This window comes from Squalius cephalus (assembly GCF_949319135.1).
Source record: "Squalius cephalus genome assembly, chromosome: 1".
Classification (NCBI taxonomy): Eukaryota; Metazoa; Chordata; class Actinopteri; order Cypriniformes; family Leuciscidae; genus Squalius; species Squalius cephalus.
In genome coordinates, this window is record NC_137122.1 from 70364556 (window position 1) to 70436644 (window position 72089).

Below are 72089 nucleotides of genomic sequence, written 5' to 3' on the forward strand. Positions count from 1 at the left end.
ATTTACAACATTCAACACAATGACAAATATGATAAACACTATATGATAAACTATATGATTATAAATTGCTGAATTAAATACAACTAAAATGTCAATGTTAAGTCTTCGTTGTCGGTTAGGAACCTGGGTGTGCTCTTTGATACCAATCTTTCATTTGAAAGTCACGTGTCTAGTATCTGTAAAACTGCATTTTTCCATCTTAAAAATATATCTAAATTACGCCATATGCTCTCATTGACAAATGCGGAACAATTAGTTCATGCGTTCATGACCTCAAGGCTAGATTATTGTAATGCTCTACTGGGTGGTTGCCCTGCACGCTTAATAAACAAACTACAGCTGGTTCAAAACGCAGCAGCTCGAGTTCTTACCAGAACCAGGAAGTTTGACCATATTAGCCCAGTTCTGTCAACACTGCATTGGCTCCCTATTAAACATCGCATCAATTTTAAAATATTGCTGATTACTTACAAAGCACTAAATGGTTTAGCTCCGCAGTACTTGAGCGAGCTCTTAACGCATTATAGTCCGTCACGTCTATTGCGATCTCAAAATTCCGGCCAGTTGATAATACCTAGAATATCTAAATCGACTGCTGGCGCTAGATCCTTTTCCTATTTAGCACCAACACTCTGGAACAGTCTTCCTACCATTGTCCGGGAAGCAGACACACTCTGTCAGTTCAAAGCCAGATTAAAGACACATCTCTTTGACCTAGCATACACATAATACATTATAGACTTCTATAATTTAATGTTAGGCTGCATAGATCAGGTCAGCCGGAACCGGGAACACTTCCCAAAAATCCTGATGTACTCGTTACATCATGAGAAGAATGGCATCTACGCTAATTTTAGTGTCTGTGTTTATCCCAAGGTTTTCCTGCAGCCTGCCGGATCCAGGCCGTATCCAGATCTGACGAAGGACCTTCGCCTGGACCCGATGACAACGCAGTGCTGAAGTGCCAACTAGTCTCTCCCTATGGAGGATCCCACTACCACTCTACAGATAAGGCGTTGTCGGGAAAATCCGTTTCGCGTTCCTACCCCAAAGCAACAAAATAAAATAAAATTCTTTATCAAAATTTATAGGGAAAGACAAGTACTTTGTTTAGGTTTGGCTTGTAGGGAATTCCAAACCTGCGTATTTTCAAACGCACATAACTATAGAACCCATTATAAATGCGCATGTGAACGCCATCAGCGTTTCTCACAGGTTCGCGTTTAAAGTCTGTGTAGAGGGAATGGTGTCGTCTTAGCGGCCCCTAATTTAATAACAAATGATCGTTGCGACGGAAGCAAATCAATCAAAACTAACTTTAGATGGAAAATAACTTAACTCTGCTATAAAGCCAAAACAATCTCTGTTACCTTAAATTATACGCATCTCTGTGAAGCTGCTTTGAAACAATCTACGTTGTTAAAAGCGCTATATAAATGAAGATGACTTGACTTGACTTGACTCAATGAAAAATACTAATTTAAAAAGTACAATAATAAACGAACACACAAATATTCATCCTGTTTGTTCTATTCTATGTACTGGAACACGTTCACACACACCCTGCATTTTAAACGTATTAATCACGAACTACAACAACAGAAGTTGGCACTGTCAGTGCATTCTGAATACACGCTTGATTAGTCAGGCATCAGGACAAGCCGCTCGGCATTGAGCAGAACAATACATTCTCTTTTATAGTTAAAGAGGTGTGTATAGAAAGTAGGTTGTACAGTTGTCATCCAAGATTTGATTGCTGTCGTGGCATAAATACAGTAGGATGTGTAAATGTACAACCTTTGACAGCGTTTTATGATTCAGCCTCAATTATCGCCCCTCAAGAACAATTGCAGTGCTTTACAACCATAGGTGAGGAAGAGCTAAATAGACTTATTTCTGCATCTAAACCAACAACATGTTTATTAGATCCAATATCTCTTTATCTCTAGGTTATGTTCCAAGATTGTTCAAGATGGCAGTTATTAAGCCTCTCATTAAGAAATCACAATTAGATCCAAATGGGTTAACAGATTACAGACCGATTTCAAATCTTCCATTTACTGTATGTCTAAAATACTAGAAAAGGTTGTGTCCGCTCAATTAGGCTCTTTTTTGCAAAATAATGATATGAAAAATGTCAGTCTGGATTCAGGCCGCATCATAGCACAGAAACTGCACTCGTTAAAATTACAAATGACTTACTTCTAGCTTCTGATCAAAGCTATATCTCAATACTAGTTTTACTTGATCTTAGTGCTGCGTTCGACACTACACTGTAAAATCTAATTAGTTGGACTTACCTTGCCTTGCCTTATAAAAAACAAGTAAAGTGAAATAGGAATAGTATGTGGTACTGACAAATGCTTAGTTAGTATAGTTCACTTACACAAGAGTTCTAGTAACTAAAAAAGAACTGTAGAGAGTACTTGATAATTTACTTTAAATAAAATATAATTGTTACCATTGCTGTGTTTTGCAGGCTGAATGTTGAAGTCTGTGTGACTCAAGTATGATCAATTGCAAGATTGTCACAAATATAGAGGGATTATATAAACCCAATTAAAAGTTTCACAAGGTGTTTAAGACATAAGTGTTAGCAACAAAATTATAAAAGATCATTAATTGACATGAAATATAGTTATGTTATACATAATTCATTAATTCATTCATATATACACTCACCTAAAGGATTATTAGGAACACCATACTAATACTGTGTTTGACCCCCTTTCGCCTTCAGAACTGCCTTAATTCTACGTGGCATTGATTCAACAAGGTGCTGAAAGCATTCTTTAGAAATGTTGGCCCATATTGATAGGATAGCATCTTGCAGTTGATGGAGATTTGTGGGATGCACATCCAGGGCACGAAGCTCCCGTTCCACCACATCCCAAAGATGCTCTATTGGGTTGAGATCTGGTGACTGTGGGGGCCATTTTAGTACAGTGAACTCATTGTCATGTTCAAGAAACCAATCTGAAATGATTCGAACTTTGTGACATGGTGCATTATCCTGCTGGAAGTAGCCATCAGAGGATGGGTACATGGTGGTCATAAAGGGATGGACACGGTCAGAAACAATGCTCAGGTAGGCCGTGGCATTTAAACGATGCCCAATTGGCACTAAGGGGCCTAAAGTGTGCCAAGAAAACATCCCCCACACCATTACACCACCACCACCAGCCTGCACAGTGGTAACAAGGCATGATGGATCCATGTTCTCATTCTGTTTACGCCAAATTCTGACTCTACCATCTTAAAGGGATAGTTCACTTTGAAATTAATTTTTGATATGTTTTAGCTTACCTCAAGGGCATCCAAGATGTAGGTGTCTTTGTTTCCGCAGTAGTTTCAATTTTGATATTTTTAGGTCAAACCGTTCTTGTCTGTCAGTCATATCATGCAGGTCTATGGTCACTGGCTCAAAACACAAGCACAGAGTCCAAATTAAAACAATTCCCCATCGTCCAAATGAAACAATTCCCCATCATAAGTACACATTGATGGCCTAAGACACGAAACGAGCGGTTTGTGTGAGAAAACGAACAGTATTTATATCGTTGTTATCTCTTGAAAACAGCACACGTCCAAATGATCTGACGGCGCGGGCGGGTATAGATATATACATAAATGTCGCCTTGGCTACGGTTTCGTTCCAATGAACTGCAGTAGCGAAGGCGACATCTTTTTTTTATTTTTTTATTTATTTGATAGGGACAATGCACATTAATGAACATCTGCATTGAAACAACAAAAACAGACGTAAACATGCCAGATTATAGCCACAGGGCTAATTTACATCCGTAGTCCCTAGACAAATTACAGAAATACAGAACTTATAACATACAAAATGACAAAAATGAATAAATACAAGCAAAGTAAAAGAAAAGTCACTTAATGGTCACAAGACTGGTTTGCTTTAAGCCACACTTTGAGTTTGGTTTTAAATATAGGAAATGTGGAACATTCCCTGACAGTGATGGGGATACTGTTCCATAACTTACAGGCCTTCACAGACAGAGCATTTTGTCCAAAGGCTGTTCTTCTGAAAGGCACCTCACAGTCACCTCTAGTGGAAGCCCGTGTCCTGGCACCACTGTAAGTCTTTGATTTAAAGAAGTCCGACATGGGAGGTGGGGCTAATCCATTTAACACTTTGTAAACAAAACAGGCATATTTAAAATGTTTAAAATTCTCTAGACTTAATAGATTATGTTTTTGTAAAATATTACAAATATTTTAGGACATTGGTTTTTTATCAAAGACTTTTAAGGCATTTTTATAGAGTGATTCTATTGATTTGAGTGTGTTCATACCAGTCAATGTCCAACTTGTACAACAATATTCAATATGTGATAAAATCATAGAATGTAAAAAACCTTTAGCAGCCCCAAATGGTATAAATTGACGGATTTGTTTAAAATTTCGTAGATTAAATTTTACTGTACTCGATATTCTTTTTACATGTTTTTTAAAACTTAATGTGGAATCAAGGGTCACACCAAGGTAATTAAATTCCGAGACGATTTCTAATTCTTCTCCTTTTAAAAATACACCAGATTGTTTTATGTCGCGGGACTGTTTAGTGAACATCATACAAACTGTTTTTTTAGTATTAAGTAGCAGACAGGATTTAAAAAGCCATTCATTTACAGGCACCAAAGCGGAGGTCAGGATGGCAGAAGCCTCTTGAACACTTTTTGCACTTGTGTAGATGACTGCGTCATCAGCATACATTTGAAATTCAACATCAACACAAGTGTTTGGAAGGTCATTTATATATAAAGAAAATAATAAGGGACCGAGTATTGACCCTTGAGGCACACCAACGGGGACATCTAGGAAAGACGATTTGACACTGTTAATGTTAACACACTGTTTTCTTGAGTCCAAATACGATTTAATCCATTGAATGGCATTTGAAGAAAAGTTAAAATGTCAATTTAGATAATAAAATCTCATGATTAACAGTGTCAAATGCTTTTTTTAAATCTAAAAACACAGCACCGACACAAGCATTATTGTCCAATTTACTTTTTACTTTTTCTACAAACAAACTGTTGGCAAATTCAGTTGAATGATTGGTGCGGAACCCAAATTGCATCGGATGCAAGGGGGAGTGGCCTTTATTTAGATGCTTATTTATAATTTTAGCAACCCACCTCTCAGCGACCTTGGAGACCACTGGAAGGATACTGATTGGTCGGTAGTTGGCTACATTTGATTTATCACCAGATTTAAAGATTGGGGTGACTAAGGCCATTTTCCAGAAGGATGGAACAATTCTCTGCTTGAATGATAAATTGATCATACATGTTATTGGAGCAATTAAGGAGTCTTTACATAATTTTAGAGAATGTGAATCTAACCCATAAGCATCCTTTGCTTTGGAACTCTTAAGTGATCCAATGATGTTGTCTACCTCCAGCTCTGTTATTTCACACAAATTGAACACAGGCTTGGAAGGATCAATGGGTCTAGTTATTTTCTCAGGTGGCTCAAACAGTTCAGTTATCTCCCTAACAGATTTAGAAAAATATTGGTTAAATTCATTTGATAGAGAATTTGGGTTTTTTACTACAGCGTTGTTAATTTTGAGTTCAAAGTCTTCAATTGATTCTTTCTTTTGTCTACCAAGTAATTTGTTGAGATTTTGCCAGATTTTTTTGCCATTCCCTTTGGCATCAGTGATAATATCCATGAAGAATTTTGCTTTTGCCTTTCGCATATAGTTAGTGACTTTATTTCTTAAGGATGTACATTTTTGCCTATCTATTGTAAGACTTGATTTTAATGATTTTTTAAGTTGCACATCCCTCTCCTTCATTAATTTCCTACACTCATCATTTAACCAAGGTAACAACTTTCCTTTTCTCTTATTATGGCTTCCTCTTTTGGTAAAATTTAACATTACTTGATTGATTTTAGACTGAAACAGATTACTACAATTCTCTATGTCCTCACTTTGATTTAACTCACTCCAATCGGTTTCTTGCAAAGCCGCCGCAAAGTTTGGCATTTGGTTTTTTGGAATAGCATTATACACAGTATGACTGTGTGAAACTTTGAAACGTCTTTTTGTGAGCTTTCTTGAAAAAAAGAAAGCATTGTGGTCTGATAAGCCTGTCATAAAGTTAAATGTTTTTGTAATTCTTTCAGGTCGATTGACAAAAAGTAAATCTATTAATGTTTTGGAACGTGAAGTTATCCGAGTGGGCTGTTGAATTAATTGTGTGAAATTATAGCGGTCTATAGATTCTTTAAGATGTTTTCTAACCTTCTTTTCATTCCAATTTACGTTAAAATCACCAATAATGATTGTTTCTTTATTTAAATCACAATATTTGAGAAGAAGTTAAAATTTTTCATAGAAATCCAACTTTGCAGATGGTTTACGATATACACATATTATGGTAAATGACATTTACAATCTGTTTACTATTAAAAACATCTCTCACATACAACAAAACTCCTCCGCCCCTACCATGCTCCCTGTCATTCCTGTACACATTATACCCAGGCATATTTACAACAGAATCTGGAGAGCTATGTGTCAGCCACGTTTCAGAGAGGCCTATAAAATCAATGTTGGAATTGCAGAGCAGATGTTCTAGCTCTTCTCGTTTAGGTGCCATACTCCTTATATTTAAATGTCCGCCCAATAAGCCTTTAGGTTTGGCTCGCGGATCCCATATTATTTTTGCCTGATTCAGAGTATGGAAAATATTAGATGATCTATGTCTTTTCAACACGGGATTCCTGGTTTTAGTCTGTATTGTTACTTGGGCAATGGGTGGAAACTGCGGTGTGGAGCACTCACCGGTAGAGGTGACAGTACCTGACTGCACTGCCGGTGACCGCCGCGGATTTTGGCTTGTCCATGGATATGAGACGTTTGCAATGGATCTTTGCAGTCGGCAGCCTGAGCCTGGTCTGGTAGTAGCTGGACTGCTGCTGCTGAGGCCTGAGCCTGGCCTGGTGGTAGCTGGACTGCTGCTGCTGAGGCCTGAGCCTGGCCTGGTAGTAGCTGGACTGCTGCTGCTGAGGCCTGAGCCTGGCCTGGTAGTAGGTGTACTGCTGCTGCTGAGGCCTAAGCCTGGCCTGGTGGTAGCTGGACTGCTGCTGCTGAGGCCTAAGCCTGGCCTGGTGGTAGCTGGACTGCTGCTGCTAAGGCCTAAGCCTGGCCTGGTAGTAGCTGGACTGCCGCTGCTGAGGCCTGAGCCTGGCCTGGTAGTAGCTGGACTGCCGCTGCTGAGGCCTAAGCCTGGCCTGGTAGTAGCTGGACTGCCGCTGCTGAGGCCTAAGCCTGGCCTGGTGGTAGCTGGACTGCTGCTGCTAAGGCCTAAGCCTGGCCTGGTAGTAGCTGGACTGCCGCTGCTGAGGCCTAAGCCTGGCCTGGTGGTAGCTGGACTGCTGCTGCTGCTGAGGCCTAAGCCTGGCCTGGTAGTAGCTGGACTGCTGCTGCTGAGGCCTAAGCCTGGCCTGGTGGTAGCTGGACTGCTGCTGCTGAGGCCTGAGCCTGGCCTGGTAGTAGCTGGACTGCTGCTGCTGCTGCTGAGGCCTAAGCCTGGCCTGGTGGTAGCTGGACTGCTGCTGCTAAGGCCTAAGCCTGGCCTGATAGTAGCTGGACTGCTGCTGCTGAGGCCTAAGCCTGGCCTGGTAGTAGCTGGACTGCTGCTGCTGCTGAGGCCTAAGCCTGGCCTGGTGGTAGCTGGACTGCTGCTGCTAAGGCCTAAGCCTGGCCTGATAGTAGCTGGACTGCTGCTGCTGAGGCCTAAGCCTGGCCTGGTGGTAGCTGGACTGCTGCTGCTGAGGCCTGAGCCTGGCCTGGTGGTAGCTGGACTGCTGCTGCTAAGGCCTAAGCCTGGCCTGGTAGTAGCTAGACTGCTGCTGCTGCTGCTGAGGCCTGAGCCTGGCCTGGTGGTAGCTGGACTGCTGCTGCTGCTGAGGCCTAAGCCTAGCCTGGTGGTAGCTGGACTGCTGCTGCTGAGGCCTGAGCCTGGCCTGATGGTAGCTGGACTGCTGCTGCTGAGGCCTAAGCCTGGCCTGGTAGTAGCTGGACTGCTGCTGCTGAGGCCTGAGCCTGGCCTGGTGGTAGCTGGACTGCTGCTGCTAAGGCCTAAGCCTGGCCTGGTAGTAGCTAGACTGCTGCTGCTGCTGCTGAGGCCTGAGCCTGGCCTGGTGGTAGCTGGACTGCTGCTGCTGAGGCCTGAGCCTGGCCTGGTGGTAGCTGGACTGCTGCTGCTAAGGCCTAAGCCTGGCCTGGTAGTAGCTAGACTGCTGCTGCTGCTGCTGAGGCCTGAGCCTGGCCTGGTGGTAGCTGGACTGCTGCTGCTGCTGAGGCCTAAGCCTAGCCTGGTGGTAGCTGGACTGCTGCTGCTGAGGCCTGAGCCTGGCCTGATGGTAGCTGGACTGCTGCTGCTGAGGCCTAAGCCTGGCCTGGTGGTAGCTGGACTGCTGCTGCTGAGGCCTGAGCCTGGCCTGGTGGTAGCTGGACTGCTGCTGCTGAGGCCTAAGCCTGGCCTGGTGGTAGCTGGACTGCTGCTGCTGAGGCCTGAGCCTGGCCTGGTGGTAGCTGGACTGCTGCTGCTGAGGCCTAAGCCTGGCCGGGTGGTAGCTGGACTGCCGCTGCTGAGGCCTGAGCCTGGCCTGGTGGTAGCTGGACTGCTGCTGCTAAGGCCTGAGCCTGGCCTGGTAGTAGCTGGACTGCTGCTGCTGAGGCCTAAGCCTGGCCTGGTGGTAGCTGGGCTGCTGCTGCTGAGGCCTGAGCCAGGCCTGGTGGTAGCTAGACTGCTGCTGCTGAGGTCTGAGCCTGGCCTGGTGGTAGCTGGGCTGCTGCTGCTGAGGCCTGAGCCTGGCCTGGTGGTAGCTGGGCTGCTGCTGCTGAGGCCTGAGCCTGGCCTGGTGGTAGCTGGGCTGCTGCTGCTGAGGCCTGAGCCTGGCCTGGTGGTAGCTAGACTGCTGCTGCTGAGGTCTGAGCCTGGCCTGGTGGTAGCTGGGCTGCTGCTGCTGAGGCCTGAGCCTGGCCTGGTGGTAGCTAGGCTGCCACTGCTGAGGCCTGAGCCTGGCCTGGCAGTAGCTGGACTGCTGCTGTTGAGGCCTGAGCCTGGCCTGGTGGTAGCTGGACTGCTGCTGCTGAGGCCTGAGTCTGGCCTGGTGGTAGCTAGACGGCTGCTGCTGAGGCCTGAGCCTGGCCTGGTGGTTGCTAGGCTAATGCTACTACTGTTGCGGAGGCCTGGCCCAGTGGTAGCCTGGTTACTGCTGCTGATGCTAAGGCCTATGCCTGGCTCAATGGTAACTGGACTGCTGCTACTGCTGCCATTGAGGCCTAAGCCTGGCCTGGTGGTTGCTGTTCTGCCGCTGCTGAAACCTGGGCCTGGCCTGATGGTTGCAGACAGTTTGCTTCTTTCATCCACTAGTTCATGTTCATGTTGGTGAAGAGTAAGACCATTAATACACCTTTGCTGTTTAGTAGCCATCAGTCCCAGAGGGAATATATCTGTTGGTTCCTTCCTTCCAGTTGAATCATTCCAAATCAACACTCCTTTCTGAAGACATTGTTTGGACAAATCACTGTTTAGATCTGGGTTAAGATTTACAGATGGGCCAGGATTTAATTGTATATCCCCACTTAGTAGCAGCAGAACTAGTAGAATCTTGTAATCATGCCATTTGCTTCTTTTTGTGTATTGTTTTCTGTCTTTAGTAGCAATTCCAGTATAATGATCTTTCTGCCAGAAAATAGAATAAGCAATATACTGTCCATATCCAAAAAAAATGTGTTTTGATATATCATTAAAAGGTACATGATGTGCAGGAACAACTGATTGATTTCTAGCCAAAGAAAGGCCTTGAGCTGATGGAACAAGCAGGAACCACATACAAAGCAGCATTGTCCAAATACATCCATTTTCTCTGTACCTTTTGGTTGATTCTCGTCTTTGATGCATGCATTTCTTTGAATTGAGGTATCTTTGTTGAAAAGCATCGGCTAAAACTGTTACAATCTGATGTAAAATGCTGAATAAAAGGATAGGTGTGGAGCCTAAAAAACCACGCCTGTCCTCAGCGGCCATCTGAGCGGCCACCCAGCGGGCGGGCATAGATATATACACTAGATGTCGCTCGGCTACGGTTTCGTTCCAATGAACTGCAGTAGCCAAGGCGACATCTATGTTTATATCTATACCCGCCCGCGCCGTCAGGTCATTTGTACGTGTGCTGTTTTCAAGAGATAACAACGATATAAATACTGTTCGTTTTCTCACACAAACCGCTCGTTTCGTGTCTTAGGCCATCAATGTGTACTTATGATGGGGAATTTTTTCATTTGGACGATGGGGAATTGTTTTAATTTGGACTCTGTGCTTGTGTTTTGAGCCAGTGACCACAGACCTGCATTATATGACTGACAGACAAGAACGGTTTGACCTAAAAATATCAAAATTGAAACTACTGCGGAAACAAAGACACCTACATCTTGGATGCCCTTGAGGTAAGCTAAAACATATCAAAAATTAATTTCAAAGTGAACTATCCCTTTAATGTCTCAACAGAGATCGAGACTCATCAGACCAGGCAACATTTTTCCAGTCTTCAACTGTCCAATTTTGGTGAGCTTGTGCAAATTGTAGCCTCTTTTTCCTATTTGTAGTGGAGATGAGTGGTACCTGGTGGGGTCTTCTGCTGTTGTAGCCCATCCGCCTCAAGGTTGTGCGTGTTGTGGCTTCACAAATGCTTTGCTGCATACCTCGGTTGTAACGAGTGGTTATTTCAGTCAAAGTTGCTCTTCTATCAGCTTGAATCAGTCGGCCCATTCTCCTCTGACCTCTAGCATCAACAAGGCATTTTCGCCCACAGGACTGCCGCATACTGGATGTTTTTCCCTTTTCACACCATTCTTTGTAAACCCTAGAAATGGTTGTGTGTGAAAATCCCAGTAACTGAGCAGATTGTGAAATACTCAGACCGGCCCGTCTGGCACCAACAACCATGCCACGCTCAAAATTGCTTAAATCACCTTTCTTTCCCATTCTGACATTCAGTTTGGAGTTCAGGAGATTGTCTTGACCAGGACCACACCCCTAAATGCATTGAAGCAACTGCCATGTGATTGGTTGATTAGATAATTGCATTAATGAGAAATTGAACAGGTGTTCCTAATAATCCTTTAGGTGAGTGTATATTGCAGCCATAAAGCATACAAGTATAAATGAAGTAAAGTTATTTATGTACTTGCAGGTAGGCTATAGTTCCTCCATATGACAGTTATCTGAGAGGGTTTATTCACTGTCCAGTGCAATGGAAACAAATGGACATTACAAAGTCTTATACTTTCTTTCCTTTGGAAAGTTAGAAAATGTCCACTTACTGCACATATTTCAGCTCCACTTTCTTGGGAACAGGTACAAGTGTTGGTGTATTGTGTAAAAGTGCACAAAAGAGGAAAACACAATGTCATTACAATGAACTACACTGGGGAAAACTGTGATCAATAACTCATGGCAAAATATTTTTACATTAACATAAGTTTATCAGTTTTCACTTTCACAAGTCAAAGCAATTCATCATTACTCAAGATTTAACAGTTGAAATGACTATACGGCCTTAATTTAATGCAGCAAAAATTATTTTAGTGTAGGAGAGTAAGATCTTTTTCTTTTTTTTTTTTGTGCTTTATTAAACAGACAACCATTTATTTAACAGTGCCTTTTATAAAAGAGAATATAATATAACTAAAAATTACCATTATGTAGAATATTTTTGTACTTCACTTTTATTTGTTCCCATGTTCTAGTGTGGTGACTGACATTACAATGAACAAAGTAATTATGCAATTATTTAAATACAAAAACATAGGCTAATAAGTGATAAAAACATCTAACATGGCCACTTCTAACGGATTTAAATTGTCTGCTACTTTTTGCCATCCCTCTCTCCTGGCTTTTGCAGACTTTGAGGTGTTCCCTGGCGGTTTGATTAAACATTAAAATTCCGAATAAACTTCGACTATTAGTTCTTGCTCTGCTGAGGAGAAAAACTGAGCCGCTCTTTGGCCACGCTGAGCAGCCAATAGCAGCGTTGCTGATCAATGTTTCTACTATCGATACATATCCCCTTTTAACCAGCGCATGAACGCGCAATTATCTCAGATAACACAATCCAGCGATACTAATCATATCCGGCAAGTGTGTTCGAAGAACCGAGTTAGCCAGATCATGATTAGCACGATGATATCATCTTGGATGTGTAATTCGATCTCGGATGTTTTAAGCAGCACGAAGAACGAGCCCCTGGTGTGTTTAATTAGGGTTGAAGCTAAACTCTGCAGGGCTGTGGCCCTCCAGGAACTGAGTTTGACACCCCTGTCCTACGTCATTCCTCTCCGAATTTCTCCAGTGTCTCGTCCCACCGTGTTTCCTGGTCCTCCTCATATGTTAGTTCTCTCCTACCTTCCAATCCAGTGAGGTGTGTGTCTCCAAATGCCAGCCTGCTTCTGTCATCCACCATCATCTGCACCTGTAAGACAGAGACTTCCATTATCACCCATATCAAGCCATCTATATCTGTTAAATTCACCTACCTGTTTTACATTATCCCGCTCTTTGCTGAAAAATAAACACCTGTCATTTTATATCACTGTTAGAGCAAACAGTTTCACTTTATTTTGATAGTCCCTTCAACACATTCTGTTGACTATAGTAAGGGACTGTTCTTTTTTATTTAAGGGGCCACCGGAGGAGTTTTGAGATCTGTTGTCAAAAAAAAATCTGACTTCATGATCTCCATACATGATCTTGCCTTTAATCCTCGCAGCTCTCATCACTCTGACTTTATCTTGGAAGTTCAAAAACTTCATGATCAGCACTCTTGGAGGAGATGATCGACTGGATTGTGAACGGCCAGGTAGTCTGTGCACTCTCTCGATGATGGGCGGCGCGGGAAAAGTTGCCGGGCCCAACACTTCAGGTAACCATTTTTCTAAGAATGCGACCGCGTCGGGATTTTCCACCTTTTCAGGAAGATTGACCAGTCTTAGGTTTGATCTTCGAGAGCGGTTTTCTAGATCGTCTAGTTTGTGTGAAAGGGAGGCTAGACGCTTAACTACCTCTTCCATTTTGCCCTTCTCTGTAGAAACCGTGTCTTCTACGTTGCTAATTCGCTCTTCGGCCATATCCATGCGTCCCGAGAAGTCTCTAACATCCTTTTTTACCTCATGAATTGCGTTAAGAACGCCATCTATTTTTGTCGCAAAGTCACTTCTCATCATGTCCAGCTTTTGGATCACATCCAGATTCTGGCCAGTGTTGGTACAACTTTCCTCAGGTTGGGAAGCACTGCATGCATTACCTGACGAGCTAGCTACACTGCTAGCATCCCCCTCATCATCCTGGTCGTTGCGTGGCGAGGAGTCCGATTTATGTTTTATTTTGGATTTTTTCGACGGCATTTCGGTTCTTATTTCACCTCAAGAAATTAGTGAAAAATAAAATAAACTTGTATAAACAAAAAGACGGATACAGGATTTTCAACAAATAATGCCAGGAGCTCACCAAAAGACGTGCACTCAGCTCGGAGTCATAACCACGCCCCGTCTAGAGTCTATTTAATAAATTACACTGCATTTGGACCCCGCATTCTCCTTGTCTCCGCCGCTGCATCACAGATACAGATCAACACATACAAATTATAATTTAATATCTTCACAGTGTTGAGGAAGACACACACCGTCACACACACTGATGACTATATGAGGAAGACACACACCGTCACACACACTGATGTCTATATGAGGAAGACACACACCGTCACACACACTGATGACTATATGAGGAAGACACACACCGTCACACACACACTGATGTCTATATGAGAAAGACACACACCGTCACACACACTGATGTCTATATGAGGAATACACACACCGTCACACACACTGATGTCTATATGAGGAAGACACACACCGTCACACACACTGATGACTATATGAGGAAGACACACACCGTCACACACACTGATGTCTATATGAGGAAGACACACACCGTCACACACACTGATGTCTATATGAGGAAGATACACACCGTCACACACACTGATGACTATATGAGGAAGACACACACCGTCACACACACTGATGACTATATGAGGAAGACACACACCGTCACACACACTGATGACTATATGAGGAAGACACACACCGTCACACACACTGATGACTATATGAGGAAGACACACACCGTCACACACACTGACGTCTATATGAGGAAGACACACACCGTCACACACACTGATGTCTATATGAGGAAGACACACACCGTCACACACACTGATGTCTATATGAGGAAGACACACACCGTCACACACACACTGATGTCTATATGAGGAAGACACACACCGTCACACACACTGATGACTATATGAGGAAGACACACACCGTCACACACACTGATGTCTGTATGAGGAAGACACACACCGTCACACACACTGATGACTATATGAGGAAGACACACACCGTCACACACACTGATGACTATATGAGGAAGACACACACCGTCACACACACTGATGTCTGTATGAGGAAGACACACACCGTCACACACACTGATGTCTATATGAGGAAGACACACACCGTCACACACACTGATGACTATATGAGGAAGACACACACCGTCACACACACTGATGACTATATGAGGAAGACACACACCGTCACACACACTGATGTCTATATGAGGAAGACACACACCGTCACACACACTGATGACTATATGAGGAAGACACACACCGTCACACACACTGATGTCTATATGAGGAAGACACACACCGTCACACACACTGATGTCTATATGAGGAAGACACACACCGTCACACACACTGATGTCTATATGAGGAAGACACACACCGTCACACACACTGATGTCTACATGAGGAAGACACACACCGTCACACACACTGATGTCTATATGAGGAAGACACACACCGTCACACACACTGATGTCTATATGAGGAAGACACACACCGTCACACACACTGATGACTATATGAGGAAGACACACACCGTCACACACACTGATGACTATATGAGGAAGACACACACCGTCACACACACTGATGTCTATATGAGGAAGACACACACCGTCACACACACTGATGTCTATATGAGGAAGACACACACCGTCACACACACTGATGTCTATATGAGGAAGACACACACTGATGTCTACATGAGGAAGACACACACCGTCACACACACACTGATGTCTATATGAGGAAGACACACACCGTCACACACACTGATGTCTATATGAGGAAGACACACACCGTCACACACACTGATGACTATATGAGGAAGACACACACCGTCACACACACTGATGTCTATATGAGGAAGACACACACCGTCACACACACTGATGTCTACATGAGGAAGACACACACCGTCACACACACACTGATGTCTATATGAGGAAGACACACACCGTCACACACACTGATGTCTATATGAGGAAGACACACACTGATGTCTACATGAGGAAGACACACACCGTCACACACACACTGATGTCTATATGAGGAAGACACACACCGTCACACACACTGATGACTATATGAGGAAGACACACACCGTCACACACACACTGATGACTATATGAGGAAGATACACACCGTCACACACACTGATGACTATATGAGGAAGACACACACCGTCACACACACTGATGTCTATATGAGGAAGACACACACCGTCACACACACTGATGACTATATGAGGAAGACACACACCGTCACACACACTGATGTCTATATGAGGAAGACACACACCGTCACACACACTGATGTCTACATGAGGAAGACACACACCGTCACACACACTGATGTCTATATGAGGAAGACACACACCGTCACACACACTGATGACTATATGAGGAAGACACACACCGTCACACACACTGATGTCTATATGAGGAAGACACACACCGTCACACACACTGATGTCTATATGAGGAAGACACACACCGTCACACACACTGATGTCTATATGAGGAAGACACACACCGTCACACACACTGATGTCTATATGAGGAAGACACACACCGTCACACACACTGATGACTATATGAGGAAGACACACACCGTCACACACACTGATGACTATATGAGGAAGACACACACCGTCACACACACTGATGACTATATGAGGAAGACACACACCGTCACACACACTGATGTCTACATGAGGAAGACACACACCGTCACACACACTGATGACTATATGAGGAAGACACACACCGTCACACACACTGATGTCTATATGAGGAAGACACACACCGTCACACACACTGATGTCTATATGAGGAAGACACACACCGTCACACACACTGATGTCTATATGAGGAAGACACACACCGTCACACACACTGATGTCTATATGAGGAAGACACACACCGTCACACACACTGATGTCTATATGAGGAAGACACACACCGTCACACACACTGATGTCTATATGAGGAAGACACACACCGTCACACACACTGATGTCTATATGAGGAAGACACACACCGTCACACACACACTGATGTCTACATGAGGAAGACACACACCGTCACACACACTGATGACTATATGAGGAAGACACACACCGTCACACACACTGATGACTATATGAGGAAGACACACACCGTCACACACACTGATGACTATATGAGGAAGACACACACCGTCACACACACTGATGACTATATGAGGAAGACACACACCGTCACACACACTGATGACTATATGAGGAAGACACACACCGTCACACACACTGATGACTATATGAGGAAGACACACACCGTCACACACACTGATGTCTATATGAGGAAGACACACACCGTCACACACACTGATGTCTATATGAGGAAGAGACACACCGTCACACACACTGATGTCTATATGAGGAAGACACACACCGTCACACACACTGATGTCTATATGAGGAAGACACACACCGTCACACACACTGATGACTATATGAGGAAGACACACACCGTCACACACACTGATGACTATATGAGGAAGACACACACCGTCACACACACTGATGTCTATATGAGGAAGACACACACCGTCACACACACTGATGACTATATGAGGAAGACACACACCGTCACACACACACTGATGTCTACATGAGGAAGACACACACCGTCACACACACTGATGACTATATGAGGAAGACACACACCGTCACACACACTGATGACTATATGAGGAAGACACACACCGTCACACACACTGATGACTATATGAGGAAGACACACACCGTCACACACACTGATGTCTATATGAGGAAGACACACACCGTCACACACACTGATGTCTATATGAGGAATACACACACCGTCACACACACTGATGTCTACATGAGGAAGATACACACCGTCACTCACACACACTGATGACTATATGAGGAAGACACACACCGTCACACACACTGATGACTATATGAGGAAGACACACACCGTCACACACACTGATGTCTATATGAGGAAGACACACACCGTCACACACACTGATGTCTACATGAGGAAGACACACACCGTCACACACACTGATGTCTATATGAGGAAGACACACACCGTCACACACACACTGATGTCTATATGAGGAAGACACACACCGTCACACACACTGATGTCTATATGAGGAAGACACACACCGTCACACACACTGATGTCTATATGAGGAAGACACACACCGTCACACACACTGATGACTACATGAGGAAGACACACACCGTCACACACACTGATGACTATATGAGGAAGACACACACCGTCACACACACTGATGACTATATGAGGAAGACACACACCGTCACACACACTGATGTCTATATGAGGAAGACACACACCGTCACACACACTGATGTCTATATGAGGAAGACACACACCGTCACACACACTGATGACTATATGAGGAAGACACACACCGTCACACACACTGATGTCTACATGAGGAAGACACACACCGTCACACACACTGATGTCTACATGAGGAAGACACACACCGTCACACACACTGATGACTATATGAGGAAGACACACACCGTCACACACACTGATGTCTATATGAGGAAGACACACACCGTCACACACACTGATGTCTATATGAGGAAGACACACACCGTCACACACACTGATGTCTATATGAGGAAGACACACACCGTCACACACACTGATGTCTATATGAGGAAGACACACACCGTCACACACACTGATGACTATATGAGGAAGACACACACCGTCACACACACTGATGACTATATGAGGAAGACACACACCGTCACACACACACTGATGTCTATATGAGGAAGACACACACCGTCACACACACTGATGTCTATATGAGGAAGACACACACCGTCACACACACTGATGTCTATATGAGGAAGACACACACCGTCACACACACTGATGTCTATATGAGGAAGACACACACCGTCACACACACTGATGTCTATATGAGGAAGACACACACCGTCACACACACTGATGTCTATATGAGGAAGACACACACCGTCACACACACTGATGACTATATGAGGAAGACACACACCGTCACACACACTGATGACTATATGAGGAAGACACACACCGTCACACACACTGATGACTACATGAGGAAGACACACACCGTCACACACACTGATGACTATATGAGGAAGACACACACCGTCACACACACACTGATGACTATATGAGGAAGACACACACCGTCACACACACTGATGTCTATATGAGGAAGACACACACCGTCACACACACTGATGTCTATATGAGGAAGACACACACCGTCACACACACTGATGACTATATGAGGAAGACACACACCGTCACACACACTGATGTCTACATGAGGAAGACACACACCGTCACACACACTGATGTCTACATGAGGAAGACACACACCGTCACACACACTGATGACTATATGAGGAAGACACACACCGTCACACACACTGATGTCTATATGAGGAAGACACACACCGTCACACACACTGATGTCTATATGAGGAAGACACACACCGTCACACACACTGATGACTATATGAGGAAGACACACACCGTCACACACACTGATGACTATATGAGGAAGACACACACCGTCACACACACTGATGTCTATATGAGGAAGACACACACCGTCACACACACTGATGTCTACATGAGGAAGACACACACCGTCACACACACTGATGACTATATGAGGAAGACACACACCGTCACACACACTGATGTCTACATGAGGAAGACACACACCGTCACACACACTGATGTCTACATGAGGAAGACACACACCGTCACACACACTGATGACTATATGAGGAAGACACACACCGTCACACACACTGATGTCTACATGAGGAAGACACACACCGTCACACACACTGATGACTATATGAGGAAGACACACACCGTCACACACACTGATGTCTATATGAGGAAGACACACACCGTCACACACACTGATGACTATATGAGGAAGATACACACCGTCACACACACTGATGACTATATGAGGGTTTATTACACAGTTATTCTGACATGATATTTCAGGTACAGAAGTTCAGATGTTATTAATGTAATGAAGAGAGAATAAGAGACTCTAGAACATCATCTCACTGTTACTGATTTATCATGAAGCTCAAAGCATTATGGGTAGAATCTCTCTACAGGCTATTCTCATTCATCAACAGTTTCAATGATCCAGACAAAGCCCTAAACCCCGGATAGAGCGGCTGAGTGAATGTGGTCTTCTCTGTGTGGATGAGGCTCATAGTGTCTCCACCGACGCTGTAGAAGGACAGAGTTCCTGCACTGTGATCCACATACACTCCTATTCTACTGCTGATGGGCTTTACAGGGAGATAAGTCTCTCTGTAATCGTGTCTGAATAAGTAACTGTTGGGAGAGCAGGACAAACTCCAGGACCGATCAGTACGTCCAAACCCACACTCATAACCCCATTGCTTCCTGCTGATGCTCTTATATGACACTGCTATATACACACCACCATACCCACTCCACTCAATCTCCCAGTAAGAGCGTCCTCTCACTCTCTCTCTACACAACACCTGAGGACAATTATCAAATCTGTCTGGATGATCAGGATAGGGCTGAAACTTTGGGTAAGTGTAAGTAACCACTCTGTTCTCCTCAGACAGAAGGACGTCTTTACTCGCTGTGTTCGGATCCAGAGTGAGCTGATCGAAATCTGATGGAGATAAAACACATCACAATCAGGAATTATGAATCTGATCTTTTAATGTCTCTGAACTCTTCATGTTCAGTATATCAGCAGTGTCTCAGTGCAGTTTAATCATCATTCACATGATCAACTCTAAAACTCTTCTGTCATGTGTTTTTTCAGCTTCTAGCTTTTAACATCGTAGGATGTCCTGTTACTTCATCCTCTACAGTAAAAGACCTGGGTGTTATACTCGACTGTAACCTGTCTTTTGAAAATCATATTTCATATATTACAAGAACAGCTTTTTTCCACCTTAGAAACATTGCTAAGCTACGTAACATGCTATCAGTTTCTGATGCAGAAAAGCTAGTTCATGCATTCATGACCTCGAGACTAGATTACTGTAATGCTTTATTAGCTGGTTGTCCTGCATCCTCAATAAACAAGCTACAGTTAGTCCAAAATGCCGCCGCTAGAGTTCTTACTAGATCAAGAAAATATGATCATATAACACCAATTTTATCATCACTACATTGGTTACCTATAAAGTTCCGTATTATTTACAAGGTATTGCTACTGACTTATAAAGCCCTAAACGGCTTAGCTCCAGTCTATTTAACGGATCTTCTATCGCCCTATAATCCATCGCGCTCTTTAAGATCACTAAATTCGAGGCTTTTGGTCATACCTAGGATATCCAGATCCACCAAAGGAGGGAGAGCATTTTCACATTTAGCTCCAAAACTCTGGAATAGCCTTCCTGATACTGTTCGTTGCTCAGACTCGCTCTCCCAGTTTAAAACTAGATTAAAGACGCATCTCTTCAGCCAGGCATTCATATAATACTTTTAATCTTACAGTTAAATCCAGTCTCTAGTTCATAAACGGCAGAGGAGAACTGGCCCCCGACTGAGCCCGGGTTCTCCCAAGTTTTTTTTTTCTCCATTAGGTCCTGATGGAGTTTTTCGGTTCCTTGCCACTGTTGCCTTTGGCTTGCTCAGTTGGGGATATTTGGGGATATTTAATTTAATTTTATCAATCAATAAATTCCACTAGAAACAAACCTTGTTGTATTATTTTAATTTAATACTGTGAAGCTGCTTTGATACAATCTGTATTGTGAAAAGCGCTATACAAATATACTTGACTTGACTTGACTTGACTTCTACCAGAAGAACATGAACACACTCAGTGAGTTTCTCTGTTTGTTTTCTGACTTACACTGAAGGAACTCGCTCCTGGTCTTGGGAACATCTGTGGAAATCAACAGACATGAAGAGTGTGATTATCATGTCAAGAGAAAGTGATCCTGCATCCATTGCTAACACATGCAGAAATCCTCCAACACAGAAGATATTTAGAGATGTCTCTGCTGTTCACAGAGCCCAGATCCTGACACAACCACTGTTGAGGGTTTGATATTATTGACATGTCACCATATTTGATTTGGCTTCTGTAGACATGAACTGATCACAGATTGGATCAGAGGGAATATGGTTAATCATATTAATCATATACAAAGTAATCATATTGCTTTATAAGACTTGGATTAAAGCTCAACCTCCTTTTTATTCTTTTTCAAAGAGACATCAATTGATCAATTGTAGCCACATTGGCTATGAATCATGGCTCATTGAATCAGAACATAAACGCACATTCCTTCTTGCTGTCCCACTCTGAACCCCCGAAGGTAAATCAGTTGCTTTGGCTCCAGCTAGTCGGCCAATTGACTTTTACGACACTAATTTCACCTCAGAGACATTCCGAACCCCCCCTTTCCCCTCTCTGGACCACAGAGAGATAACGAAACTTGAAACTTTCTACACACACACAAACACACACAAACATCCCTTTGTGTTTAAATTAGGATAGAATATACTTTAATTTATGTACAATTACATTAGGCATGTGTGATTTAGTTTGGCTTTATAATAGAGGTGTGGTTTTGAAATGTATTCTTTAATCAATAGTGTTTTAGTAAGAGAATGTTCAACAATATTCTCTGGCAATTGCCTTCCCCCCACTTTGCTGTTTTATTGCCTAAAGGAATGTCCAGCAACAAAGATTTTAGGAGTGGAGCAGTGTTAATCTTTAACCCTACTTAAATCCTACATTTTCTATATGTATAACCATTGAAGAAATATGTAAACCTGAATGTAATTTCTCTTTTCCACGATTGTTCTTCTCTGTGATGGGTTGTTGTATTCTTGTAAACCTTAAAGGAATAATGTTTCAGATGTGCACCGTTACAATCATAGATATGCCATGTGGATCTTTTAAAAAGTCTAATTTTCATTCCCACTTGTAAATGCACATCACATTTTAGGTTAGTCTTATTCCCAGTTTGTTAATCGAACTTTTAATACTTATCTTACAGAGTAAGAAGGTACTTCTAGGCCGTAGCTTTTAAACATACCAAATTTGGTCTTGAATTAAACCTCCATATACCCGTAGGAAAGATATGGATACCAAATTATGATAAAATGCATTTTACTGCAGTTATAATTGTTTAACGTAGAAATGGCATGATCCTAAGACTGCCATAAAACATGCAAATCAAACTCATAGTGAGACAAAGAACTTTTCTCCCGCCTGGAATTTCGCATTCCAATTGGCTCAAGCCCCAGGGAGGAGTGAAATTCCTGTGCCCTAGAAAAGCGGTTACACTCCGCGTTCCGTTCAGTTCTGTTCTGTATTTCCTTTCGTCTTGTTTTTGTTCCTGCACTTTCACGAACCCGCCTCGTCAGCGAGAAGACCTTATGGCTCCCTTTGGGAGCGTTTTCAATTTTCTTTAAGTCTTTTCTTTATTTTCGTCCTTCGGACTCCATGAAGCAAAAGCAGCAGACAACTTCAACTCAGAGAGAAAGACTCTTTCGAAAACCCCGCTACCGCGCTCACCAGAAGACACAAGAGCGCGAGCCCGGCTTTCTTAAAGAAACACACGCACGATGGTCTTAGGACACACGCATGAACTCTGCGTTCTTCAGCAACAAAGAGACCATTTTGCAAGATAAGTTTATTGAACTTTTAATGTGATTTGATTCCTTGCTGTCTCTCAAAAGGTTACCTGTGTTTTTGCGATGAGAGAGAGCATCTCGGTGATCTCTCTCATCCTGAACTTTAGTTTCACTTTCTCCCTTTCATCCTCTCCCTATCTCATCTGTTATCCGTTTGGTCTTGTAATGTTTTCATCCGTATGTTTCTGTTGTAAATATGTATTTACTCTGTGTATACTCGTAGTTTCGATGTAGTATTAGTCTAATTATTAAATTCCATATGTCCTTGACTGACTCTGTTTTAATTGCCCATGTTACTTAGTCCCTGAAATGTTCGATCTTAGCTATATGCTTTATCTTGGTAGGCTACGATTTAAGTAACCTAATTTTAGTCTGCAGACACCGAGAGTGTCTTTTCAAGGCCTGGAAAAGATACTCTTTCTCGTGTTTGTAAGAAGGATAATTTTCCTTGAGAGTTAATTTAATCTTACGTACAATCTGTTCGCTGGACAAACAGATTGTTTGATAACTAAATTAATTCCATTAAAGTTATCCCATAACTTCGAGCTGAAATAAGAACAATTGATGTATTAATGACGAACCATAACCCGTTATGGTAATCGTTCATATATCAATCTAGTTCAGCTGCGATAAATTAATGTAACTGTAACATACAAAATATTAATCATATTCGTGATTAATTATTAAAATTCCCTATAGATCATTTGAGCTAATATTAATATTAATATTAATGTACGACCCATTGTTCTTACACAATACATGTCTAATGCTCAATCATTTCAATCATCCTACTGCTTATTATGAGCATTTCTGTGAATACATGAAAGCCACATTTTAGTTCTAATTATTAAAATCATAAAAATGCATCATTGATGTTTGGTTTTAAAAGCTGAGATCACAAAATCATATCTCTTAAATTCTTAAACACATATTGTTATCAGATATTCATTCAATCATTGAATCTGTTCTCATCTTTCTCATTTTATCATTGAACAGCCTCGTCCCATTGTTAATACGTAGGTATTAATACGTAAAGACACAAAACATACTTTTTTGTACATGTGCATAGATGCCAAAATGTATAATGTGGACGTATCTGCAACATTTAAACGTAGCATTATTACGTTTTTACAGCTACAGAACTCAGAGAATAAAGATATCTGTATAATTGTCCTTTTACCTAAACATACCAATTTTATACAGGATATAAAAATAATAATACATAATGGACAGAGATGTGTAGGAATTTGGAAAATGACAATTTTAGTAACAATATAGCATTAAAAAGATGTTTTGAGCTGCTAGGTTAGGCCACTTCCCCAGACAAGTGTAATCACAATCATTTATTTTATTGTGAAAATGTTAAAAGTGGTATCAAAAGTCGCAGTCCTCTCTAGGGGTATATAATAGTTTTGTATGAGTTACAGGGCAGAATTTAAGTTATTAATCCATGAAAATGTTCATCCGGCTTCGCTCCGTGAAGGAATGCAAATCCTTCAATTCCAAATGTACATCAACTGAAACACGGCATGTCTCAATCTGTGACGAAGCAGGCGAGAGCCAATGAGCGTTTGAAATCACTGCCGTAAAACATGTCGTAACGCTTCTCCAGTTTTTTTAGTTTAAATTCATCATAACGAGCGCGGGATTAGACGTTTAAGGTCGCTGCTGAGAATGGAGATGAAGATTGCTGGATAAAGGGCTGAATTTGGATCTGTTCCTCGCAAACGTATGGATTCTAAATATTAGGATTACAGCGAGCGAATAAAATTGATGTCTTTTGAGAATTTATGTTGTGTTTTAGTGTTATACGAGCGTATGGGACGCTCACAGGGTTCGGTTAAGCACTAGTAGAAATGGTGGATTATTTCTGCATGTATGAGGTATTACATGCATTTGCCCATAGGAAGGTGTGGTCTACAATAACCAGAGAAAACAAAATTCAATATAAATGTGCTAATATAAACAGTATTACAGATATCATGAAGAGAATAGTCACTATACAAAACAGAAGTTACAGTAAATCAGGTTAATAAATGTTAAATATGAGGTAGTATCTGTAAACCAAGTTTGCATTACTTTGGTAAAGACTATTCAAGTTGCATTCAAGTATTCAGAATCTAAATATATAGCATAAATAATTAAGCTTACATATCTAAATTATACTTCTGTCAGGACCACTATCGTCAAATACAATTGACCATTAGCTTATAGTTTGGATTGGCGGTATGGTTCTGTTCTGGGCGAGAACTCCCTGCGCATCTATGCAGCCTAGCATAGATAAGAGCAGCAAAAACAAAACAAAACCATTTGCCATTAAATCGCCAAACACAAACTTGACAGCGACAATCTGGATGCCTTTTTGGAAAAATCTATCAGCATAATATTCTGACATCCTACAGCAATAGCGGCAACAAAACAAAAAGCTTCCCTTATTTGGCCACGCTACAAGCTTTAGCCACAAGCATGTGCTAACTTTAACACAGCATGTTGCAATAATCGGATAGAATAAAGAATGAGCATTTTTCCAGTGCAACCAGATAAGCCTAAAACAACACCTGATTACCAGAGCATGTCACAGTAATACTAGAAGTCTAAGTAATAAGCATATATTCGGCATTAGCAACCAGTTCAGTACTGATAGCAATGTTGCTGAAACAACGACAAGCATTTGCTGATACCTGGATAAGCTTAGCACAGCATGTGATAATGACACCAGATATAAGCATAAAACACAGCCATGTTAGAAATAACGACTGGGCTAAATAACCTTAAAAACAACCATGCTTCCAATAGCACTAACAGCTTTTAGAGCAGTGGTTCTTAGACGTTTTTAGTCACACCTTTAACCTTTAAAAGAAAATCTGAGCGTGTTTCTAATAGCAACCAGATAGCCTTTAGAGCAAGTGTGAAGGATCTTGTCACTATTGTAACAGGATCTGGTCTCTCTTTTGTATTCTGCGTTGTGATTTGACCAATTCGTTCACATGTCCTTTGTGCACTCTGATGAACAGGAGTCAGCGGGCCCAATTCCCCAATAAATGCCAACGTCATTTCTGTTGACCTGTGTTCACTGGAAAGTGAAATAAAACATCCTCTCAGTGGTGTTTCGCTGCAGACATTAACATCAACAGCGTGCATTCCCCATAGCAACTGCTGTTTTACATAACAGAAGATAACCAATAGTAGAACCGCAACACAAGAGGACATTTCATATGAAACATGATGTAATAATAAGAGCGAAATCAATAATAAACACAAAAATATATATAAAAACATACCTGAAAAGTGAAATAAAACATCCTCTCAATGGTGTTTCGCTGCCGACATTAGACATCTAAATAAAATATAACATAAAATTAACAACCTCGTGGCCTTGCTGACGAGAGCACTATCGAACGGAAGTTCACAAAAGGCCATAACTAATAAAATATATGTTACTACTCTGATTAAATATTAAAAATTGGCTAAACCAAATCATAAACACAAAATATTCGAAATCGCTAGTCATTTTGTGTAATAATCACAAAAATATTAACAAGATGAGACGTTGCATGAATATACGTACCAACAGCGTGCATTCCCAATAGCAACTGCTATGTTACGTTATATTCCGTCAAACCACGCATTTTTGACTGCAGCTCCCAAACAAACCACACGAGGGCACTATTCCAACATGAAATTAATAACTGCTGATGAATTCAGGAGGATTCACAATAAAACTAAATACAATTCTAACTCTGTTACACAAGCTTATTTCCAATACACTATGCTGTAAGAACGCTGTTTCCAAGAACTAGATAGACCAAGCGTGTCCAATACCCAACAGAATCAACGCTGAACTGACTCAACTGAATAGTGTCTGTTTAATATCTTTTCAGAGCTGTGCCACAGTGGAAATGATTCCGTTTGCACCATAAATAGTTATTTCCTATCTATCACGGCAAGCTGCTTGAATCTGTGCTGCATAGTGCTAAAAGCACAGCATATGCAATGCCAGCAGTTGCCAATGACAACAGATAAGTAACGCACATAGCCAATATGATCTCATAACCTAGCAAGAGCATTTTAATGAAAACGACTAGATAAACCCAAGCAACACGGAGAGCATTAGCAACAAGTATGTTGCCAATACCCTGATAGCTTTTAGCAATGAGCATTAAAAAGTTACTTGGCTTATAGACCAGGTTGAAATCACAAAAATGTGCCTAAATAAAAATCCTCAGGCATATTTGAATAAAAGTTGGCAAATATACTATTCTAAGGGTATTTTTTTATGCTGAATCCATTTTTGCTGTTTGCCAAGCTGTATCTCTTACGTGAAACTCAATAAAGTGTAAAATCCAAGATGACCAACGCCAAAACGGCAAAATGAGCAAATTTCTCAGCACTGGCTCAAAGATAAACTGTTTTTATTGTGATATAGCATTTATTGAGTAAAGGAAACAAACTGAATAGTCAGAACAAGTTAGTCATTCTGTCTTACAATATTTATGGTAAACACTGACCTGCTATTTTGTGTATTTGAGTGTGTCCATAAGAACATCAACATCATGCTGGTGGCAGCAAAAGGCCTATATCTTATCCATCATCCCACCCATCATCCTATTACTTTATGTTAAGAGTGTTTATTACTTTTCAACATTTACATGTCCATGTTAACAAGTTTAAGGACTGATATTTTACCAAACTAAATTTCCTTTTGGTTTATTTATGCAAAAGATATTCCCAGAAAGATTTGTTGTAAATATTAAGAATTGAGACAAATGAACAAATTACCAACACATATCATGGTAATGTGTCACACCACTAACATTAGCTTTGAACAGATAAAGGAAATAAACACAGTAAACTTGGCCTAAAATTACCTTATGAAGTTGGACATAACATTAGCTGAATAACAACTAAAACATGAACTGCATGGCATATAAAAGTGAATGTTATTTAAACAATGGTACGACAAGATTCTCTAATATGATCACAACAACACGGAGCAGTGCTCTTATTCAGTTCAGCAATTGCTACATTCTGCATCACTTGTCTTGCACTTGCATGCAGCAGAGCAACGCAGACGAGACTTTTCATTTACATCATGCACTCATACATCTTGAGGCGCAGCTGCAGCTGATCAATTCCAGACAGTAGTCTGGGACTGGAGGAAGTGACATCAAGATGGGCAGCAGCGTAGAATCTTCCAGTCTCCACCCTTTTGTCTCTGGCGCAGGAAGGACAGGATACCGTTTTTTTGCTTGGCGCTACAAAGCAGTTTGGTAATGTGCTCGACGGATGTGAAACGACAGTGCATCACTGGTTGGCGGTAGACTTTCTGGAGCCTGGGACTGTACAAACAGGAGTTCCCTTGCCTTGTTCACGCTGGTTACATTGGGTGCGCGATATACCTTGCAGACAAATAATTCAGCGTCTTTCACAGGTTGGTCATCCAGTTCGCCTTGACCTATGCCTGTGAGCAGATGATGATGTTCTTTGAAAACTTTCCAGCATGTTTTTTTTCCATGATGCTTGTAGGTATGATGTTGTATCACAACCAGTCAAGGCGTGAAATGCAATGATGTCTTCCACTGCACTGTCATCAAGCGAAAGTTGATCCACAACTGAGTGAATTGGGATATATTTCCCTTTTGTAGCTGTACCTGCCTTCATCCAAATCTTTGAATCTTTGAACAGGGCATCTTAGGAAAATGGGCCAGAAGCAGTACAAGGACATCTGTATCTCTTGCAGCAACCACAATGCTTGAGGATTGGTTTTCCATACAATGAAGAACAATTCTTGTGTCTGCTTCTTCATGGAGAGCTCTAAGGTTTTCTGTAATCACCGTCGGGTTAGAGGACTCCACCCTCTCCTCATCTGTAAAACCACCAGAGACAACTATGCACTTGTCGACGGGAGCTTTCAAAATCAGTTGTTGTGACAGGAAATTTGACAAATCTGCTTTGTTCTCAGGATGTGCAATGAAGTTTTCCCACTTGGGTGGAAGTGGAACATCCCGGTTCTCAATCAGCAGACGGATGGCCGCAATTCCTTGGCCACGCCTTGTGTCCTTGTGATGTTTGATAATACCTATCAAATACAACATCTATTCTCTTGAAAGCTGTACCTAACTGAAGTACAGTGGATGTAAATGGATCAGCAAGGTCTCCAAATGTAATAGCCTTCTGTGGTTTTCCAATTGAACAGACCAGTGCTGGCCATCGATGATCAGTGTTGCTGTTGGACCTCAACTGCAACACTTGGAGCACATGCTACTTGTGCAGTTAGGACATCACACAGATTTGCTTTGCTTTGCTTCCCGAGCGTAGTTTTCCATTGCTCTCTGCCAAAGCTTGTGGAACAGTTAACAGTTCGTGGCTAAGTATATCTGAAAGATTAACCTGGCGGCCTCTTTCGTATGCAGTGATTAGTCAATGCATAATTTTTCGGTCTGCTTTGATGGATTTTTCGGAACCTTTCTGCTTGGAATCCTTGTGTGTTACCTCATAAAGTGAAGCAAATGAACGTGATTTTTGCTTTGGCAGAGGATCTCGAAATTGGACCTTTCTTGGCTCTGGACCAAGTAGCCTTTCTTCAATGAACTTGTCCAAGCTGTTGCTTGCCCTTTGTCTGAACGCTCAAAAGGTCTTGCTCAATTTCCTTGGTGGCAATATCTTCAGTTGCAATGTTCTGAAGGTCATCACACATCTCTTCTGAGAAGAGCTTGTATGACTTAAGGCTTTGCAGGAGGCTGTCCTCAGTCTGTCTGTCTTGTGTCTGCCTCGACTGGTAAGATTCGCTGTGTGAGTCTTCATCTTCAAGAACAAGACTGTAAACATTTCTTGTTTCATTGGCAATGTGAGAACGCAGATTGTAAGAGAGTGCCCACCTACTCAATGCAGACGAGGTCTTGGTAATACCTATAATTCCACCTCTCTTTTTCCCGATGCCGTTCATCCATTCTTGACTCTGGTCAGGGTCCACTTCATTGAATGGTTGGCCAGTGCATTTAACAACAATGTTCCCTTTATCAAATTCTTCCTGGACTTCTGGGGGGAGTTGATACATCACGCTAATGTAGATTGTTCCCCAACGAGCATAGTTGGTGTGCCCGTATGTCATGAAGAAAGGAATCATTCGCTGGAAGGAATGCAAGTGCAATGTGTCTGCTTCAGAGCCTTATTTTCATTTTGGACGAAATTCATGAGTTTTGGCATTAGGATTCTCCACATTGCTTGGATCGTGATTTTATGTGCACGCATTGCCTTGGAGTAAGACTTCCCTTTGCCGAGGATGACTTGTTCTGCTGTACCTGGACCAAAAAGTCCACTTTCAATCCATGCTTGCATCAAACCAGACGATTGCATGTGTTTTCCAATCACCTTCAGGAAGGTTAGATATGTGTGCAGGCCACCCATTCTGATGATCAGAAAATCCTGATATTCATCTTTTGCCCATTTGAGTTCCATAAGCTTACAGGAAAGTGCTTCGTCAACTGTAAGGACCACGTGTTGTTGACCATGTGCTGTTGCAATGTGCCTGCATCTCTATATTACTCTATACTCTATATTTACTCTATATTTACAGGACTCCCTTGTAAAAGAGACTGTGTCTCAATGGGACTTTTCCTGTTTAAATAAAGGTTATATATATTACTGTGTTGAGTGTGTCTAGTTCATGGGCAGGAGCTTGTTTGATGAAAAACGCCATGTCCTTGGCAAGTGCTACACATGCTGATGGTTTATCAAGGAGTTCTTCATTGTACCATTCCTTGTTGGTTTGGATAACTGATCCTGGTTCTGTTTCTCCTGTCACAACTGCGGCTGGAGAAAGTTGTTCCATGATTTCAGGAACTTGAAGACTAGTCTTTGTAGATGGATGGAGATCATTCAGTCCCATGTCTGCTTCTGGACCTCTCTGCCATCCAGCGACTTAAGTTGCATGAAAGCTGTTTTTATCATCAAAACTGCTGTCATTGATGTCAATATTGTCACATGTGAAGTGCACAAATCTGTTGGGTACAAAGTTTGGTGGAACCACTGCTCCTGTATCCACGTCCATTGTACGAAGTGTGCTCTCTACCGAAGCTGTATCAACCTGTTTTAAGTTGTTGTAGCTTATGACGTGACCAGCCTTGTGAAACAGCTCAACCAGTTCTTTTGATCTGGTAGCTTGGTGCAATGTGCTTGCTAGACCAAGATGCTTGTTCATTAGGTCTTGAACAAAACTAAGAACCTTACTTTGAGTGTCGTCTTTTTTATTTTGAGCAGCTACATCATCATGATCCACTTCTAAGAGACACTGTCCACCAAACATTAAGTGAAGGAACATCAAGACGCTCTCTGGAACGCATGATATAATTTCCTCTTCGCTTACTACCAAACCTTTGTATGCTGGTTGTGCAAGTATTTCACTTCTCAGTTTTAATGCAACGTGGATCAATTCCATGAACCATTCAGGGGCTGTGTATTTTGATATCAGTGAAGGTTCTTTAGGTTCTGATAGCAGGGTTGTCAAAGGGACATGTCCAAATTCAACTGGAACAAGCAGTATTTCCCGCTCTAGGTTGATGAAGTTAGCCGTTGTTCAAGTTTCTCTCTGAAGGTCGACCTTCTGCTTAGGTAAGATGGCCGGATGGTTACCTTGCCAATTTCTGCCAAAGCACAGTATCTGTTCCAAACCTTAGAAAGTTCATAGACGTTTGCGTCTTTTGCTGCACACGAGAAGCCTGGAAATGTGGCTTTTACAAGTAAAAGACGCATAGCACAAGCGGTGCCAGACCACGTGCTGTTCTGTGTTCTGGACAAGAAGCACTCTGTCAATTGCTTCTCTGTGTTGAGGATCGTGGAGCTTTCCTCTTCTTTGTGCAGCTGCTTTTACAGCTGCCCTGTTCTGTCGCATTGTATAGCTTATATTTCTTGGATTCTTGCCATATAATGCAGTATCCAATGACTTTGATCGGTCAGGCTTCAAACTACACACAGCTTCCATAATGGTGATCTTATAATCTGACCAACTTCATGGGTACAATTCCACAACTGGAAATATTTTGAGTCAGTTCATGTCGCTCTCTGGATATAGAAATTAATTCTGATGAAAAATACAATGTGTGGAAATAACTGCAGAAAGTAATAGAAATAGAAAGAATAAAAAACCTCTTGGATAACTCCGAACTCAATTCACACACTTTTATCCAAAGACAATAGTATGCATGTAAATCCAAACAAATGACTCTCCGATGTTAGATATTCTGTTTGTCCATTTGAAATATAAGGATAAAAACAGATATTTTCATGACTACAATGAGAAATAATGCAATTATCATTGTCACATACAAGTATCTTAATTCCCACCTAAATAAACTTTCTATACTCATTAATTGATGTAGCGCATGATGTAAAGTTTTAAAATATGGAATTTGCGCGAATCTCGTGTTCAAGTTCACAAACTTGAATGAATCTGAGGTGAAATTCTTTGGTGAACGAATTCCTCTGGCTAAATTCACGATTGCACGATTTCTTGTGAGATGATATGGTTTGCCTGCCGTATTTCGCCATTAATTAGCTCCTGAGAACCCGATAGCTGCTGATAATACTGAAGGAGCTTATATGTGTCAAATCAAGTCACATTTATTTATATAACGCTTTTTACAATACAGAGTGTTTCAAATCAGCTTTACAGAGATAACAGGAAAATAATGCAACAAAGTTTGTTTCTAGAAGAAAATAGCGTCAGAGTCCAGCTTAAGTAAGTTCAGCGATGTTTCATTTTTGTTGTAAAAAAGTTAGTAATTTAGTTCATTTATATATATAGAATAGAATATAGAAAACCGTGTATATGTATACAGTGATAGGCATTGTATTCCTAAAGGTAGACGTGGATCAGCTGATGCGAACTTGACTAACGTGACCTGCCAGAACTGACGCTACGCTTAATTGCAGAACATATACAACTATACAGTATCAAACTAGCTTCAGCATGACTTGACATGGACTTGGGCATCTTGCAATTCACAGAAAAATATCATATTTCAAATTACTGTTTGAACTAGTACAGTTACCAGATGACACATGTACTTGTCACTGCCTTGAAGCGCCAATCAGCCTTTTACATGTCAACCGCCCGCTGGGCTCATTCTGTTGTCTCGTTCTTCATCGAGCAAGGATACGCGAGTATTGTGTTTTATTTACCTCAGCTAAATAAGATACGTAATTATTCAAACACAACCTACAACTTCATTTTCTAATGTGACTAATGAAGCCTCGCTTGCACTGTTTAGTTTTTCATTTCATTTGTCTGCTATTTAGTCTCATTCGTGTCTTTGCTCCTTTGGATGTGTGGATGTTTCCTGGACTGGTTCCGGTTACCGAACTTTATCGTCCGGCTTTCGACTACTGCCATGTACAGAACCGGTTTTGTATATTTTTGTATATTCATTCATTTAGTTTTTTTCTTTTTTCACAAATGTATGACTTTTGGAAGTGCAATTTGATTACCATATATCCCTGTAAGACCCACGGTTGCAAATTTACAACATCACTTTTAACAATTCAGAAAAAATGCCTGCAAATGTTTTTTTCTCTCAAAACCACATTTACATAGTTAATGGGTCCTGTTGTTTGTCCTCACAATGCTATTGGATAGAAGAAGTGTTTATAGGTCCGGTCATCTGGCTATGAACTCACTCTACCTGCAAACTTCCCGCTGAGCTCATCTCCTTTTTTTTGCATGACTGGATTTGTCAGGATTAAAGTAAGTAAAATTGCTTAAATATTTTTTGGGGTGTTTATTATAATGTCTAGAACATGTACATATTTAGTTATTTTGGAAAACTTTCATCCAATTTGATTTAGAGCTTGTTATGTCTATGTTGTAATTCTACAACGTTGGGTCAGATTGGTAGTCAAAATAGCCTGTGCACCTTACACATTACATAAGGACACTGCACTTTTCAAATGATCACAAATTGAAAAAAAAATGTAGTAGAAATGTAGTGATTCATTGTAACTAAGCTCTAAATGTGTTTTTCTGTTAATTGTTTTACTTAGTTTATCTTAGACCATTATTAAACACATGAATAAATTGTATGGGATATTTGAAACTTCAGCATCTATAGCAGTATTTGAAACTCCCTGTATCTTTGTAGTTTTTTGTTTGTTTTTTAACTTCTAAATGATCCTGAGCCATTTTTTCTCAGTGTTGCCCAAGCAGCAGTTAGTAGCATTAGGAGATAGAAAAACAGATTCTGAATGTTCTGGAATTCTTGGGATGCCTGTTGCATTGTCCAGGGACAGGTGCAAATGGTCTTGAATGTGAACCTGTAAGTGCTCTGGGGGGATGCATGTGTTCCTTTAGTATGATAAGTAGAGAGCATAATAGGCTGCAATAGACAGTATTGTTTGAATGTATTGAAATGTTGATTATCACTTCATTGAAATTATAATACTTATGGGCATGCTAATGGAAATACTTAGATTTCTACCCACATGGTCTACCACCCTGTCTATTCTTTCAGTTTATCTACTACAATGTAAGACCCATATGTATTATTCACATATTTAATGTTCACATATCTAATGTTAATTGTTCACATTATTTTTAAATGTTTCCATTTCAGAATGCCACCAGCGCAGAAAGGTCTTTTATGATGGATACACAAACACACTGTGTAGCAAGTGCAATGTTCGCCTGTGCTTAACAGATGAAAATAACTGTTTTAGGGACTATCACTGCAAGTGAACACAGACTGCCTTCAAACCACAGTTTTTTGTTTGTTTTTTTTTACGAAAAGTTTTGTAAATATTTTTTTCCAATATTTTTTATTAATAAATGCTTATTCATAAAACTATGATTGTTGTATGGTTATTACTCATGATATATACTGTTATGGGGCTAAGTAAGCAATCAACCCTGCAAATGAATGCTTAAATGTTCTGTATATCTGTTCAGACAAAGTGAGTACAAACACAGAAGTTCTGCTCCCAACAATGCCCAACGTTGCAAATTTACAACATTTTCCTAAAAACTTACTAAAACGTAAAAAATCTGAAAACTCTTTCATTTCTACATCAGAGGCCTCCTAAAACAATATCTGGGAGGTCAAAAAAAAATTTGCTCATTTTTTTCTATATTTGGGTCTTACTGGGATATGCAGTTAGTTTTAATAAAGTTTAAATTTTTTAGACATGTTTACTCTTCAAAGTGTTACACTTGCAGGTGTTGATTATTATTAGGCCAATTTACTGATAGCCCCATTAAATAATAATAAGGATAAACAATATTTTAAAAAACGATATAATTATCTAACATCTGACTAATTAAAAATTAACCTCAAAACATAAAGTGCTAAATGGGGGATATCTATAGGCCTATCTAGCATAAAAACAAAAAAATTGTCAGAACGTCATCTCTCAGTTGCTGAATGTCACGCAACAACGTTGCTGCAGCCCTGTCGCGTCTTACAATTCTGCGTTGTTACAATGTTGCGAGCACGCAGACAGCGACGTTGCCATAGCAGAAATGCAACGTGCCACAGATGTTGCCACAATGTAAATGTGTTTGCTAGGAAGCTTCTTTCACAGGGGTTTAGCTGCTTTATTTTTTGCTAAACACCAGATGGCGCTGTTTTTGTCACTCTCGAAGCTTTGAATCTATTCCCGAAAAAATCAGGGGAAAGCCTCAGTGCTTCATAAGGCTTAATTTGTCCATCCCTATAAAGCATAGAATGTAAAACAGATAACTTACTTCTTAATCAATCACTCACGGCAACAACAGACATGCAGCAGTCCATTTTGAGCAAGAAAACAAGTCAGTCTCTCCTGTGTATATAGACTGCGCTCTGATACTGGTTCAGACATGCCCTGACTTGTCCATGCCCGTGCAAGTACCAACAAAGCCACATACATAAAGATACCTCCAGGGGGCGTTGTTGGGCTTTCGTACAGGTGTATTTTATGGTTCTATTGTCAACTATTGTTCTATAGGAGAAAACACATTTTGTGTCTCACAGAAAAAGAAAAGAAAAGTTAAACGATTAAATTTTTTTTTATTCATTTTAAGGTTTTAAAGTGTAGTCTTGTTTAACATCATGTAATAATCCTCCGAAAAGAGTAAATGAGTAAACTGCATTTAATAAATGCGACTGAAAACATAATTGATAAGACAACTAAATGCAATAGAGTCAAAACATTAATGCCACATTTTAATATTCATAAATAGGAATATGTACAAATCTGTATATCGGTAAAGTTGTTCATACGTAAATATTTTACATTTTAGTGCTGTAAATACGCCAGTATTATACGTTTCTGTGTGTATTAAAACGTAAGTAAATGTATGTGTGGTAGAACTACACTTTACGTAAAAATACACACGTATTCTCATGAGATCACATTGCATTGAAGCTTGAATTTGTTGTCATACCTTATTTTATAGATTTTATTTTCCTGTGGTTAGTTCAATTACTTCCTTTGCAATGAACTTCTGTTTCCTTTGCATTTATTATTAATAATTAATAATGATTATTATTAAAGAATATAAATAATGAGATTTGCATTTCTTAAAGGGATACTTTACTTTAAAATGAAAATTCTGTCATCATTTACTCACCCTCAAGTTGTTTCAAACCTGTATGAATTTCTTTCTTCTGCTGCACAGAAAGATAGATATTTTGAAGAATGTCAGTAACCAAACAGTTAACTGGAGCCATTGACTTCCATAGTAGGAAAAAAAAAGTACTATGGAAGTCAATGGCTCCAGTTAACTGTTTGGTTACTGACATTCTTCAAAATATCTATCTTTCTGTGCAGCAGAAGAAAGAAATTCATACAGGTTTGAAACAACTTGAGGGTGAGTAAATGATGACAGAATTTTCATTTTAAAGTGAAGTATCCCTTTAAATATATTATTTATATTAATCATAATCATTTCGTTTTCAGGGATGACTGAGGTCTTTCTGCAGTGGGCTTAAGAGTCAACCGTTTTTGTGTTTTAAGCTGATTATTTATATATTATTTTGTGTGTGTTTTGTTTATTATTGTTATTTATTTATTTATTTTATTTTTGATGTAAGCTATATTTTTAAATGTCCGATTGGTTTTTATACAGAGAAATGTACATGTCACTTGTTCAAGGCTTTGTATTGTTTATTGTGAATGTCATATGATTAAGTATAGTAGCCTACATTAGACACCAAATGCATAATATACTCTGCGTCTTTACGGACTATCTGTAACAACATGAACAAAGGAAATAATACGTTCATATACTGTATATACTGTCAAACGGGAAACACTTTACAACATGTTACACGTTTAATTATAGCCACACATGTTAGGAAATATGGTTGTCAATGCAAACATTGACTGTGAATGAAGCGATATATATATTTTTTTAAAAGATAAAGATTAATGCAAAGAAAAAAAAAAAAAAAGTGCATATAACACTTACCTGAAGACGGTATGGAGCCGATAGTGTCACTGGCTTCACTCACTCCCACTTTACCCACTATCCTGTAGCGGATCGAGTACTGCTTTCCAGACTCCAATCCAGTCAGATTAAAGACTTCATCAGATGTGTTTATGATAATCCACTGTTCCTCAGCGCCAGAATCTGCTTTCACCTGCTGGTAGTCCACTCTGTACCTCACAGTTTCTCCAGTTGGGGACTTCTGCAGTTTCAGGGTCACACCACGCTCCAGGACCTTCATCACTTCTGGTGGAGGAGGCTTCGACACGGGCTGGAACTGTGTGTCTGTCAGCTTCCCTGATTCATACAGGTAGATAGAGGAGCCAGGACTGGAGGGATCAGAGATGACAGAAATAATGACTCGATATCTCTTTTCATCTTTATTAGCCTCTGAAAAACTTCTGAAAAGAGATAAGTTCTCTCTCATCTTTGAGGTGACATCAGGATCGTTGAACCCCTTTCTGACAGATGCTAAAGTGCTAGAATTGTGTTTCATTCCCATATCAAGCTCTTTAAACTCGTCAGATTCCAGAAACTTCTTCATGGCTGAAAGATACGGGTCTTCATACTTCAGAGATGTGAAGGTCAAGCACACAACAACATCAATATCAGGATCAAGGAGGATGTTGTTGAGACTGTTTGAGTCTTCAGTTGTGATTCCCTTCAGCCTCTTGGTTTGAGAACTCAAGAGGTTAAGTTCAGCCTTTGCATGATCTAACCACTGGTTAAGCATGCTAACATTAAAGGGGGAGCTGTAGTGGATCTTCAGGATGTCTTCCAATGAAGTTTGCTCCATCTCTCCTCCTCGAATAGCAAGGAAGACCTTGGCCACTTCTTTCAGGAGCACCGTTTCGTAAGTGCTAAGAGAGCCCTGAAATAAACGGAGCCTCTCTTTGATGTCTTTGAAAACATTTACCAGTGTTTTTCTGGAGAGGTCTTTGCATGTCCTCTGTACTTCTCCCAGCCCCTCTATTATATCTTCAGTGTTGGAAACCAGACTTGTGCTAATTTCTCTCTCGAGCTGAGCTGCTTTTGTAGAGCCAGACTTTTATTGGAACTGCACTCTGTGGATTCTCCTTCAGTATAGCGGGGAGCTTCTTGTACACCTCTAGGGCCTCCATGTAAGTGGTGGGGTTCTGCTCAAGGCGGACGTCACCATAAAATGTGCAGGCAATATTCTCAGCCACTTTCTTTTGAGCATATGTCATTTGTAAAGCTCCTTGTCCCTTAATGGAAAATTGGGGAATCTTCTTGACCATGACATTCAGTTTTCCCTCAATCTCCTGCTCGTTTTCCTCTTCTGTAAATGTCCGATCAAACACCATGACAGCCTGAGCTCCGTATAGTACACCTGTGACCACATGAGTTGCAGTTTTCTGGTCAAAGACCTGAGGGTAGGTGATCTGACCCAGATGGCTCATAGTGAGCTGTTCGAATCTTGTGCGTTCGCTGTAATACATTGTAACTCTGGATTGTTGGTTTGAGGATTTGGTGTCACGCAGGAACTCGGCAGATCCTCCCACCTCCACCAGCCCTGCCAAGAAGCTGGCCTTCAGGGAAGCACTCACATCCAGGAGACTGGACTTACTGGAGAAAGAGTCGGAGCTACTGAACTTCAAATCTGTCATGGGCTGTGGACGACTGTCCAAATCTTCTCTCAATGATTTCTCATCCCACAGAGTGACACCTGAAATGAGAAATGACTTTTAATAATAATAATAATAATAATTAATAATAATAACCTTTATTTTCTATAGCGCCTTTAAATGTACATCTCAAAGCGCTGTACAGAAACAATTAAAACAACAAAGATACAGCACACAAAGAGACATAATACACTGTAAAATAAACATAAAAGACAATAAATAAATTAAAAGCTAACCTAAAAAAATTAGTTTTAAGTTGTGATTTAAAAATACCAAAAGATTTAGCTTGCCTAATCTCAATCGGTAGAGAATTCCAAAGTTTTGGAGCTAGTGAAGGAAAAGCCCTGTCTCCCATTAATCTTAAACGAGTTGAGGGAACAGTTAAAAGACCAGTTTCCGAAGAACGAAGATCACATTTCGGAGTATATGGAGTTAAAAGCTCGGTCAAGTATTGAGGTGCCAAACCATGCAGTGGTTGCAGGTTTTATAGTGTTGTTACACAAGGATTGGTAATTAGTAGGGATGCATCGATACCACTTTTTCCAGAACGAGTCCGATACCGATACTCCCATTTATGGTACTCGCCGATACCAATACCGTATAACCGATACCTGTATTTCACTGCATTTCTCATTTTGAAATGTATTAGAAGATAAACCAAAAGAATATAAATAATATTAATTGGCTTAATTTTTTCATCACATATATATTTCCTTCAGTTATTTTTATGCTTAATTAAGCCTGCTAAAATGCATTGTATGAGCTTCTATTATTTTCAATGTTCATTCTATTGCTCTATCATATTGCTCTATCATATACTTATCTTTCACTTTAGCACAGCACATATTTAGAGCAGCTCCAGCAGGGCTCAGTGCTGAGGATCGGGTCAGTGGTACAAATGTTTGGACACCAGTGAAATATCAATTCTGTATTCAAATTTTTATACTACAAAAACTACCAGCCTAATTAATGTGAATTTTAAACATTATTAAAGACAAGTAATAAATAATCACATAATCACATAATTAAATAATCAAATTACACATTTATAGCACAAATAAATACAATAGAACAAAGAAAGGCTACCAATGAAATAAACAGTGTTTAGATATTTTCAGGTAGATCTAACAGGTGTAGAAATTTGATTAAAGTAATCAAATGTGAAAAAACATTGCATATTCTTTACTATATAAATTAAATATAGATGGATCTTTTAATAAAGTTGAAAAGGTAGCCTATTTAGTCGAGAGCAGTGAGTAATGTATTTGTCCATTGTCTGCTTAACATTAAAACACAGCAGCAGGTTTATTAGACTGCTATCCCTTTAAGACCGAACACACAGACCCCATTTGAATATACTGGCTATGTTCACTTGAGATATAACCAACTTTGGTTACTGGGATACTCGCCAAGACAGGCGTTTTTACATAAACTTGTGTGAATTTGTCCATACAAGACGTGAAAGACAATTCAATTCAGTATTCGCGCGCTGTCTATCAAGACGTTGGTTTGCGGAGCGCGCGCTTCGAATGTTTGCGTTCATGGAACTTCTTGACCGGCAAACGTCCTGTAATAATGTAGGGTGTAATGTTTGTTTGTTTGCTCACTGGCTAAAGCTACTTATATATAATAACTGGAACGCACACCGGACATTCTGAACTGCATGTCTTTATTTCTTTTTGCCCTGTGCTTCCGCACAATCTCGCGAGAGTACAGAGATCTTGCCCGAGGGCTACGGTGTCCCTTTTGGGACATACAGTCAGGATGTTACATCTCTCCTCTTAAGAAAAAAAAAAAAGGCATTACCTGAACACACAACATTAATTCCATGAACAGAACACTTGTGCTTAAGGCACATATAAGCAGTCTGAACAATACAGTCTGTGGTCATTAGTGTCATTGCTGTAATGTAAACAGGTACAGGCAGCGGTTAAATGACATAAGACGTGGGTGCAAACAAGTCAACGGTGTTCAAGTTAGAAAGCAAGGTTTTCATTTCTTGTAGGATTCAAGTAACTTATAAGTGAACTAGTTGTGAAAAGACAAGACAGGCAGTCAAACTGATTTCACAGTGTTTCCGAAGTAACAGGTAAGTAACAGTAAGTAAACATTTTTTCTTGTTTTTTTTTTTTTATTTTTTATTTTTTTTACAAGAGGCAGGTGGTCATAAACAACAGTTTAACTAAAAAAATTGTAGTTTTTTTTTTATAGGGCAGTGATCCGCCTGCACCCTTTACATTATAAATCGATAACTTGTCTTGGCCTGGAGATCCAGCCAGACCTTGTTGTGTAGTTGGGCTGTTGTTGGTTTGTTGGTTGCGGGTGGTCCTCAGGTTCAGAGTGTGGTGGCTGTGTGTTGTTGGTGTGTGTGTGTCTGCATGTTGTGTGTCTTTGGTGTCTTGAGCATTACTGCTTTCGCGGAGGTGCCAGTGGTAGAGTCTGTCCATCTTCTGTCTGGATGTGGTAGCTCCTGTGTGTGTGGGCATGTTGTGTTGTGTTTTTGTGCTTACTGTCTACCCCTATTGGCCTTGTTAAGCACTTTGGTCAACACCAGTTGTTTTTAAATGTGCTATACAAATAAAATTGTTGTTGTTGTGTTACCGTTGCAGGTCTCCAGGCGCCATCCTCCTGATGGAAACGAATAGGTGTGTTGTTGTCGTGTTCAAGCTTTGTCTTGCCGAAAACGAGTATTTCGTTGACAATGGTGGCTACACCTGTGAGGCCTTCATATGTCTCATCGACGCGCCTTTGGAATTCGTCTTGAGCTGAATTGATTCCGAACGGCAGCCTTACGAACCTGTATCTGCCGAAGGGGGTGTTAAATGTGGTTAGCAGGGACGACTCTGTACTCAGTTTTATGGCCCAATAGCCTGATCTGGCGTCGAGGACGCTGAAGTACTTCGCTCCGGCAAGCTTAGTGGTGACATCTTCTAAAGTCGGTAAGGGGTAGTGGGGCCTTTGTATTGTCTTGTTGAGGTCTCTGGGGTCCAGGCAGACTCTCAGCTTGCCAGGGTTTTTCGACGACTACGAGGGCGTTAACCCATTCTGTGGGCTCTGTCACTTTGCAAATTACGTTGCTCTCTTCCATCTTGTCGAGCTCTTTTTTCAGTCTGTCTCGCAGAGCGATCGGTACTCTTCGTGGTGGGTATACTACTGGTGTGGTGACATGGAGGTTGCACTCCCCTGGAAACTCTTCTATGCCCTGGAAGACGTCTGTGTATTCTTTAAGGAGCCTGTCTGTGTCTGTGCATGATTTCACTTCTTCCTCGGCCACAGCCAGTATCAGCTTGATTTACTTAAGGTCTAGACTAGCTCTCGTCCCTAGGATGGGAGGTGCTTTGGTGTCTACTATGTAGAATTCAAGCACAATGGCAGTGTTTTTGTACTTGCACTTTAGATGACAGGTGCCCTTCACTTTCAGGAACTCACCACCATAGCCAGAGATCTTTTGAGTGGCTGGTTTTATGGCAGCATCTCTAAACAGTTTTTCAAATGTATGTGTACGGGAATTACATTGGTCTGTGCGCCTGTCAATTTTGAATTTAACTTTCTGAGTTCCGATTTCAATTTCAGCATAAGCTTGTTCATTACATTTTCCTGTGTTTTCAGTTGTAAGTCCATCAATAAAAAGTTCTACCTGCTCATCTTCAGTGTCTTCGTCCATAGTGTGAATCACTTTTCCTGTGTGAATGTTTGTGTGCCGTTTTGACTTGCAGACTTTTGCAAAGTGATTGAGTTTTTTGCATTTCATGCATTGCTTGCCTTTGGCTGGACAGGCGTCGTCTTTGGTGGTGTGCAGGCCATCGCATCGGTCACATTCTCTATGTGCTGTGGCGGGCTCTCTCGGCCTGGCTTTGTAGGTCGGGCGCGTTCGTCTGTGTTCCGGTCTTCGGCCTATGGCGTGTACAGCGTCGTTGTTGAGGTCTCTGCCTCCCACTATCTCTTTGAGCTGGACTTGTGCTAGCTCATGGGAGCGCGCGATGTCAATGGCTTGGTCTAGCGTTAGCTCCGCACCGTGGCTGAGCAACTTCTCCCGCACTCGCGGTGAGTTTGTAGCGAAAACAATGGGGTCTCGCACCATCTCGTCGCTGTTGGGGTATCCACAGTCCTTACCTAGCACCTTCAGTTCCGTGACGAAGTGTTCGAAAGTTTCCCCATCTCCTTGCGTTTTCTCATGGAAACGATATCTTGCATATATCGGGTTACGCTTTGGTGTGAGATATGTGGTGTGCTTATCGTAGTATGTTTGCAGTTTCTTCGCGTCTTCATCTGTTAGTGTCCATGTACTGTACCATGTACCCAAACAGTATGATCTTCTTGTTCTTAACATGAAACTATCAAACAGCTTTTCTTTATCTGTGGCTGGCTGCTATCGCCCTCCATCTGCACCAGCATGTACCCTAGAGGCCTTAAGCAATGCTCTTGCGCCTTTCACCAGGTCTGAGTTGATCATACTTGGTGACCTAAACTGGGACATGCTTAAGCCCCCTGAGAAAGTTGTACAACAATTTGACTGCCTAAACCTTCATCAAATCATAAATCTACCTACCAGATACAACCCAAAAAGTTGTGACAAGGCCACATTGATAGATGTTGTGTTTACAAACGCACCACTCATGTACAGATGGTGCCCAACCAGAATGAGACTTTTACCGCCGCCGTTCCCGCGGCGGCAAAATTGGGATGTGTATTTGCTGCCTTTTACCGCTGAGTGGCGCTGTAATCACAGACTTTGAAAAGTGTCAGTTTATTCTCTTTATGACGTAATCTGCCGCGGCAGTAATCTGAGCTGAGGTCACAGATAAATTCAAGATAAATATTGTGGTTAAACGAATTCAAATTCATTAAATTTAAACAAAGTAGACACACGGTAACATTGTGTGCCCAGTTTTTCTATAATTTAGAAAGGTTATGTCAATAGGTTACTTGTCATTTACTTTGTGTTATTTTAATGTGTTTGTAGATTTATTAACTGAAACATAACAGTGAAATAAATTAAAATAATTTACCGTAAAATTAAAACATTTTCAGGACTTGCAGTTACTAACCGATGTTAGTCGGTTTAAGCATTCTTTGTTATATTCAGAATTAAATAGGCTTACATGTTGTATCAATTGAATTCTTTAATAAATAATCAACCACAATGCCTATTACTGCCGCAGCAAAAATAAACCAGTCGAATTTCAAAGTCGTTCGCGAAATGACTAGGCTATACCGGGTGCCGCAAGTGACAGGGCAAAACAGCAGCAACTGCGGCATTTTAAAAGGTAAGTTTCCTATCTGTTTATTTAAAAAAAAAAAAAAAAAAAACATGGCGCAAGATCTTGTAAAAAAACAACAACCGTTTTTCATTATTTGAACAAAAATGAGACTGATTGAATATGTAAAAATATAAACAAACAAAGCAGAGAATAAAACAAACTTTTAGGGAAAAAATATAGGCCTATTATGCTACAACAGAATTGGTTAACATTAACGAAAGCAAAATATGTAAAAATACATTTCAAACAAATTAAAACAAAACAAATTCGTGGCCGAGTGGTAGGCTATAACTTACGTTTCAATAATTCAGATGACACAGGTTCTAATCCCGAACAAACATGGGCTACTTTTTTATTATTAATGCAGAGAGATTTGATAGTTCTAAAATATTGCTACACCATATTGTTTTTTTTCTCCTATAGCCTATATTAAATATTTTATATTTATAAAATAAAATTACCATTAATTTCCATTTTACATTAGGGACAATTTTAGGGACATGTGGAAAACCTTTAAATACAATCAATAAAACTACAATATATAATTTAATAAGATATAGGGCCTACTGTACATAGGCTATGGACTTTTGGAGATTTTGAGATTAATCCTTAAAAGAATTTTGCCTTTGCCTGCTCATCAGGCTGGCTCCGACACTCTCCATATGAAAGACGGAACATTAACACCTCTGTCCTGCACCCCCACGATAAAGCAACTATTGCCTTCTCCAAACCCCCCACAGGCTAGCTGAGTTTGCAAAACAAAACAAAGAGTTTGCCACTCGTCGTGGTTTGCCAAAACACTTCATTATAAACTTCAATATTTCATTCAAAACAATCTCAAAACGCTTTGTGACATTTTGAAAAGCCGTGGATGCATTACTGCCACTGGAACCATGAACGCAAATACTGGTTCTGATTTTATTGTTTGTCGTTTAAAAGTCATATATATATATATATATATATATATATATATATATATATATATATTAACAGAACTGCTTTTGAAATTACGAATGGAATCATTATAGGTTACAGAAGTAAAGTCATTGTATAATAGGCTATTTGTTGCTTATTGTAAAATGGAAATGCATGGTGATTTTATTTTGTAAATAGGCTATAAGCAAAAAACTATGTTTTAGAACTAGACAAATCTCTCTGCATCAACAATAGACTATAAAATGCATTAATAGGCTAATATAAAAATATCAGTAGTCCAAGTTAGTTCGGGATTCGAAACCGTGTCATCTAAATGATCGTAACGTAAGTTCAACCACTCGGCCACGATTCACTCGTTGCGACATGGCCTAACGTTCCAGTGTGTCTTCATTCAAATGAACGCGCCGCCGCGTTTGTCGAACACTAATTCAACATGCCAGAAAAAAACCTGGCTTTGGAACAATGCATAGCGCCACTCGTCGTCGTGTGCCAAAAAAATTACAATCGTTTAGTTTAATTTATTTCAGTGTTAATGTTTGAGTTAAAAAAAATCCTCTACAAATTAAATTAACACAAATTCGGCTACAAGAGTCCTTTATAGGCTAAGTAAAAAGCAAAGGGCTTACAGTCTTAATATTTAGGCTACTTTGCTTAAATTCGATACATTTATTTTCAGTAGGGCCTAATAAATTTGTAGGGATGTAATTTCAGTATGCTTCACCAACGCTATGTATTCAATTAAAGTTCCAAGAGGTCTGGTATATATTTCCTTCCCAGCTGACACAAAAAAATCACAACTTGTGCTTGCTGCGAACGCAAGTTATTTAAGGTGTCTCAACTGTACACAGTCTACCATACAGTGTGAATTCGTTACAAGGTTTTATTTAATTAAATTAATGTGCAGCAATTTGTACAAATAGAGTCTATAGGCCTACTATACTGTTGTAGCCATTAAATAATCTCATTTAGTATCATATTTGTTAAAATATTATAATGTTATTTTTTTCCATCTATGTTGAATATGAAAAGTGAACAGCACGAGTAAGATAGGATGCATTATATCGAGAGATGGATATGGAGTGGGTCAGACATGATTTTGACCACTTCATTAAATTTTGTTTAGTAGAAAACCTTTATTTAAAGTGAATTTCGTTTTCTATAAATTGTATCTTAATTTGAATAAATTTTTCATCAACCAATTGCCTGTATTTAATAAGTAAGAGAAGCAAATATAACAGACACTAATCATGGAGGCGCCGCGCGGTCACTTGCGTTGCACGTCAGCTGGAGCGCATCTCATCCTCCTAACTAAACGAAACTCAGTGTATGCCTCACACAGACATGATAAATACATCAAATACACAAAGCTTGAAATGTCTTCAAACGAAATAATTCAAAACGAAAAGAAAAAGGCTACTCTCTGATTATGTCTTTATGTGCATTTCTCTCTAGGTGCGTTCACTACAAATATGGCGATCGTCAACTTCATCGTTGCAGTCGACACTGTCAGAAAACACTAGTTTATTGATAAAAATCAATGCACGCATCACCGGATTTACAAATACACATCTTGCTTGTTGCACGCACACATATTATGTCGAAAAAACGAAATATTATGTTGAAATAACATTATTATTAATAATACATCTTTTAGAATATTTGATTAAATGCTAATTGTTGCGCTTGTTCAATTTAATAAAATTAAAACTTTAATTGTGATAATTAAAATAATTGAAAATTAAATATTTAGTGGCCAAGTTTTGCTAATTTAGGCTATTATATAGGCTAGTATATGCCTATTGCCTATATTAAGTAGGCTAGGTCATATTAAGACAAGGCATATATTAAGTTATTTTAGCTGTTATGAGAAAAATAAATCTAACGAAATCTAAAATCTAAATCTAATAAATCTAAAAAAAAATTCTAACGCCAATTCAACATGTCAGAATAAAACTTGATTTTTGAACGATGCGTAACGCCACTCGGCCTGGTGTGCCAAAACACTACATTTTAAACTTCAATGTTTAATTCAAAACAATCTCGAAACGCGTTGTGACATTTTTTTAAAGCAGTAGCCTAGCCTATACATTAAGGGCATTGAAACCAGGATCTTAACTAAAACCCGTTCCGCGTAATCTCTGAAAAATTATACCACACTACTCCATGTATTTTTTTTTAAGGACTGCTTTTGAAATCACTATAAATTACTATGCAATTGTATCGCTCACGAGAGCTCTTCATTTATCTAATTCCTCAATAGAATAGTAAAAATATTCAGCGTCATTGCTCCTAATATCGTCTCTATTTTTAACTTTTGATTCTATTTTTTCAGTTCTAAAATTGATTCTATCTTTGGTTCTATTCTGTTGTAGCCTAATAGGCCTATTTATATATATGAAAAATATGCCTATCAGGCTTAGGGTTTTATATTTAACCCACTTACATTTTAAAATACGGCTATTGCTGCTGTTTTGCACAATGTCCCTTTGCGCCACCTGGCGGTCATTTCGGGAACGACTTTGAAATGCGGCTGGTTTATTTTCGCCGCGGTGATTTCGCCGCGGCGGCTGGCGCGGCGGTAATAGGCATTCTGGTTGGGTACCATCTGTACCTATCGGGTGTTTTTTGCAATGACCTCAGCGACCACTGTTTCATTGCCTGTGTTAGAAAACACCTTTCTGTTAAACAGCCTGTTGTAATCACTACTAAACGTAGTTTGAAACATTTTGATGCTCAAGCTTTCTTACGTGATCTGGCCCATGTAAGCTGGTATAGAGTCAATCTGATTCCCACTGTGAATGATGCATGGTTGTTGTTTAAAGATCTTCTTATTGCTGTGATCAACAAACATGCCCCAAACAAAAAGATATGCATAAAAAACCGCAACAGCCCATGGATTAATCGTGATCTAGCCATTCTGCTTCAGCAAAAAAATACAGCCTGGCGCAAAGCACGCAAGTCACATTCTGCCAAAGACAATCTTTTATTTCATCAAATCAGGAACAAGGCCACACAAGCGGTGAGGGAGGCTAAAGCTGGCTTCTTTAAAGAGCAGTTCACACTCTGTGGTGCGAATCCAAGAGCATTTTGGAATACGGTAAAAAAACTTGAAAACAAACCCCGGACCATACCATTGTCCATAAAAATGGATGACATAATTGTTACTAATAAAAATTCCATGGCTGAAGCTTTCAATCACCACTTCATAAATTCTGTGTCTAAAATTCTGGAAAAACTTGTCAATAAACAACTAATCAGTCATCTTAATGTGAACGGTATCATCTCTGGGGCACAGTCTGGCTTCCGATCAGGGTATGGTTGTGTTACAGCTACCACTAAAGTGCTTAATGACATTACATCCGCGTTAGATACCAAACAACATTGCGCTGCTATATTTATTGATCTTGCAAAGGCTTTTGACTCCGTGGACCACAACACACTCATCCACAGACTTAGCAGCATTGGTGTCACTGATCACTCACTGGTTTGGTTTTCAAATTATCTCTCTCACCGGGTTCAACATGTAAAATTTGAAAACCTTTTCTCCCACTCCCTCCCGGTCACCAGGGGTGTCCCCCAAGGCTCCATCCTTGGTCCTACACTTTTCTCAATTTATATTAATAACATTCCCCAGGGAGTTGGTAATTCCCTCATTCACTTATATGCTGATGATACAATCCTTTATGCCACAGGTTCCTCCCCAGATGCTGTTCAGGCTATCCTGCAAGATAGCTTTTTCCAACTACAGCAGTCCTTTACACAACTCAAACTCACTCTCAATACCTCCAAAACAAAATTCATGTGGTTTTACCGTAAGGGTACTACGCCACCTCCTGCCCTTAACATCACCACCTGCAATGGGACTATTCTAGAACAAGTCACTGCATATAAGTACTTGGGCATCTGGTTGGAAACTTCACTTTCTTTCTCCATCCACATATCAAAGCTGCAATCTAAGGTCAAGGCCAAGCTTGGTTTCCTTTACAGAAACCGCTCTTCTTTCACTACTTCTGCCAAACTTACTCTTATTCAAATGACCATTCTACCCATGTTAGACTATGGAGACACTATATATAGGGTTGCTTGCAAGTCCACTCTTTCAAAACTTGACACTCTTTACCATTCCGCTATCAGGTTTGCTACAAATGCTCCTTTCAATACACACCACTGCGCACTATATTCTTCGGTTAACTGTCCCTCCCTTCACAATCGCCGAAAAATTAATTGGTTCACCTTCATTTACAAGACCCTTCTCGGTTGTTCACCTCCTTATTTAGATCACCTGCTACAGCTAAAGCCTGTCACATATAATACCCGGTCCTCACTTCATCTTCAATTAAGCGTTCCCAAAACCAACTCTGCCTTTGGTTTTGCATCTTTTCAATCTGCTGCCGCCCGCGATTGGAACGCTCTGCAAAATATTCTCAAACTGGAGACATTAATTTCAGTTGCATCCTTCAAAACTATTATATCATCCTTGTTCACGGATATATGCAGTTGCTTCTCTACATAGTTTTTATTTTTTTATCACTCACTATCACTTCTATGTACCTGTACACTTAGCTGGTTATAAGTGTCTGTTGTCTACTGTGTTGTGTTTTAAACTGTATATTGTATGTATTTAATGTATTTATTTTAGCCCTCTTTCCCTTTCCCTAAGTGGTTATTCCACTTGTCAGGCCGCCATTGTAAATAAGAACTTGTTCTTAATGACTTGCCTGTAAAAATAAAGGTAAACAAAAAAAAAAAAAAAAATTGTGTTGAAACCGTTGCGTCCTTTCTCCCCGATCCATAAGAGGAGGTAGCTGCATTTGTCCTGTTCGCGTTTCTCCTGTAGGGGTCCGGAGAATATTAGCTCCACGTGCTGCTTGAAACATCACCACGCTTCTGGTAAGTTAGCTGACTCCCAATCCATCTTGGGTGCTGGGACGCCGAAACTATCCATATTTCTGTCGTACTAGAGCCTCTACTCTGACACCATGTAATGTTTGCTTGTTTGCTCACTGGCTAAAGCTACTTATACAGTATATAATAACTGGAACGCACACCGGACATTCTGAACTGCATGTCTTTATTTCTTTTTGCCCTGTGCTTCCGCACAATCTCGCGAGAGTATAGAGATCTTGCCCGAGGGCTACGGTGTCCCTTTTGGGACATACAGTCAGGATGTTACATAGGGAACCACTCGTTATACATAAATCAGGTAACAGTTCTTGTTTTACTTACATATACGATTTAGTTTTAATCCAAATAACACGTGCTAGTGAACGATCAGCAATTAAGAGCATTCAACAGAAGTGCACTCTCTTTCGTCAATTAACGTTAATAATAAGCTACATGCCTCGTTTTATTTTCTTTGCCATTGACATCCGACTGAACTACAAAGTTTCCACTGACGTCTGTTTAAAGTGATGCGTTTGACCAGCTCGCACCGCTGAGCGCTCAATCCACAGCTATATAGGCGTTACTATATATTTTGTTTAATATTCCACTAATATTAAACTAATATTCCACTTTCTTCTCTGAGAAAATCAATAATATCAGAAAGGTGATCAGCACATCCTTGAGTTGCCCTGGGGTCAGACAGATCAGACCACCTGAGAAAGTAGTTACTATGTCTGATTTCAAAGAAATTGATGGCAAAATTTTGGAAGAAACTGTACAGCACCTTAAAACATCAACCTGCGCTCTTGACACACTTCCCACATCATTTTTCAAAAGTGTGTTAAACAGTTTAGAAGCAGATCTTCTAGAAGTGGTAAATGCCTCACTTCTCTCTGGGAGTTTTCCAAACTCCCTGAAAACTGCAGTTGTCAAGCCCCTCCTGAAAAAGAGCAATCTGGATAAGACCATATTAAGCAACTATAGACCGATCTCAAATCTTCCTTTCATAGGCAAGATCATTGAAAAAGTTGTCTTCAATCAGCTGAAGAAATTCTTAAGCTCGAATGGATACTTTCACAATTTTCAATCTGGTTTCCGACCGCACCACAGCACAGAGACAGCGCTCATAAAGATAATAAACGATATTCGCTTAAATACTGATTCAGGCAAATTATCGGTGCTGGTACTACTCGACCTCAGTGCTGCATTTGACACTGTCGATCATAACATACTTCTTGACAGGCTGGAAAACTGGGTGGGGCTTTCTGGGATAGTCCTAAAATGGTTCAGGTCATACTTAGATGGGAGAGGTTATTATGTGAGTATAGGAGACCATAAGTCTGAGTGGATATCCATGACATGCGGAGTCCCTCAAGGCTCAATTCTTGCACCACTCCTGTTCAACCTGTATATGCTCCCAATGAGCCAAATAATGAGAAAGAACCAAATCTCTTACCACAGCTATGCAGACGACACACAGATCTACTTAGCCCTATCGCCTAACGACTACAGCCCCATTGACTCCCTGTGCCAATGCATTGATGAAGTCAAAAGTTGGATGTGTCAAAACTTTCTTCAGTTAAATAAAGACAAAACTGAAGTCATTGCATTTGGAAACAAAGATTAAGTTCTCAAGGTGAATGCATGCCTTCACTCTAGGGGTCAATCAACTAAAAATCAAGTCTTGGTGTGACACTAGAGTCGGACCTTAGTTTCAGTAGTCATGTCAAAGCAATAACTAAATCAGCATACTATCATCTGAAAAATATTGCAAGAATTAGATGCTTTGTTTCCAGACAAGACTTAGAGAAACTTGTGCATGCTTTCATCACCAGCAGGGTGGATTATTGTAATGGACTCCTCACTGGCCTTCCCAAAAAGACCATAAGACAGTTGCAGCTCATACAGAACGCTGCCGCCAGGATTCTGAGCAGAACCAGAAAACATGAACATATCACACCAGTCCTCAGGTCTTTACACTGGCTCCCAGTTAGATTTAGGATTGATTTTAAAGTATTATTACTGGTATATAAATCATTCAATGGCCTAGGACCTCAATATATTGCAGATATGCTCACTGAATATAAACCCAACAGATCACTCAGATCACTAGGATCATATCAGCTAGAAATACCAAGGGTTCACTCTAAGCATGGCGAGTCTGCTTTTAGCTATTATGCTGGAACAGCTTCCAGAGGAGATCAGATGTGCTCCTACAGTAGACACATTCAAATCCAGACTCAAAACACTTCTGTTTAGCTGTGCATTTACTGAATGAGCACTGTGCCACTGTTCGTCCGACTGTTTGTACTGTACTGTATTTTATTTTATTTTTCTAAACTGTTTTAATTATTCTTATTTCTTTTTATTATTTTAATTTCTTCTATGTAAAGCACTTTGAATTGCCATTGTGTATGAAATGTGCTATATAAATAAACTTGCCTTGCCTAATAAGATACATTTAGTTCATAGACAGCCTTCTTTTTTTACCCCCATCCCCACTGTGGAAGAAATTTTATATGTTCTATATGTTTGCATTTTCTTATATTCATAGAATCTTAGAAACATGATAGTAATTAGAATAAGGTAACAAAATGCACGAGGATTGAATGTGGACTCCCATAATTCTGCCACATTATTAGAGTAAAGAACTGTTATTAACCCTTATGTATGCATGTCTGACCTTGTATACGTGACCTGACAAAAAGTTGATGTGTGACTAAGTATGACTAAGACAGAGGGCCTCTATTCAAGGGTATAATATGATGGACAAATCTAAACAATGTGTTAGTTATGGCTGAGAGATATCTTCATTTATCCTCGAGAAAATTGTTTGGGGGAGCCAGGACTATAAAGAAGGAAGGATGGCCTCCTCTCATTGTCAAACTCTGCAGGCACTCTGTGTGACTGAATGACTGCTGAGCTTTTCTTACAAGAAAAAAAACCTCAAAGACTACTGGAAATGTTTGTCTCTTATTCAGTGATAGAATTTTGTTTGCCACCACAACACAAACACTGTTTACACGCTGCCTGGTATCGGTTGTTTTTATGAGTACGAGCACGAGCACATGAGCTCAGTATCGTGATCAAAGCATCCCTGGTAATTAGTGAGGCAAGATTTGATGAAGAGGGGAAAATAAACTTATGTATTTATTTTAGGTTGGTAAGCACCTGGAATGAAGGTATCCCTGTGGCAGTCATACAGCATACCAGGATACAGAGGTCTTCCTAGAGCTGCCACTTCAATGGGTTGTGATGCCATGTCTGCAGTAAATAAAAACAATGTAATATTTATACTTAGAATATTTTATAACACATATTAACAAAATTACATCTGATGATAATGAATACCATTTAACCTTTTCCCCACCAGCATTTTTGAAAAAAGTTGCAAAGAAGTTTGAACATATGCCGTAGCAAGAGGATTCGGGGCCCCCTGAAAAAATACTTATGTGGGCCAGGCCCCCGACCCTCCACCAATATCATATACTGTACAATAGATGAGCATGAGGCCCACATATAACAGAGGATGGTGATGTTGTTGTAAAACCTTTATTTTAAAAGTTAAATATTCATATAAAAATTACAACTAATAAAAACTAACAAAAAGCAAGAAATTGTTAAATAATAATAAAACCAATTTAAAAAAAGTAACAGCAAAATAATGTTGTTTTTTTTCATCAGTCTGTTATAATTCATAAATCAAAAAGTAAACATTTAGAAATTGACAAGAATGCAGTCAAGTTTTACAAATAAAATAATTTATTGTCTTATTTTTTTAATTAAGATGATATGGAACTGGTAATATTATTAAATAAACCTAAAACATGTATTAATCCAAGTGCAGTGTGTTGTATTCGTGTTTTCTTGATGTAATAAATATATCATCAGCCGGCAGGTCAGGTGCATAATGCAATGCATCGTGACTTGTGTAAATTATTTAACTCCATGTATAATAAAAAGAGAAATTTTGACCACGTAATCATTCGTAATCAAAGGAGCCGGCAGGTTTTAGTCAACGGTAGTTTTCTTATTCCCAGCGAAATAACAATACAACCTGTCTTTAAAAACGTCTTGATCGACTGGGATACAACAACTCTCCTGGCCTCCCTCTCCTTCTGTTCATGGCATTTCTGGTTCCCTGATTTATGTTTTCTTTTCCCGACATTTGTCAGTCAGTCTCCTGCTCTTCCACCAAGTTTATCGTTATTAACTTCAGGCACTGCCGCCTCAACTCTGATTGGCTCTGTTCACGAGCTGGGGCAGGACTTACAATTTTATTGGGTCCATCTGATGTTTGTCACTGACTGAATAATTAATAAATAATTTAGATCTGACTAATCCATTTTTAGGGAGGTAAGAGAAGCAGATTTTTAACCAAATTGAATGCTTTTGTGGTTTTCATTTAAATCTCAGGCATGCAACTAATATAAATATTATAATTATTCATACAACAGGGGCCTATATAGTATAACTGCTGGATTTTGTGGGGGCCCCTATAATTGTCACCACCTTTCACCCCACTAGCGACGGCCCTGTACATATGATATTGTTTGTATCTGCAACTTTTTCACCTGTGTTTTGATCAGGAGATTCAGTACTCTTTCAGAAGATATGTAATAGCGCCCCCTACCGCATAACAGTGAAAACACAGAAAGCCGGATATTTCCGTCAATGCGTTTTCTAACAAATGCTGGAAATTTCTGTTAATGGTGGGGAAGCGTTTTTTCTCACAAATGATTGACATTTCTGTCAATGGTGGGGAAAGAGTTAACACTGAAGAAATCCATTTTAAAATAAAGATGCAAGCAGCAATATGGGGCCAAGCAAGCACTGAAGCCATAGCAAGCACATGGCATGGTAAGGAAAATGTTCAGAGGAAATACAGAATTATACTTTCAACCTTCCAGTCAGAAATACAAAATCATATAAAATGCTTAATTTACATATACACATTTAAATGACGCTTTTATCAAAAGCAACTACAAAGAGTCTCTTACATCAATCACCAGAGCGAGCTGTGCTTGCACCTCCTATTCAGGCAGGCACAGCAGTTCATGCTCTGGGCTAAGACAAATCTACTCTCCCAGAAGGCAATTTTACATTCTGACTGAAAATTTGGAAACTTTGGGTCTTGCCTCTGAAAGGTAACAGCTCATAGATTTGATCTCTCAACTGAGGATGTTGAGACCGTTTTGAGTTCCAGAACTCCCACCACAAGACAATCGCGTGACCTAAAATGGCCGAGTTCCTATTTGGGATCTTTCTGTGGTCCTGGAAATATTTTTATCAGATGCTCCCATTTGAGCCCTTAGAGTCAGCCTCGGAGAGGCTTCTCACTTTTAAGGTGGCTCTACTATTTGCATTGACATTGCTTTAAAAAAGTAGGAGATCTGCAGGCCCTGTCAGGAGCTTCCTCCTGCTTAGACTTTGCCCCAGGTATGGTCAGAGATATTTTGCAAACCTTCTCAAAACCTCAAAGTAAGCCTATTCGATTGTATTTGTGTTAACAGTGATCTGAACAGCGTTACCTGCATCCGTGACATATGTGCATGCCCGGACATGTCCTGTAGCGATCGTTCTGTGTTATTCAGACCGGTAATATTATATAACTTGTGATTATTCATTCTTTATAAAGATGCAGATTAGTGTTATGGGTTATGCATGATGTCCTGATGATGTGATGTTGATCTGTTTAGCTGTTATAATATCAAACGAGGGATTAGCATCATGTCTGTTTGAATGCTGCTCATATGTGCCACAAGGCTATCCATATATGGGCAATGTGTGTTATTAATGACAAATAATCGCTTATGGTGTGTATTTTTCTGTGAAACACATCATTTCTGTTTATTTAACTGAATGTTTAGTGGAGAAATGTCACTGATGTGAATTAGGAATACGTTTTCGTTATGTAACAGTGAATGATTATTATTGATTATGTTGTAGCGATTCGCTACTAGTAACCGGGCGGGTTCTTTCTCCTTCTGTGACTATTTAAGAACTGCAGGGTTACTGTTATGGCCATAACCCACACCGTATATTACAGGAAGAAAGGAAATGTAGCTTGCTGCTCTTGCTGTTGAACTCACTCTGAACACACACTTCTTGCTCCCAACTCTCTAGCCCCTGACCCTGCTAAAACCCTGCCCCTTAACCCCCTGAGGTCGGCTATCGCGCCGGCACGATAGGCTCATTTTTTTCCGTATGAGTTCAAAACAAAAATAAAAAAAAATATTAATTTTTATCTTATATGCTTGTGTTGTACATCAATCGATCCTGTTTAGTGTGTATTATTTTTGTGTATGCTCATAATAAAAACAAAGTGTTGTGCTTTTCGCCAAATAAAGAAAAATAAACATGATGCGAGTTCTGCCTACTCTCCGTCAGTGAAGTCAATTCTGAAACGCGTCCGAAAATGAACTGTAACTCAGCGAATACTCAGTCAAACAGGCATACAGTCACACAGGCATGAAGCTTGAATTATCTTCTTTTAAATGAAGTAATTTTTATAAAAAACAAATATTCACAGTTTATGTAATATGTATGCAAAGAGAGAGATGTCAGTCGTTCTCATCTCAGCTAATTAAGTTTTAATGTGCTCCGCCCACGGAGAGCGCGCGCTATTCAAACGCAAATGTGAGGCGATCCAAACAAACCTGTGAAACGCCCACATCAGCTGGATAACACGCGCGAGTTCACTTTCAGACTTATGTACTTTACGATGCTGTGAGGAATAATACTATCTTGATAATAATCCTGCAAAAATTTACCTCAGAAGTTCTGGAAGTATCATTTCGAGGAGCAAACGGATCCCGCTGAGGAATTAGGTCAGTTCTGTTTGCTTTGTTCTAATCGGAATGAATGAACGCACAGATGCGTGCTGTTGTGGAGCTACTACAGCTGGCAAAAATACTGTTTAAATATGAATCGCGTTTCTGTGTATGAATGAATGAACGAACGAACGCAAAGATGCGTGCTGTTGTGGAGCTACTACAGCTGGCAATAATACTGTTTAAATATGAATCGCGTTTCTGTGTATGTATGAATGAACGAACGAACGCAAAGATGCGTGCTGTTGTGGAGCTACTACAGCTGACAAAAATACTGTTTAAATATGAATCGTGTTTCTGTGTATGTATGAATGAACGAACGAACGCAAAGATGCGTGCTGTTGTGGAGCTACTACAGCTGGCAAAAATACTGTTTAAATATGAATCGCGTTTCTGTGTATGTATGAATGAACGAACGAACGCACAGATGCGTGCTGTTGTGGAGCTACTACAGCTGGCAATAATACTGTTTAAATATGAATCGCGTTTCTATGAATGAATGAACGCACAGATGCGCGCTGTTGTGGAGCTACTACAGCTGGAAAAAATACTGTTTTAATATGAATCGCGAATACAAAGAAAGATTACACTGGAAATATTGTTACAATTTTAAATGTTGTTGTAATTGTATAACCTTAAAAAAAAAAAAAAAAAAAAATATATATATATATATAAGGATAGATGTAAACAAAATCTTAAAAGGTCATTATGAGCCTTCTCTTTAAATAATTGTATTATGCTTTATTAATGACACATTTGGGAAGAGAATATATTCCAAATCAGAAAATACAGTATGAGAACAATTAACTGCACAATTACTAGAAATGTTTACCTTGGATATTGTACAATTTGCAAGCAAAATTTGTGGAAAAAACAACAAACCAGTTATATATTGTCCTTGCATTCTTGTGGCTCAGTCACACACCTGAATGAAAGGCTCATTACGTATGCAGCCTCATTATGCGGGCCCCATTGACTCCACAGGTGTGAATCATGCCCACCCGCATATGGCCTTTCCAAACAAAAAGTGTTTTACAAGATTTAAATCAATGTATTGTGTTATGTGAATGATTAGGCAGGATGATTTTCACATAATTTTGAAGAAAAAATTCTAGGCAACGTCATCCATTAGTCAAAAGTCTTATTTACATATATTTAGAATGTGTTTTATGGCCTTATTTCAGAAACTTTAGTTTTTTGTTTTTGAAAAAACCATGCATAAACATTATTCTATCAAAAATACAAACATGTACATGCAAGTTGTTTACATATTATGGTAGCCCTGTTTGTGCTAAATAGAGTGAATTTACACCTTTGCCATTAATATGTTTACAAGCAACTGAAAAAAGCACAAATGTCAGGGCATGTCAGAACATCTCAAGGACCCCAAAAACCCCTCAGACCCCAGAGGGTTAAAGTGAACAAGGGACTAACTGCTAGAACAGCTAGCTTATTAAATTAACAATGTTGAACATCATCACATAAACTAGTGTCTTTCAGCATTTATAATGACAAGGGGGCAAACAAAGTCTTTGAGGTGCCCAGGCCTCTGCTTCTGCCTCCTTGGCCGCATAAGGCTGAATGTCTGAGCTTGCAAGAGGATGGAGGGTTGGGAGATGGGAAACAGTGGAAAGTCCAGGGGAAGTGGCCGAATATGGGGTGTTTAGGGCAGGGGACTTAAGATCAACTGGGGTGTGGGGCACGGGCGTGTGGTCAACATTGCTTTGTGAGGCAAGGGGGGATGGGCTTTCTCTTTTCAAAAGAGATGGCCAGGTTACCTCTTTTCTTTTTCGGGCTGTACACCCAAACAGACTCGCCAACCTGGAAGTCCCTTCCCTTACTCCTAACATCGTAGTTCCTCTTCTCTCTCAGGCCAGCCTTTTTGAACTGATCCCTAGCAAACACATGGGCTGTTTCCATCCGATCCTGCAACTTTCTTGCATACTCTGGTACAGGGCATGTCTGGGGGCTTTCCAAACAACAACTATTGCGGCATATTAACTTAAAAACTAATTTGAACGCCGCAGCAGGCTAAGACATGCGGTTTTACACTGAAGACGCGTCACGCTGAACCATTGCACAGGATGGGATGTCTTTATTGATCCATTTCACAAGCTTAGCAAGAACCAGCACTTACTTGAATTAATGCATCTCATAAGCCGTGCAAAGATACCTCAGACAGTGCAGAAGAACAGAAGATGACGATAGTGACGGTCAACAGAAAGTTTCTCCACATGCTCACCCTGCAGCCATAAACCAAACACGCCGCCGTGCCACACAGGTGAACGCACACACACTAATACAGACACCACACCCCCGGTGACACCCACAGTAACCAATGACGTCACCACTGGTGTAGTGCAGGGTATACGCAGGTATACGGCGTATACCCACTTCTTTTTCAGTCGGCATTGCGTATACCCACTTCTAAATCCCTTCTGATGTGCATCATTTAGTAGCTAATCCAATCTCATGTGAATAAAAAACACCCAGTAAAGACAGTGATCCCTTGATTCGCACGCACGCTATTGGGCTAGGTTGGTACCGTCAATCTGACAATGCCCAACGCCACATGGGATCAGAGCACTGTCAATCACTGCCTAATTCGCCGACTGGCATTTTGGCACTTTTCAAAAGTTAAGTGATAATGTGCAAATACTAGCACTGGCCCATTTTGGGGAGAACTAATATGCAAGACTAGTCTTACATGTCACTGTTTATAACACAGAGCATTCATCCTTTACTGGGACGCTTAAAAAAATATTGGGGGCATAAATTAAGAGTATACCCACTTCTCCAGGCACCACTACATCACTGGACGTCACTATGCGCATGCACGTACACAACAACATAGAAAAAGGAGGAAAAATCATAAAAGACTAAACAAACCCAATGTATGGCTCCTACATTCCGGCCCCAAATTATTTCATAGTAATAATTGACCACTATAATCACCTTGTGGGAGACAGACATCAATCAAAATGTAAAGTGAACTTTTAGTCCTCTGAAAGTCCTTTAGAGTCAATGTTCATGTCCGATATATCCAAAGATCTTCACTGCCCCTCTGCTTCCTGCAGAAGGCAGACCTTAGTTATTGGCCGGTTCAGATAACTGGTTTTAGTTTTAATCCGTACACTTCGCACCAGTCCATTTTTGTCCGGAAGAGTATCCACAAAATCCACGAGGGGCCATATCATCCACCAACACGATGAGATCTCCTGGAACAAAGTTTCTTTTAGCAGCATTCCACTTCTGATGCTCCTGAAGTCCAGGAAGGTACTCCTTCACCCAGCGCTTCCAGAACAAGTCCGACATATACTGCACTTGTTTCCAGCGACGACGAGCATAAACATCCTCCTTCTCGAACAATCCTGGAGGCAACAACGGCCGTGACTTAAGCAGAAGTAGATGGTTAGGAGTCAACGCCTCCAAGTCTTGAGGGTCTGTTGACGCTTTTGTTATTGGACGGCCATTAACAATCGCCTCAGCCTCGCAAAACACTGTCGCCAAAGTTTCTTCGTCCAGAGTCTGAGTCTTCAAAATGTAATTTAGCACTTTACGGACTGACCGGATCAATCTCCCACAAAGTTAGTACCATTATCCGAACGGATTTCCAGGACTTGACCACGTCTCACCACAAACCTTCTAAACCCATTGATGAAGGAGTCTGTGTCTAAAGATGAAAGAACTTCAAGGTGTATGGCTCGCATCGCTAAGCATGTAAAAATGAGCCCATACCTCTTGACCACAGCTCTTCCACGTTTAACCTCAAACGGTCCAAAACAGTCCAAACCAACTCGACTAAAAGGAGGCTCATCAGGAGTTATTCTGTTGTGAGGAAGGTCAGCCATTTTCTGATGTCCAGGTGAAGCAGACAATCTACGACAGATGACACACTTAGACAGAACCTTTCTTATGGCAGCACAGGCGCCAGGAATCCAATATTTCTGACGCAAATGAGAAAGCATATGGTTTCGTCCACCATGACCTGTCTCTTGATGTACATGACAGAGAATAAGATTGGAGATGTGTTGATCTTTAGCCAGAATAACTGGATGTTTTGCTTCAACTGGCATAGCTGCTCTACTAAGCCATCCTCCAACCCTAATGAAATCACCATCCAGGATCGGGTTAAGTTTGTAGGGGTGACTCGTCCTCCTTACACACTCTCCTTTCTTCAAGTTGGCCAGTTCTTCCGGAAACCTTCATTTTTGACAAAAACGGATAATCTTTGATTCCGCTGCAACCATATCCTCCATGGACAGAACATCCTTTGGCACTTGAGCCCTAACACCTTCCATCTGGACCTGTAGCTCTTTCTCCAGCTGCTCAGCACAACGGTCCAATCCAGAAAGGGTTTCTCTCAGCAGCTTGCGATGACGCACCCGAGACAAAAGCAAGGTGTTAAACTTGAGAAGCCAACCAACAGCCCTTTTAAGACGGAGCCAGGAGGAAAAGTAATAAATGAGCTTCTCCACTGGACTGACATGTTCAATTTGAACAGCGCTCACTACCACAGCCCTGACCTCCGGGTCTACAACAAGTGGATCTTCCAGGGTCTCAGGGTTCTTGGGCCACCTGCTCTCAGGCTTAAGAAGAAAGTCAGGACCACAGAGCCATGCACCAGTCTTTAACAGTGACTGAACTTTAACACCTCTGGAGGCTAGATCCGCAGGGTTGGTTGATGTATTCACTTACCTCCACTGGGATACGTTAGACATTTTCAATATTTGAGACACTCTGTTTTCTACAAAGATTTTAAATCTAGATGTCTAGTTTTTTATGTATTTCAAAACAGAAGTGCTGTCTGTCCAAAAGACTGACTCTTGGAGGTCCATTTGCAGCTCCTTCCTCCACAACTTGTCCATCCTGCTAGCCACCACTGCAGCAGTCAGCTCCATATGGGGATTGGTGACAAGTTTTAGAGGAGCTACTCGTGCCTTTCCCATTACAAATGCACTGTGAGTTTTCCCGCTGTCATCATGGAGCAACAAGTAAGTCACAGTCCCAAACCCTTCCTCGCTTGCATCTGCAAAGTGGTGGAGCTGAGCAGAAACAAGACGACCACAGTCTGCAGGTTTTAAGCACCTACTGACCTTCCAATTTTCAAGGTTACGAAGGTCTTCCAGCCAAGCCATCCATTCTCCAGCAACCGAAGAGGGCAAAGGGTCGTCCCATCCCAGACGTCTCCTGCAAAGGTCTTGGAGGGTTTTCTTGGCAGACAAAACAACAGGTGCCAAGAAACCAAGAGGGTCGTAAATCGAACTAGTCACGGACAAGATTCCTCTTCTTGTGAGTGGATGGGGTTTAAGTGTGATTTTAAACTTGAATGAGTCAGATTGGACGCACCACTGTACACCCAAAGCACGCTCTACAGGCAAAGCATCACTATCCAAATCCAGATCTTTCACCTCTTTGGCCCGCTCCTCCTGAGGGATAGTAGCGAGGACAGTACGTCAGTTGCTAATCCATTTCGTAAGCTTAAAACCAGCTTTAGCACACAAGGCACCAAGCTCTCGACATAAAGATACTGCTTCCTCTTCAGAGCCAATAGACACCAAACAATCATCAACGTAAAAATGGTGCAGGACAGTGTTAATTGCCATAGGACTGAAGCACTTTCGATTGTCTTCAGCACACTTCCTCAGGGCTAAACAGGCACAACTAGGGGAGGAAGTAGCACCGAATAGATGCACCATCATTCTGTACTCCATTAGCTCCTGACTGCAATCTCCATCAGGCTACCACAGGAATCTCAACAAGTCAGAGTCTTCAGCCGGCACCCTGACCTGATGGAACATGGCCTCAATATCTGCCATGAGCACCACAGGTTCTTTGCAGAATCTTGTGAGGACTCCCACAAACAAATTTGTGAGATCTGGTCCTTGAAGAAGCTGTGAGTTCAAAGATGTCCCCTTGAACGTGACCCCACAATCAAAGACTACCCGCAGTTTTTTCTTTTTAGAGTGATACACCACATGATGGGGTATATACCACAGCCTTCCATCACAACGGGCCAGCTGCTCAGTCGGAACTCTCTCTGCGTATCCATTAGTCAGCATCCCGGACATGAAAGTGTTGTAATCGGAGCGAAAAGATAGATCTTTATTCAAACGTCTTTTGAGACTCAACGCACGCTGTTCTACAACTGTCTTATTGTTTGGCATTTTGAGGTATCTTTGTCTTACCGGCAAACCGATACTATAATGACCACCAATGAGCTTGGCAAACTCTGAGACTGACTCAATGAAGCGCTTGTCCTCCCTTGACAGACCAGGTTGTTCATCCTGCAGAGTTTCAGGGAAATCTACCTTCAGCTGTTTCTCCCAGAGCTCATCAAGCCTCGCCACTGAGATACGATTGACTGTGATGTGGGGCTGCAAACACTGATCATTGATCCGACAATCTCCTCGGAGTGGGCCATTCACCGTCCAACCCAGGATTGTCTTAATTGCATAAGGGCCCCCATTCACTGCACGAACCACCTCCCAAGGCTCCAGAGCTTGAGGGACATTAGTTCCGATCAGAAGGTCCACATCAGCATCGATCTCTGGTATTTGCATGTGTCTCAAGTGCAGCCATCTTTGGAGGTCTTTTGAGCGTGGAATGTTACCTCTATGAACAGGCATGCTTTTTTGAGTAAATATCTCAGGCAGGTCACAAAAGCTGTCCGAATCCAACCCGGCGACTTCCAAGTCTGACAACTTATAACTGTCCACCACTTTCTCTTGTCCCATAGTTCTAAGGAGGATTCCCAGCTTCTTCCCTGTAAGATTGAGCCGGTTCATGAGTCTCTCTGTACAAAATGAGGCGGTACTCCCCGGATCCAGGAAAGCATAAGTGACCAAGGTCTCTTGTCCCCTTTTAGATTTCACCTGAACAGGCAAAATAGAAAGCGTACAGTCCTGCTTACCGGCCCCCGTCAAGCCACTGGACTGAACAGACACCACAGCGCCTTCTCTAGCCAATTCCAAGCTACTGTTGGCCTGAGTCGAACTCTTGTTTTGCTTTGGGGTGGAAATGCAACAACGTCGGGTGCCTATAATTGCATACTCTACATATTAGACGTTTTCTGCAATCTTTACTCATGTGCCCAACGCACAGACATCCAAAGCACATACGGTTCTCCTTCAAAAAGGACAATTTTTCATCTTGTGTCTTTTTATCCAAAAGAAAGCAAACATCTAACGAATGTCCAGCTCCGCAAAACAAGCAAACTTTCGCTAGTGAGTTCTCCATTTTGTTCCCAGACTCCACTTTCTTCTCGGTGGGTGTTACAGTAGTGGCAAAACTACTGCCTCTAGCCTTTGAACTAGTTTGAGAATGAGACATGATCATTTTTAATTCCTTTCTTCCTGTCGCAGGTGTATCTTGTATATTTCCAAAAAGAGGGTCACTTGCTATCTTGACTTGCCTCTCAACAAACTTCACAATGTCCGAAAATGTAGCTCTTCGACAAAACTTCTCTTGAATATCGCAGCACAAAAGAAATATATTTGAAATATATTTTCAGGATATATTTTGGAATATATGCAAATATTTGAAATTGGCCCAATAAATATATTTCATACTTATATTTCATATATTTTTGTTATATTTCAGAATATATTTCAATGTATTTGGAATATATGCCACATATATTTTTGACACTTTTGGGGACCCATACAGAAAAAAATACATTGAAATATATTCTGAAATATAACAAAAATATATGAAATATAAGTATGAAATATATTTATTGGGCCAATTTCAAATATTTACATATATTCCAAAATATATCCTGAAAATATATTTCTTCTGTGTATGAATAAGTGTGCACACGGTGCACACTTCTCCAATGATCCCGCAGCTTATAAGGTAGCTTTTTCACAATGATTTGTATATTTGTAGGCACATTCAGGTCACTTACGGCAGCTCCCATAGAGTTGCAACATTCCTGCAACAATAAACTGTAGGCCCTTAAATCATTGATGTCTTCTGCTTTAATCATCGGCCATAAAAGCACCTTATCCATATAGGCAGAGGCTACTTTGAATGGATCACCAAAATGCTCCTGAAGTAGTGACTTTGCCTTAGTGTATCCATGGGATGTAGGCAGATGTTGACAGCTTCGGATCAAATCCCTAGGCTGACCTCTCGTATACTGTTCGAGGTAATACAAACAGTCCTTCTGGCTTTGTGTTCTTCCTTCAATGTTGTGTTCGAATCCTCTTATGAAGGTTTGATACTGCAGTGGATCTCCATCAAAAACTTGTAGGTCTCACTTAGGTAAGAGAAAAAGTGACTGTTTTCCAACCAATAAATATGTAATTTCATTTTGCCTTTCCAAGACTGTGAGAAAACGCTGATCAGAATTATTCACTGTTACAGGTGCAGCTTCTGGCTGAAGGTAAGTAACTGGTGGATGAAAGGCACATTCTGGCATAGTGTACATACCAACCCCAGTCGCAGCAGTGGGTGGAGAAATCAAAGTGGACAGACCAGTCCGGGTCACAGCAGCAGGCCGCTCAATTTTGTTGTATGTCTTGGGCCTCACAGCAGCATAACCTGAAAGCAAACCTTCCCCTCCAGCCTCAGCAGCCGATGGTTGAGTGTTGAACTCAGGCACAAATGTTACAGCGTCATGTCTTAACTGTGTTCTTTTCCCTCTTTCCAAATAGGAGTTCATCCCATCTGATTTCACAAAAACGTTAGACACACGAGATCCTTCGGAAGCCTTGAACACACTCACTTTAGCCATAGATGCTGCCAGCTCCATGTCCAGATCCAGCACCTCCTTCTTTCTCCTCAACAGTTCCTGCTGCTCCTCCAGGGCATGCTTCTGACTCAACATCCTTTGACGAGCCATAAGAGCAGCAGTCTTCGCCTCAGCCCGTAATCTAGCTGATGATGTATTGGACATAGATTTACTCACCACTGTGCTGCATTTCTTTGACCTCACTGACACATTAGAAACACTATCGCTTGGTCTAATGTCATCTTCTACAATTTTAAATATACGTGCATCATCATCATTGTAAACAGATTCTAAACATGGTGCAACGACGCACTCTTCTGGTGTGTCTGGCGCCTCCAGCAGCCATTTATTTGTCTCCTCTACAAAGGCAATTTTGTGTTCTTCAACACTACCAAACCAAGCGTTTTGTTTTTCTTGTTCCTCAGGTGGGAGCATAGGAACCACAACACCATGAAGATGACTTGCTTCTTTAAACAAGCTCGATATATTTTCAAGACGTGACTGTATCTTTTCTGCATTATCAGCACTTTGTGCTGATAATGTGATCCAACGCTGGATACTCCTATAGGTTACGTCCGTGGATCACGGCTGAACGCGTCGGTAACCCTTCCTTTTACAGTCCCCTAATTACTAGGTATTTACCTGGTAAATATATGGTAAGTTATAGTTGGTTATTGGTAATTACCACAGGTAACAAGTATGTAAATGCAGAGAAACTACAAACTAATTACTAGGTATTTACCTGGTAAATATATGGTTAAGTTTTAGTTGGTTATTGGTAATTACCACAGGTAACAAGTATGTAAATGCAGAGAAACTACTAATTATTTACCTGGTAAGCATATGGTAAATTATAGTATTTTAGTGTGTAATTACTTAAGGTGATTAGTATGCAATTACAGAGAAACTACCAGGGAAAAAAACACCACTGTTAAATATCAACTCAACAAAGTACTGTGTACTTGTTACCTGTTTAGGTTGGTAATAACTCCGATTTAATTGTGTACTTCCTCAGAATGTAGGCAGACTATTTTTAGAAACACCTCCAGTATTACCCATCAATTCAAGTTAGGTTTGTAGTTATCCTAGGGTTATGTTGGTAACAGTCCATGTTTATTTATTACTATCTTGAAATTAAGACGGTAGTTTCCAATAAATTACCTTGTCTTACATAGTTGTTGTTCATTGCTACACCCATTTATAGAGGGTTTATCAAATAATTTACCTTACACTTACCTGGTAACTACCCCGCATGAACAGTTTTCCCTAATGTCATGGCACATCTTAAATACTGGGTATGTTCTTGCAGATGTTTTTACAATTTACTCAGTAAGTAAAGTGCAACTGTACTGTAAAATGAAGCCTTGCTTATTTCCATGGTATTACCTGAATTGTACCATATCATTCCCTTTTCCATATAGTCACAATTTTTTACCTCGTATTTCCTGCAACGTTACCAAGGAAAACATGACAATTTACTCGGTAAGTAAAGTGAAACTGTAAAATGAAGCCTTGTTTATTTCCATGGTATTACCGGAATTGTACCATATCATTCCCTTTTCCATAGTCACATTTTTATTTATTTTTTACCTCGTATATCCTGCAATGTTACCAAGGAAAACATGACAATTTACTCATTAAGTAAAGTGTAACTGTACTGTAAAAGGAAGCCTTGTTTATTTCCATGGTATTACCGGAATTGTACCATATCATTCCCTTTTCCATAGTCAAATTTATTTTTTTTTTATTTTTTTTTACCTTGTATGTCCTGCAACGTTACCAAGGAAAACATGACAATTTACTCAGTAAGTAAAGTGCATCTGTACTGTAAAATTAAGCCTTGTTTATTTCCATGGTATTACCGGAATTGTACCATATAACTGTCACGGATTGGCCAGGTTCATCCACCACAATCACCCAGCGATCACAGTCACCTGAGTTTTAATAAGTCACACCTGCACCCCATCAATCACCACTGCTTCATAAGCACACCTCACGCACCTCTCATTGTCCGGGCTCGTTTATCCGAAGTGGACTCATAGTGCTTCTCTCTGCGAGTTTCACTACTAAACTTACCTGTGTTTACTTACCAGTTCTCTACGACGATTCCAGTCTGTTCCAGTCTGTCCAGATCTCATCTCGAGTGGTGTCCGAGCCGTAAGCCTGTCTGTCCCATCAAGTGGTGCGTGAGTGTGTGCTGTCACCTGTCATCCTCTTCATACGAAGATCATCTCCACTCTGAAGTCTCATCCTGCCGTTCCTGCAAAAGATACAGCGATCATTCATTCACGAATTACATTCAAGAACTCTGCACTTCTGAACTCTGATACTCACCTAAATTCTGCACGTTGAATCTTCTTGACACTCAGCTGTGTAGCGTTTATACGCCCACGTATAAATATAATTAATTATTATTCATAACTAATTATGATCAATAATTAATAATTTAATTATTTTCAAAATTTACTGTAACAGAATCAATAATATGATCATTTATCAGTTCATCCAATGAACAGAAGGCATAAACAATTATTAACTCTAGGAAATATAATATCTTCCTGGCCAAGAAAGAATAACCCCCTAACAGTAAATTAAGAAATAGGGTAAAAGCATAGGTAACTTTTGATCGAAGTTCAAGACAATAAATTTGATAAGCACATACACAAGCAATATCTTTTCAAATACAAACAATACTTTATTGATTATATACTAACACATACAGCTAATCTCTAACACAAACACACACACACACACACACATTCATACGAGTTGCAGAAAGGAAGAGAGTGAGGAAAGAGTGGGTTTAAGAGTGAAAGGATGAAATCTCACGATTCCATATGCACTTAGACATGACCTGGAACGAACCATCAATCATTAATTTAACCCTTCTATCGTTTCTTAGACAGGTTATTAAATTTATGTAAATACACCAGTGCAGCTTTTAGTCTGGAGGTACTTGCTTGTCTTTGCGTTCCTTTTTGTGAATTCCCTTCGTTGCGTAACAGAGGGTTTCCCCGGGTTCGTTCGTCGGCTGTGGTCTCCTTGTGCCTGGGTCTGCGGCGTTCCAGTCACGTGTTGTGCTGGCGGATGAATTGAAAGTCTTTGTCTGAAGCTGGCTTTGCAGAAGAAACGTGGTCGGAATCTTGTCGCAAAACTTAACTTAGAACCGAGACTCACAACGGAAAATAAAGTAAAACTTAGAAAAGGAAAGAAGATTTAGACTAGAGTAGTAAGATGGCTTGAATAAAGCTGTTGAACCCGTTCTTCTGATCTTAATTTGGGTTCCTCGGTCTGCGCGTTTGTTACATGGTTAGGCTTCTGCCGGAACTTAGAGAGCGAGAGCACAGAGAGAGCTTCGAGAGCAGCGAGAGAGAGAGCTTAGAGAGAATTTTGTTTTTGGGTCTAAGGTTTTAAACTAAAAGTTTGTCCAACCTCCAGGATGAGTTCTGACCAATTAGACACTGCCTTTGTTTGCAAAGTCATAAATCATGCGCTATCTGGGATCTCCTTACTAGCAGAGAGAACAGAGGCTACAGTTTAGACATGATTTCTAATTAAAAGAAGATCAAAACATATTACACCGATATCATTCAAGCCATCTTGCTAGTTGTGTTCGTAAGATAGCATTGATATGAAACAGTACACACTTTCATTCATTCACTCCTTCTAATAGTTAATATAATAACTATTACCTGAATTAAATGGGATCAAAACATATTATCTTATTAAAATATGCATATAAGTGGTGGAAACAACCCAGGATTAGGTAGTTGCATGATTGTTTGATCATGAGTCCATTGAAAATTGTTCTTGAATGATTTTATGTATAGTTATTGATAAGAATCAGTTCTCTGGTGAAAAGACAGAACTCTGTTTGTTCAGAGGTCTTAAGGAGGAGGTGTTCAGGAATGTTGTCGGGGGTTTCTGAACCAATCTGTCTTTTAACAACCCCACACATTGACAAGCTTTTCCGTTAGTTTGGTCATTAGAAGGGTCTTTTGCAGACTCTCTGGCACCGGGATGGGTGACTTATGGCTCTGGTCTTGGTGATTTGACTCTGGAATGTGCGGACACTGTCTTTATCTTAACCAGTCCGTAGTAGGCCACAAAGCTAGCCATTGACCAGTTATGTGTTAGTGCTGGGGGCTAGTTTTAAACAGCCCGACTGGTTGGCGCCTGGCCCCGATGACAAGATGGATGAGGATCATGAGACGTTCTGAACAAGTCTTCCCCCCCCCCCCCCTCATTCATCGAGAAGCAGAGAATTTGAATTAATATTCAAAAAGAAGATGAGTCGGTGGTTGGTTCCTTCTCATTGTTGTTACAGCTGTTTAAATAAACATTACATCACTACTTACCTTGTTGTCCGTCTGCTTCCGTAACAGTTAGCCCGGACCAAAAGACAGCGGCAGCATGAGTGTTCCAGATCCCTTTCAAGAGCTGGTGGATTCATTGAAGAGGGTATTAACACTTCATCCTACCATCACGCCTACTCCAACCTTCACGCCTTCCGCACCACCAGCACCACCACCTTCGAGCACTTCTTCGACCACCGCATCTTCCAGTCCCATGGCCTGACCAGCACCCTACTCTGGCGGGGCGGAGGAGTGCAACGGATTTCTGCTTCAATGTTCTCTCATATTCACCATGCAGCCCACATTATATCCCACCGATCAGTCAAAAATTGCATTCATTACATCTCTTCTCACCGGTCCAGCTCTCCAATGGGCTGAAAGATTTGGAAGCAAGCTGGTCCCGCCATTAGTTCCATTCAAGCCTTTGTTTCCCACTTCAAAGAAGTATTCGGCCGAACAGATGGAGAGATATCAGCCGGTGAGCAACTCTATCATTTGTCTCAAGGAAAGATGTCTACTCATGAATATGCCCTTCGCTTTCGCACTCTAGCGGCAGCCAGTGGATGGAACGAGCGGTCCTTACTGACCACCTACCGGCTTGGTCTCACACCTCAACTCCGTTTGCAGCTGGCCGCCTTGGATGATGCTATGGGGCTCGAAAAGTTCATTCAACAATCCATCAGATGCTCAGACCGTATACAATCTTATCAGTCTCATTCTAACTCTACTGCACTCCTCCGCCCATCTGAAACCGCCAGCCCTCCAGAACCAGAGCCCATGATCATCGAGTCTGGTAAACTTACCGCTGCTGAGCGACAGAGGAGGCTGACCCGGGGTCTTTGTATGTATTGTGGAGCCAGTGGGCATGTCCGGTTGAACTGTCCAACTCGTCCCATACGAACATCGGTGAGTGTATTCCATATTGATGAAGAGAAAATGCAACCACTCACTTCTTGTGTCCAGTTAACCACCCAGACATCATCTGTTTCAGTTCACGCCCTCATCGACTCCGGGTCAGCTGGAAATTTCATCTCGGGGACCCTCTGTCGCCAGCTCCGTACCGAAGCCTCGTCAATAGTTTACCAGATTCAACCCATATCCAAGTTCATCACTGCACGTCCTCGTATTCACCGGAAATGTGAACCCATTACGCTTCATGTCGGAGCCCTACACCAAGAGGATATCCAGCTGCTGGTTCTGGAGGGGGCCAATGCGGATATTATACTGGGACGTCCGTGGCTGGTGAAGCATGATCCCATCATCTATTGGTGCTCCGGGGAAGTGATGAAGTGGGGCAAGGATTGCTCACCAAGATGTTTTCCATTTCTTCCACGTCCTGTTTTGAATCCTGTTCCAGTCTATGTCACATCAGTCGAAAGTCCACTCGAAAAACAGTCCACGAAGATTCCTGATATCTACTCATCTTTCCAAGACATCTTCTGCCCCAAGAGAGCTTCCCAGCTACCACCTCATCGGCCATGGGACTGCGCCATAGACCTGATTCCTGATGCTCCTTTGCCCAGAGGTAAGATCCACCCGTTGTCACTTCCAGAGACCAAGGCCATGGAGAAGTATATTCAGGAAGCTCTCGATCAAGGGTACATCCGGCATTCGACATCTCCTGCAGCATCCAGTTTCTTTTTCGTGGCAAAAAAGGATGGAGGGCTGCGGCCATGCATTGATTACCGGATCCTAAACCAAGGTACTGTCAAGTTCAAGTATCCCCT

At 40.7% G+C, this 72089-nt stretch overlaps 1 pseudogene across 1 annotated transcript; it reads right to left on the reverse strand.

Moving 5' to 3' along the window:
* Positions 1–19554: 19554 nt before the first annotated feature.
* Positions 19555–53699, reverse strand: LOC307161984 (stonustoxin subunit beta-like; annotated as a pseudogene). The gene is made up of 4 exons (XR_013824038.1): positions 53609–53699; positions 37693–39397; positions 21460–21492; positions 19555–20262 (listed from the first exon to the last, which is right to left on the reverse strand). The product of XR_013824038.1 is annotated as a stonustoxin subunit beta-like (transcript).
* Positions 53700–72089: the final 18390 nt, after the last annotated feature.